This window comes from Pelodiscus sinensis, chromosome 4, assembly GCF_052426305.1.
Source record: "Pelodiscus sinensis isolate ZL-2025 chromosome 4, ASM5242630v1, whole genome shotgun sequence".
In the NCBI taxonomy this organism is placed as follows: domain Eukaryota; kingdom Metazoa; phylum Chordata; order Testudines; family Trionychidae; genus Pelodiscus; species Pelodiscus sinensis.
Genome location: NC_143055.1, coordinates 64,433,247 through 64,505,335, shown reverse-complemented (window position 1 = coordinate 64,505,335; position 72,089 = coordinate 64,433,247). Strand labels below are relative to the sequence as shown.

At 40.0% G+C, this 72,089-nt stretch overlaps 1 long non-coding RNA gene across 4 annotated transcripts; it reads right to left on the bottom strand.

Moving 5' to 3' along the window:
- Positions 1-29,104: 29,104 nt before the first annotated feature.
- LOC112546951 (uncharacterized) lies at positions 29,105-68,766 on the bottom strand. 4 transcript variants are annotated; one of them, XR_012903860.2, is made up of 7 exons: positions 68,534-68,766; positions 67,113-67,173; positions 64,970-65,142; positions 64,329-64,379; positions 40,889-40,951; positions 32,604-32,708; positions 29,105-32,148 (listed from the first exon to the last, which is right to left on the bottom strand). It is a non-coding gene; the product is annotated as an uncharacterized LOC112546951 (long non-coding RNA). The 4 variants fall into 4 exon arrangements; XR_012903862.2 differs by having other exon boundaries at positions 32,604-32,654; positions 68,534-68,765; XR_012903861.2 differs by lacking the exon at positions 64,970-65,142.
- Between the last annotated feature and the right edge of the window lie 3,323 nt (positions 68,767-72,089).

The following is a 72,089-nucleotide window of genomic DNA, read 5'->3' as shown; positions in this document are numbered from 1 at the left end:
AAGAGGAGTTCCCTTTGGAGACAAGAGCTCCCAAGAGAAAAGGAGCTAAATACTTTAGGAGATTGGAAAATAATCCAGTGCTTTTTAACTTTCGGCTGTTGGTTTGTATTAATCCCAGGATAACAATTAACTGATCATGCCATGTGATGGTTTATTACCCAATCTGTCAATGGTGTCAATCAATTTCCCGTAACTGTAGTTATGTTATAAATTATAATTGGTTTATAATTAGAAACTACCACAGGACTCTTTCTGACCTCTCTACCACCCCCTCCTATAATTTGTGTTACTGCCAATTTTGGAAGGTGGAATAGATAGGGACCAGATTTATCCTTCACAAGTACTCAGAAGCTTAAATTGTGACAGAGGCTAACTTTCTGGATTTACCTGATTTGATCTTTTTTATGAGTTAGAAGTTAAGATGTAAATATAATAAAAGATAATTAGGGGGAGTATTCTGATGTAAGATGTATATTTATATATCTTATAAATTTTAATATTGGGCTGGCTACTTTGATGTTTAAACTGTAAAAATACAAAGTTCAGCTTGTTTCCGAAAGTCACTGATGGGCTGAAGATTCATTTTGGCAGCATAAACATTGAACTCAATTAAACATAAACATGAATACTATTCCATGTGCCCAAACATGATATTTTGGATGAATATGCTTAGACTTTTTCTAAAAACTTATTTGATTATTTCCTCACATGGTGTTCAGTTACTCTTAGGGTGTGTCTAGACTGGCAAGATTTTGTGCAAAAGCAGTTGCTTTTGCACAAAAACTTGCCAACTGTCTGCACTGGCCACTTGAATTTGTGTAAAAGCACTGACTTTGTAATGTACACAATCAGTGCTTCTTGAGCAAATACTTTCACGCTCCCGCTCAGGAAATAAGCCCTCTTGCGCAAGAATACTTGTGCAGGAGGGCCAGTGTAGACAGGCACTTTAATTTTTTGCGCAAGAAAGCCTGATGGCTAAAGCACTTTTTGCGCAAAAGCATCCTTGCCAATCTAGACACTCTTTTGCGGAAATATCTTTAGCGGAAAAGTTTTTCTGCTAACGGTATTTCCACAAAATCATGCTAGTCTAGATGCAGCCTTACTGTTCAGCTATGTTTGATTTCCACCTTTCCTTCCTTTCCTTCTCTCAATAACATGTTCTCCAATTTCAAGTTCAGATTTTCATACTCTCTTGCCTTCTATTACTTCTCCCACAGCTCTGTCTACTATAGCTGGATGAGAAATTGTTTTTCTTTCCATGGAAAACTTCAATACTTCGAATTTTTTTCCAATTCCAAACTAAGGTGAAATATCAGGATGAAACCAAAAAACCCCACCATAATTTGGTTCACAATTGTTGCCTCATCTGTTTTTCTCCTTTACTGTCTTTTGGAGAGTGTTTTGTTATCCTTTTAATATGTTTATTCATCTTCAGCCTCCTCCAGTTTCTAGTCCTATTTTATTCTGCATCTGGAGTACTGTGGGGGACATCTAACCTAGAAATCCCTAAAGCTTCTTGGATTTAAATGTTGTTGTAAGCGATGGATCCACAGATTTTAACTTTGATGTGACTTCGAAATAGAGCTTGAGGGGAATTGTTTTAGAAATATGGGGAATGGCTAGGGAAGCCCAAAATAACACATTTGAGATAGATGAAATATATGGTGGCAATATTCTACTGTTAGCTATTGGGATGAAATATCCGTTATTTAAACATAAGAGAAAGAATTGGATATTGTGGGAAAGCAGCATGTCAGGATCTCCAGTGACTTCCCCTCAAAACTGAGGAAACAGAATTAATTCTTCCTTTTTCCACATATCCCTTCTTTGTGAGACCTGTCTACTTCAACATAGAATTTTAAGGTAAAGTGGAAAAAATGGAGAATTGTACATATTTCTGGAAAAATGCTTCAAACATAGAAAAACATATCTGAGAATGGATTCTCCTTATCACATATGATGTACTGGTAGGCTGCTAGCATTCAGTGCTTTCTTTCAACAAGCAAAGGAGAATTCTTTTTTAAATGTAATAAAATGGAGATTTCCCTCAGATTCTGATTAATAATGTATTTCTAATTTTATCAAATAATTAAGTCAAGAATGAATGGCTCTTTTTAAGTTAAAATCTTGAAATTTATGGAGAGTAAAGTAGATGTTAGTGCTTAAGAAATATAATTAAGAAGGCCATTTTGATTGGTCTTTGCAATCTTTTAAATCTCCAAACTCAATACCTCAGTCACTCTACCTGTAACTCCGAAAACCTTGAAAATGTTTGAGATTTTGATATGCCATATAGAAATTCTTGGTTCAAGCTCTTGTAATTCTAGAATGTTTGTTTTTATTTTTGGCTTAATGGGGAAAAAAGATAAAGCACTTCCCCTTCCCCCTAATACTCAAGTTCTGAGGAGTCTTCTGATTTGTCAAGTTCTCCCTCAACCTATTAAGTTTTCTTCTTCCTAAAATTATCAGAGAGGAATAATGGCTATAAAGGGAGGAAGAAAAAATTATTAGAGATCATTGAGAATTAAATATCAAATCAATAAATACCCTTCCACTTTGCTCTTATTTTTTTCCGCATTCAGTATTTTCACTGATGCTATTCCAGAAATGTAGTGCTGGTTGGACACTTTTGAAGTCAAAACACTTTTTAAAGATGTCTGTTTTAATGATCTTTTCATTAGGAAACTTTTTGGCCCAGGGCTCTTTCTAGAGAGTTTCTTTTGTGTGGCTGGATTTTTTTGTTTTTTGTTTTCTGTTCAAAATCTAACAGGACCACTGAGGTGGGGAGTGGCAAAGAGGGCAATTACCCTAGGGTTTGATTATTCAGAAGGGCCCCGGGCTCTAGTGGACAGAGCTCTCTAGGCCCTTCAAATTTCCACCAGAACACTGGGAAGCATGCTCCAGATCCCTGTGAGGGTTGGAGGGGGGAGTGGTGTAGTCTGGGCATAGCTGAGGGTTGACTGTCATTAGTCCTACCTCTTTTCCCTGAGGATCTACCCCTTCCAGGAACACGGAACTGCCCCGCAAATTGTCCAGGGGCCCAGCAATCCTTTTGATATCTCCTTCCCTCCTCCTTCCCCCCAGGAAACTAGTGGCTTCATGTTTAGGGTACATACTTGTGAGGTGGTAAGCCTAGATTCAAGCCCTTGCTCTGCCAAATTCAAAGTCATGGATTAAAAACTCTGCTTTGAATCAGGGAAGTGACATCTTGACTATTAAATAGTACAAAGGTTGTGGTGGTGATGACAGAGGTCTACATGAGTGTCAGGTTTCAATGGGAGCTGGGTATGATTTAATGTAGACAAGACCCAAGATGTTGGTGGGCTAGAGAAGCCACCAAAACAACTTGACAAATTTATATTGATGCCCTTAGTGATGGAATAGAAACAACATTTCTAAGGCAGAAACAAACACTTGTAGATACTCTGAGTTCCTGGGCTACTTGTGAAAGTCCCGATCGTGTTTACAGCCATAAGCACATTTTTTCCAAACTGTACCTAGCAAGATATGTGACCTTCCTGCAGTCATTCTTTCCTGCTGACATTGCCTCAGTTGTCTCTGCCTTTGTCACCTCAGATCACTGTAATATGCTTAATATTGGACAATTTAGGATCACTCTGAGGCTTAATATAGTGCAGCATTTCTGCACCTTGCTTATTGTGCATGTGCATGCTTCAGGTACACTGGATCACTGCTTCATATTCTACTCTGAAGCTTATTAAAAGCTAAGGTAAAATTCTAGGTGTTGGCTTAAACTTACAAAGTCCTAAAGGGTATGTCTACACTAGCTCATTAATTCGAGGTAGGTAGGCAAATCAGGGAACCAGAGTTGCAAATGAAGCCCAGGATTTAAATATCCTGGGCTTTATTTGCATCTTCCTGTCCAGCTGCCATTTTTAAATCCCCCTTAGTCCGAACGAACTGCCCGCGGCTACATGCGGCAGTTTAAAATTAATCCAAACTAAGTGCTTAGTTCAGATTAACTGTTGCTCCTCGTGGAACTAAGGACTTAGATGAGCTAAGGATCACTGAGGCTTTTCCATCAGTTTTTATTTATGAAAGGATACCAGCAGTACACAAGGAATTATAACTCTAAAATGGTATGTTTTATTCATGCAAAAAAGGCTCTGAAAAGAACTGAAGTAGATGACAAGAAGTAAAGGTTAGTTCTTGAAAGTGCCACAAATTTCTAAGCTTTCAGAAAAGCTCAACAGTGGCCAAAATGGAATCCATATACAATTTTTGAACTTACTTTTAGTTGAAAACTCTTTAACATTTCCACTTTTCAATCTGTGCCTTACACAGGGAAACAATAATAATATGTATATATGTATATGTATATTTATATGTAGCTATCCATTACAATCATAAACATATAATGAGGAATGGTACCCATTGAACCATTAATCCTAATTAGATACAGAAAATAAAATTTTCATCCAAAAATATATTGTTTTCCTGTCAAAAGTAGATTTTTCCCAAGTATAACCCTTTTGTTAAAATTTCTCATTGGAAAAGCATTTTTAATTAAACAGTTTTGATAATAGTGACTGAACCATTTTTTCTTAGAAAAATCAATGTTTACATAAATGTCAGTTTTCAAAGTCCTATTTCCTTTGAAAAACACCAAATATATCCATTGTTTACTTGGATACAGCCAAAAACATTGTTTGACAATCCCTAACTCTAGGGCAGGAGCCCAAACCACTGAAACCCTAATGCCAAGAGTCCTCTTCATAGGAACCCTAATTCGAATTGTAAGTGACCTAACCATAGGAACCCTAACCTTAGGTTGGAGTGTGCTACCCATAGGAACACTAATCCTAGGGCAGGAAGACTGATCTATACATACCTTAAGTTCAAGTGGCCTACCTGAAGGAACTATAACCTTAAATCAGGGACCTCTACCCACTGAACCCTACATCTAGGGTGAAGAGGCCTATTCCTAGGAACCCTGTCACTAACTCCATGTGGCCTACCCAAAGGAATGCTAATCCTAACTTCAGGGGCCAATTCAAAAGAACATTAACTCGCAGTGGGGAGCCCTACTGTAGAAATCCAATCCTAACTCCAACTGGCCTACCTACAGAAACCTTAGCCCTAATGCCAAGAAGTCTACCCATATAAACTGTAGCCCTAGGGTGGGGAACACTACAATAGGAACCCTAACTCCAAATGGCCTACCCCTAGGCAAAAAAAAAAAACCCAGCTTTTCATACAAAAATATCTTTCCTGACAAAAGTTGATTTGTTCCAAGTAGAACTCCTTTATTAATATTTCTTATTGGAAAAGCATTTTTAACAAAATTGTTTTGATTAAAAAGCCTCATCAAAGAAATGACTGGATCATTTTCTCCTAAAAATTACTTTCCAAGTAAATAGCCTTTTTATAAGTCCCTCTTCTTTGGAAGCACACCAAAATATCTATTTTTTTTTTTTTTTACTGAATACTCCCAAAAAATCATTTGACTAAGCACTTCCATTTTATCAAGACTTTCCAGCATGAAATTTATTTCTTCAACTAAAAATTGCTTTAAAATGATTTTTATTAGATGGCACCAAACCAAATGTTCAGCCAAAAATACTATTGTTTAAAGGAACTGTAGAAGCTATTTTATGTTTAGCTAGAAGCCATCTTGTATATCAGAAACCGTTTCAACTTCCTGGTATAGGACCACTCCTAAACACTCCAAACTGGCATATGTATAGAGGATAAATGGCTTGCTTGGATCAAGAAAGGCCAGGAGTGGAGCATGAATTAGGCAATTATTAATCACAGAATTGTAGAACTGGAAGGAAACTTTAGAGGTCATCAAATCCAGTCCCCCGCACTCATAACCGGACCAATCACCATCTACATCATCCCTAACAAGTGTTTTATCTAACCTGCTTTTAAAAAGATCCAATAACGGAAATTCCACAGCCTCCCTAGACAATTTATCCCAGTGCTTAACTGCCCTGAAAATTAGGAAGTTTTTCCTAATGTCCAACCTAAACCCCACTTACTTCAAGTTAAGCCAATTACTGCTTGTCCTATCTGCAGAGGTTAAAGAGATTAAATTTCCTCCCTTATCATTGTAACAACCTTGGAGGTACTTGACAGCTGTGATCATGTCCCCTCTCAGTATTCTCTTTTCCAGAATACCAACCCAATTTGTTCCATCTTCTCTTATAGGTCATGTTTTCAAGACCTTTAAGCATTTTTCTTGCTTTCCTCTGGACCTCCTCCAAAGTACTTGCAACCCCTCCCAGATTGGTATTATCTGTAAATAGGTACTCCCTCTGACCTTACCTAAATTATTGTTGAAAATATTGAACGGAACTCAACCCATAACTGCTTACTGCAGAACCCCACTCATTATGTCCTTCCAGCATGACTTTGAATCACTAGTAACTACTCTCTACGGGTAGTAATCCATTCAGTTATACACTCACCTTATAATAGCTCCATCTACAGTGCAAGACTTTATCAAACACCTAACTAAAATCTACATATCCCCTCCTCTATGGCTTCCTTCCATCTCTAAGGCTCATTACTCTTTGAAAGAAAGCTGTAAGGGTGGTTTGACACTATTTGATATTGACAAATCCATGCTGAATACTACTTATCACCTTATAATCTTGTTTGAAAATGAATTACTTAATTATTAGCATCACAACAGCAGGGTTGGACCTCCCTTTTTGAATATCTTGGTGGATGTTCCATCAGTGCCTGTGACCTTGTTGTCTTTCATCTTTTTTGTGACTGTTTGGATCTCACAGATGGAGGGTTCATGATCCATATCGACACAGACAGGTAGACTGGGTGATCATGTTGAAAATGCTGTTGTCGACAGTTGCATCATGCTTGAACAGGTGGCTGAAGTGTTTCTGCCACTGGCTATTGATACAATCTTTGGTCTTAATAAGAAATGTCCCCTCCTCTGATTTTAGGGTAGACACACCCTGTTTTGACAGTCCAGAAATTGCCCTAACAGCACCGAAGAGCTCATGATTTTTGTTGGAGTCATATAGGCCTGTATTTCATAGAATCATAGAACACTAGAACTGGAAGATATTTCGAGAGGTCACTTTATAAATGTCAGAACAAGCCAGGATCTACTACCCCATCCTTCGCCCCCAAGACCCTACAACTTCCTTGAAGCCCCACCCTCTCTAATCTCCTCCTTCCCATCACTTGCTATCCACGCTACACTGCCACTTTTTTTTTCCAATTCTTCTGTAGGAAGAGGTTTCCCCAACGTTTGGCCTGTCTATACTGAACCAAATGTCAGGAAAACCCCTTCTTTCTGAAGCCCCCTTATTCCTCATGGAACGAGAAATATAGGGGTTACCAAAAGAACATGTTTGCTCTTCCACTAAAAAAAGCAGAAGAACAAATGCATCCCTGGATGCAGAAGAGTTTTTCCAGGATCTCTGGAATCCTGGAAAGATTTCTGCAGTCTAGCCATGCCCTCACTGGTTTGAGAAACAAAAAACAGGATTATGTAGCACTTTAAAGACTAACAAGATGGTTTATTAGGTGATGCGCTTTCGTGGGCCAGACCCACTTCCTCAGACCAAATAGTGGAAGAAGATTGGCATGACCATATATACCAAAGGATACAATCAAAAAGGACACACATGAAAAGGACAAATCAAATTTCAGAACAGTAGGTGGATGAGGGGGAGAGGTAAATGTCTGAGAGCTAATGATATTAGAGGTGATAATTGGGGAAGCTATCTTTGTAATGAGTAAGATAATTAATGTCTTTGTTTAGAACTAGGCCTAAAGTGTCGAATTTAAGCATGAATGACAGTTCAGAGGATTCTCTTTCAAGTCTGGTGTTAAAAGGTCTTTCAAGCAGGATGCAGAAAATCAAGTCATTGAGACCTGGTCCAGAAAGGGCATTCTTGTGGGTGGGGGGGAAATAGGGAGGCCCTGAATCCCTCATGGTTGACTGATCGAGCCCTCACAATCAACCAGTCGATCACGATCAACAGGTTGGTGACTACAGATCTAGACCATCCCTGATAAATGTCTATCTAACCTGCTCTTAAATATCTCCAGAGATGGAGATTTCATGACCTCCCTAGGCAATTTATTCCTGTGTTTAAACACCCTGATAGGAAATTTCTCCTAATGTCAAACCTAAACCTCCCTTGCTGCAGTTTAAGTCCATTGCTTCTTGTCTTATCCTCGGAGGCCAAAGAGAACAATTTTTTCTCCCTCCTCCTTGTAACCTCTTTTAGGTACTTGAAAATCACTATATTGTCCCCTCTCAGTCTTCTCTTTTCCAAACTAAACAAGCTCAATTCTTTCAGTCTTCTTTCAAAGCTCATGTTCTGTAGACCTTTAATCATTCTTGTCATTCTTCTCTGGACCTTTTCCAATTTCTCCACATCTTTCTTGAAATGTGGTGCCCAGAACTGGTTTCAGTACTCCAACTGAGGCCTTATCAGTGAAGAGTAGAGCAGGAGAACGACTTCTCATGTCTTGCTGACAACACTCCAATTAATGCATCCCAGAATCATGTTTGCTTTTTTTGCAGTAGCATCACACTGTTGACTCATATTTAGCTTGTTGTTCACTATGACCCCTAGAATCCTTCCTAGACAGTCGTTTCCCATTCTGTTTGTGCGAAACTGATTGTTCCTTCCTAAGCGGACTACTTTGCATTTGTTCTTATTAAACTTCATCCTAGTTACCTGAGACCATTTCTCCAGTTTGTCCAGATCATTTTGAATTATGACGTTATCCTCCAGTGCAGTTGGAATCCCTCCCAGCATGGTATATCTGCAAACTTAATAAATGTAATCTGTATGCCAATTTCTAAATTGTTAATGAATACATTGAATAGAGCCAGTCCCAAAGCAGACCCCTGTGGAACCCCATTTCTTATGCCCTTCCAGCATGATTGTGAACCATTAATAACTACTCTCTGAGACTTGTTATCCAGCCAATTATGCATCCCCTTATAGTAGTCCCATCTAAGTTGTATTTGCCTAGTTTATTGGTAAGAAGATCATGTGAGACCATATCAAATGCCTTACTAAAGTCTAAGTATACCGTGTCCACCTCTTCTTCTTTATCCACAAGACTTGTTATCCTATCAGAGAGAGCTATCAGATTGGTTTGACATGATTTGTTCTTTACAAATCCATGCTGACTATTACCTATCACCTTATTTTCTTCCAGATGTTTGCAGATGAATTCCTTAATTACTTACTCCATTATCTTTCCTGGCACAAATTAAACTGACTGGTCTGTAGTTTCCTGGTTTGTTTTTATTTCCCTTTTTATAGATGGGCACTATATTTGCCCTTTTCCGGTCTTCTAGAATCTCTTCTGTCTTAAATAATTTTTCAAAGATGATAGCTAAAGGCTCAGATATCTCCTCTATCGGCTCCTTGAATATTCTAGGATGCATTTCAGCAGGCCTTGGTGACTTGCAGACATCTAACTTTTCTAAGTAATTATTAACTTGTTTTTTTAATTTTATTTTCTAAACTTACCTCCTTCCCACTAACATTCACTATGTTAGGCATTCCTTCATCATCAGACTTCTTGGTGAAGACTGAAACAAAGAAGTCATTAAGCACCTTTAATGAAACTTACTTACCAAGTTTCCTGTTGTTGTTTCTCCCTCCTCACTTAATTAGCCTCATTAACATAAGTCCTACAATTGAGAGGTATCTCTTTTGCTGTGTTATATATAAATAAAGCAACAAAAACTATATATAGATATATATCTTGCTTTCTACTATTTCTACAGCAATTCATCTGAGGAAGGGGTTTTTTGGGTTTTGCCCATAAACCAAGAATTGAAGTAATTACCTTGTCTCTTACAGATTTCTCCATATGATATTGAAATGTGGCAGATACCACAGAAATCTCTTGAATCATGTTTTAAAAACTATAAAACCATAATGGGCAGATAAGACTCTCTTCTTATCTTCTACATCCAGAACAATCTGGTAGTGTCCACTTCAAAGATCCAATACTGAGAACTACTGGCATCCCAGCATCTTGTACTTGAAGCATTTTACACAAGTAAACCACTGTATGGTTATTTAGGATGCAGAAGTTGATACACATCCATTCTTTATACAGATCACCACAGTGTGTGGAGTATGAACTGCAGGACTCTGTAGTGATGCAATTTACAATCTGTTCCTACAGATGTCATATTTTTCATCTCTTAGAGCAGTCTGCAGAAGCAAAGAGTGAGGGGGGGATTTGATAGCAGCCTTCAACTTCCTGAAGGGAGCTTCCAAAGAGGATGGAGAAAGGCTGTTCTTAGTGGTGACAGATGGCAGAACAAGGAGCAATGGTCTCAAGTTGCAGTGGGAGAGGTCCAGGTTGGATATTAGGAAAAATTATTTCACTAGGAGAGTGGTGAAGCACTGGAATGGATTACCTATGGAAGTAGTGGAGTCTCCATCCCTAGAGGTGTTTGTCTCAGCTTGACAAAGCCCTTGCTGGGTTGATTTAGTTGGGATTGGTCCAGCCTAGATCAGGGGGTTGGACTTGATGACCTCCTGAGATCTTTTCCAGCTCTATGATTCTATGATCTTTCTAGACCTCTCTCTGAAAGGTTGAGAGTCATGTAGTCTGATGTTGTGCTCTACCACTTTGCACATCCTATTCATGAAATGAGAATACCCTTGGATCTTCCACAGAGTGTCTTCCTTTGACAATGGCAAACCTCCAAAGTTAAACTTTGCAGATTCTATTGCTGGGATTTGAGTTTCACAGCTGGGTCTTAAGTTTCAGGTTCAAAGAGGTCTGCTATCCTCTGACTTTGTCTCATAACATCACAGTTTGCTTCATTAGCAATCTGTATAGTCACGTTCTCATGAGGTTCAGCAGTGGTTATGATTCCACTGTGGAACAGCACTCTTTCAGGGAGCTCTCCTTTGGTTGGCTGCTTTACCATTGTTAATGGTCCTTTCTTACCTTTTAGTCAGGTACTCATAACAAGCCCTTCTTGCTCCACCCTTGCAGCCAGTACCTCATGCCCAGTACCTCAATGTCATCATTAGTAGCTCAGTCATCCCTTTTTTTAAATATAGCTTTCTCCTTTCCTAAAAGCTGCAGCACAAAGTATATCATCAGTGTTTTCTTGTAGTGCTTCCCAGCTCATTGTCTGCAGTAATCCATGAATACCATAAAGAGACCAGAGCTGTTGCCAATCAGCACAGATACATCAGGGATTTCTTTAGGTTCAGGGCATGTTAATCAGCTTCATCTATGCGATCAATACCCTCTGGGCATTTCAGGAACCTTTCTTGGTAGGGATATTCATCTATGCTGTAGCTACACAGGCCAAAGCCTTTCCATAGCTGTATAAGCAGGTGCCTAAGCATCTGTTAATAAAAAAGATCAAAATATAAGCATTCCTTGAGATTTGCTTATGTGAACACAGTTTACTTCTGCTTTGCTTATACATATTTAACCCATGATCTTAGTTGGGGTCATCACTTAAAAGCCCTCTGAAAGTAGACACTCTTAGCACATGTGTGGGACAATTCCTTTGTGTTGATCTCATTCTGTGTTCATCACCAACCCCAGAAGAAGTGGACAGTCTGGGACTCAGCTGAAGGGCTGAGTCTTTTATTGGACTATCCAGACGTGGACATGGCAGAGCAGAGACCTAGGAGAATGTAGACGTGGCTTGGTATCTGTGAGAGGTGCCATGGGAAAGGAATGCCCATTGCTCTAAATAAATTCCGAGCTAACAGAGGTCTGAGCAAAGAAAATCAGTAGTACAGTAAAGTGATCTGCAAAGTAGTGTATTTCACTGACATTGTTCTTCCAAGCCAAGTGGTGCCATTACATGTATTTACTATATTGTCATGTTATTTATCGCAAAATTTCATTTTACCATGTCAGTAACCCTGTTATGCCATTACACTGTCAACATATTAGTGTCCTACAGAGGCATTTAAGTTATAACACTGCAGCAGAATCCACTGCTTTTTGGTGTCTGGCTATATAAACCAACCCTGCAAGCCTTTGTGACAGCATTTGTCTTTGCACCTCAAATGCAAGACTAAAGAAAAATAAAATAATAAAAAAAGACACATGGCGTCTTTTTATGTTTGCTTCTGTCAACATGTGGCATCATGTGGCTCCAATCTGAAACTTAAAAATGCTTTTGTAGTATGAAAAACAAATGGAGTAAAAGGCCTTTCTTTTGATCCTTTCATATGTTCTTGCTATCTGATTCATGTATTACCATTGTTATATTATAACAATCACAAAACTAAGATTAGGGATGGGGAAAGGAGGAGACACTGTTCCCCAGTACTCCAAATATGAGGGAATTTGAACTGAAGACATAAGATGCATCTAATAATATCTAAGGGTATGTCTACACTAGCCCCCTACTTCGATCTAGGGAGGCTAATGAGGGCAACCGAAATTGCAAATGAAGCATGGGATTTAAATATCCTGCGCTTCATTAGCATGTTTCTGTCCGGTCATCATTTTAGAAGTTGACTAGCCCGAAGTAACTACCCGTGTCTACATGCGGCAGTGAAACGGGATTCCGAATTAAAACCCTAAATCGAATTAGCTGGTAAACCACATGTCAGGAGGAATAACAGCTAATTCAATTTAAGTATTCTATAATGCTATTATACCTATTCTTAAAAGAGGGGAAAACAATACATGGTTATAATGATCAAGAACTGAATCAGAAAATGGGAGGTTCTGGATGTTTGACCACTTCAAGGCATTTATGGACTCTCATGTGATGGAAGAAAACAGACTGCTGGAATGCAGGTTCACACAACTACTTAAATATGGGGAGATTGTTATGAAATGCTTATGTGATCTCAATCCCTGACTCTAACAGTGAACTAGAGGAAAAACAAGTAAGAACAGGATATGAGAATCAACAAGACCCTGCCAATCAAGTGAAGAAATCTGTGTGAAGCTAAGCTGGAACAACCAATATGAAGATTCTGGGTAACAAAATAGATGAACAAATAATACTGATTCAGGAAGTGAAACCAAATATCGGGATAAGGGATATTTGGTGGAATGTGAACCATGCCTGCCACACTTAGTAAAGGGTAAGTGCTGTTCAGGAAAGTTAGGAATAAAAATGGTGGAGTTGCATTACACGTGAATTATGAGGTAAACTGTACATAAATAGGAAGTGGTGAAATGGATAAAATGGAACTTGTCAGGCCAAAATCTCTTTTGGGGGAGGGGGGAAAAGGCTTCCCTGGAACAATGGTGGGGGTTTACTATAGCACCCCAGGATCCAATCTTGGTATGGATAGAAATGTCTTTAATACCGTAATGGAATAAATACTAGTAGCATTTGTGTGACTAAGTGAGTCTTTAACTTCCCAGATATAGATTGGAACACAGGTGCCACTAATAATGGTAGGGGTTTAGATATTGCCGGATGTGATATTTGACACAATTCTTCATCACCAAATAGTCTCCAAACTATCAAGAGGTGATGCCAATTTATATTTACTGTTGGTAAGCAGCAAGAACCTCATAATAGAATTGGCCGTAGATGGCAACATTGGTGTGAGTGATCATAAATTAATTCAGTTTAATCTAAATGGAAGGATAAATGTTAATCTGCAACTAGGATCTTTGATCTCAAAAGGTCAAACTTAAAAAATAAATAAAAGGAATTCGTTAAGGAATTAGTCTGAAGATCTCAAGAATCTTATTATAGAGGGAGTCTGGCATTAATTCCTGCAACATGGACTTAAAGTATCTGAAGTATGCATCTTAAGTATGGGGCAAATATAATAGGGAAGGATTGCAGACAAATTTGGATGTGCAAGCATCTCAAACAAGTTAAGAGAGCCTTCCTTTCTCATCAATCTCTTCCTGTCTTTTGAAGGTCAGAAAGTATAGGGGAAAAGTGAGAACTGACAAAAAGCCAGAATTGGACCTTGCAAAGGAAAAGAAGTGGGATCATTATGAACTGACAGTTGGATGGAGATTCATCTAGGTATGGCTAATAATGCAATAAATACACTGCTTCAGTTTTTATATGAGTAAAAAAGTGCTTGGGAATGAGACTATAGAAATAAATGAACTCAGCTCAGGTAGAAACGCATTTCACATAGTTTAATTAGACAAAACAGAGGGATAGGGTGGGAATGGACAATCTCTGTTCAATAACATGAAACTCCAAGGTTTATGTAACTTTAGTTGGTCCTGCCTCTTACTGAGGACTGGATTAGATGACCTCTCAAGGTCATTCCTGTTTTCCATGGTTCTATGAAATGGTCAGTTTTTTTCTCTCTCTCACTTCACCCACTTCAGAGCCATAGCTCTCCTCTAGGAGCTGTATGATTGAAGCAATTATCTCTTTCCTTAAGACGAGTCCTTAGCTCTTCTCCTTTATTCTTAGAGGTGGGGAAGGAGCTGTTTCTTGACCTTTCAAAATTTTGAAGCACTGTTGCTGCTTAGACACCACTAGTCTTAAAGGAACTGCTACCTCCTCATAGATACTAAATTGCCAGACTTTTAGAAAGTGGCTCAAACAGGCTTTCATGCATAAAACAAAATAATCATGCAGGAAGGATAGATCAAAACATGAGGCTTGGATTCAAGATGAGCATTTATTCTCTGACTTTGCAACAGACTGCTTGGGTGACTTTGGACAAGACATTTCATCTCTGTGCCTAAGCTCTCCATTTGTGAAATGGAAATAAAATGTCTCTAGCTCAGAGAGATGGGGAAGATGAATCTGTAAATATTAAAAGATGTCCAGATACCTCAGTAATAAGTAATTTAAAAACTAGACAGCTATTCTACTAATAGTTTGTGCATTTAAAAAACTCTCCTTTTCTATAAGTTTTTCAAATGGCTTAAAAGGGTTATTTGAACAGTACAATTAGCTGGTGTCCTATTTTATATAACATAGTTATGCTGGAAGATGACAGTGGCTGTCATCACATACATCTTTGATCCAAATACTATTGTAGACCTCATTAAAGCCAGTGGTTGAGCCAAGCACACTTTTGGTGTCAGTGCAAGATGCAGTTAATTCTCCTTAAATATTAGATCAGTGTTTCTTAAATTGTGCTCCGTCACACACTAGTGTGCCATGAGGCAGTTGGAGATGTGCTATGGAGAGCAACAGAGTTCAAAATAGCTGCCCTTAAACTGGTAGGTGACCTTTTTTTGTGCTCAATAACTTTATCCCCCCCTCACTCTCCCCCCCTTTTTTTTTTGCTCAACAAAAATCCTTGGTGTTCCTCATTAAAAAAAATATTATTTGGTGTTGCTTGGTCTTAAAAAGTTTAAGAAACACTGTATTAACTGTAAACAATGGAGGGGACTGGTCAAGGCATTGTGGTACAGAGCAATTCAGAGTTAAGCAACATGTTTTGAGGGTTCTGTGTGGTGATAAATGCAAGATCTAAATGTTTGGGTTTGCAAGCTGCAAATATTAGAAGAAAAAAGTCTGGAGAAGCACTTGCGAGAGGGATCCTGAAAAGAAGCAGATAAATGAGGGGCCCAGAGCTAATGGAAGTGGCATTGTGGGATGTCTGAGCAAGGGAACTACTTGCTGTTTTGTTTCTATAGTATTAGGGAAATGGTGTTTTGTGTACAATCTAAACAATTAAGATTGCACTAGGAATATACCTGACTTTTATATAAGTTATTTCTTCTCCTAAAAGAAACAATCCTACAAGGTTTCTAATACTGGCTAGCAAGTCTGGTGAAAGGACCAACAACTTTTGTAAAAATACACGTGAATGTCTGTACTTTGGGGCTACATTTACACTGGCATGATTTTGCGCAAGAACTCTTTTGCAGAAGAGTTCTTGTGCAAAAACTCTTCCAGAAGAGAGTGTTTACACTGGCATGTGCCTTTGTGCAGAGTGTACACATGCCATGCCAGTGTAAATGCTCTCTTGTGCAAGAAAGCTCTGATGGCCATTTTAACCATAGGGCTTGCAAAAGAAATTCATGTTGCCGGTCTACACTGGCCTCTTGCTCAAGAACAGTTGCGCAAGCGGGCTTATTCCTGAATGGGAGCATCATAGTTCTTGCTCAAGAAGCACTGACTTCATATATTAGAACGTCTGCATTCTTGCGCAAGAACTCGTGGCTAGTGTAGACAGGCATCAAGTTTTGGTGCAAAAGCTGCCGCTTTGTGCAAGATCATGCCACTGTAGACACAGCCTGGATGTCCCTCATCTGGGAACATCCATGATATTGAGGAGGAAGTGGCTCTGTAAGTTGCCACTCCCCTTCCCCACAGCTGCGGGGACAGCAGTGCAACAGTATGCTTCCATTTCTGCTTTTTCCCTGATGTTCTCAGAGTGGCAGGGGGGCAGTGCCTGGGAGCGGTGAGGTATGTGGAGCAACACGTGCCCCACACTCATCCCCCTAATGCTCAGACTCCACAGTTCCCTCCCTGGTCTGGAAAATCTTTTATCCTGCATCTGTTTCCTAAGGTTGCCAGATTAAAGTGCACCACATTATTTCACTCCAAATTACTTTCATTTTAGATCACAGAAAAATAAAAATAACAAATATATAATCTCATAGAGAAGTGTGCATGTCTGTCTTTTCTTCATAGGTCATTGCAATTCTGACAGCAAGATTGCTATTGTCTTTAGAAATGTAAAGTTGCAATAAACACATGAGGTGTCACATTTTCATAGCTACTGGCAGTTATATACTTTGAGCATTTTAAAAATAGCCTTCCAGCAACAATATTCCACCAAATTGGAGGTCAGATATCCCTTGAGGGGAAAAAAGGTGAATGTTGGGAGCTATTGAGGTGTCTCTACTAAAAAAAATGTCCAGTGTGGTTGTATACTATAAAACAGCATTTTCTTCCAATCTTACAATATCAGGGTATGTCTACACTAGCTTGTAAGTTTGAGCTAGTTAGGCAAATGAGGGCAACCAGAGTTGCAAATGAAGCCCGGGATTTATATATCTTGGGCTTAATTTGCATGTTCCCAGGCGCCGCCATTTTTAAATCCCCTTTAGTCCGAACTAACTGCCTGCAGCTTCTTAGTTCGAATTAACTGTTACTCCTCGTGGATATTTAAATCCCAGGCTTCATTTGCAACATCGGTTGCCCTCATTTGCCTACCTAGCTCGAACTAACGAGCTAGTGTAGACATACCCTCACTGTGGTGAGTATGGTATAAAAGTCTGGACTGGCAAAAAAACAGAATCTGAGTCTCTCTAGGCGCTGAAAATATAAAATGCTTTCCCCCCCCTAAAGTTAAGAATATCCTAATATAGATTTCTGTCATTACCACAAGATAAGGTCAAAATCTAATCTTCTTTGCATAGATATATCGAATAACTTGGGAGCTCAGTATGAAATATGGCTCATCATGGAAGAGAAATGAAAGAATCAGGGGGCATGGCAAGTGGAATTGCAGCTGAAACAAAAACCTTTGAATGAAACATAATGATGCCAGAATTCAGATGTTTCTTCCCTTGATCTTATTATTATCATCACAAAACCAGACTAAGAGAGAGAATTTCATGAAATGGCCTCTTGGAAGCCATGGTACAGAGAACAGGCTGAAAGCTAAAGGAAATATATCAGTATTAAGATATACAGATATAAAAGTTAAACAACAAACAACTCCTTCTCACAGGAGTAAGAATGCAGGTTCTCTGCATTGTACTCAAACATAACACTTTTTGAACCTCACCACAACCAACAAATTAATTTGTCTGCTGGCATTTTAGATACTGTATCTGCTGTATGAACTACATATCTACTAAATATTTGAGAGAGGTTTTTCTGTGTTTTTGTCTGTTTGTTCCAGAACTCCTTTTAGATGGTAAGAGCCAGAACCACCAAATTTGGTATTCACCTTCCTCTTATCATAATTTAAAGCAAGGTAAGGGTTTGATTGTGCCAGGAGAAATGGGATATTCCTGGAAAGCTTCTCAGAAACCCATACAGAAAAGAATCACCAAAGAGGTGAAAGGGGCAAAGCTCACTTGCCCTGCTATGGGACAGCTCCAGCCCTGAGCCGCTACATCCCAGGTGCTCTTTAGGGATGGTGGGGGAGAGGGAGAGCTTCATACAGCGACGTTGCTGGCTGCTCCCCTTTGTCAGGGAGTGAGGGAAAAGTGCACTTTTTGCTGCATTCCTCACTTTGGCTGGGGAGTGCATGGAGTGGAGAAACCTGGACCTGCCCCAGCCAGGGGGACATGGACCTCTCCCCCACCTTTGCCCACTGGAACTGCAGTAGCTATGGAGAGACACTTCTCACATGGTCACAGCTGCTGTAGTGATGCTTTGGTAGTCCTTTCTTCCCAGGTGTGACGGGGCACCAAGACCCTGCATTACTCCCCTGGGGGAGTGCGCCCTGGCGGAAGGGCCGTGGAGCACCTGCCGGCCGTGCGCTGGCTGCTCCCAAGCCACGGCTCAGCTGAGTGGAAGCGCGGCTCAGCTGGGTAGCGCCGCGGCTCAGCTCAGTGGAAGCGTGGCTCAGCTGGGGGAACGCGGAGGCGCCACCGGAGGAGTGCTGAAGCCGGCGCTAACAGAGGGAGGAGACAATCAGCTGACCAGACGACGCGGAGGGCGGGACAGACCCTAGCATCCCGGTGCAGCGGGAACTTTAAAAGCCACCAGCCAGCAGAGGACAGGGGAAGCCGGCAGACGGAGAGGACGGACTCGCCAGGAGAGTTACGGACGCGCCCAGAGCTGCCTCCCTGCTGAGACCGGATGCTGCTGGTAGGGAGCACAGAAGGGGGAAAGGAAGTAGCCCAGGGCAGGGCGGTGATGAAGCCCGTGGGCTGACGTGTTTAGGGGTACACCCCCGTCAGCCGGACCAAGACTCAGGCAGTCTGAATCCTTAGGGCCCTGGGCTGGGGCCCGTGAGTGAGGGTGGGCCTGGACCCCTTTTTCCCCCCTTCCGCCTGGGGGAGCACACACGACAGGAATTGTCCAACAGAGACAGGCTAGGGAGCCTGACGGCGGAAGGGCCGGACGTCCCAGGATGGGTAGGACTAGGGGCGCCGGACCCACAACCCCTCTAACCCCCTTCTTAGGGATAAAAGGGGTGATAGGGTGGTTACACCAGGTCAGTCTGCATAATGAACCCCTCATCCCTAGTCCTGCCCCAGAGCAAATGATTTAAATAAAGCATGCACATTTTAATTTTCTTTTCCAAACAACAATAATATTTCAGTTATGAACCCAAGAAATGTCAGGTAACCCTTCTACTATCAAAATATTTGTGAAAATATTGATCTGGGGCAATTCCCTTTTCCTTCCTTGGTTGCTTGGGAGCAGGTAATATTTACCTTGGGAACAGGTAACCTGATGTGTCTGATGTTGTTGGTACTAAAAGAAATCCTGAGTATCCCAGTGGTGTTGTATAAGAGAGAATTCTCTATTCACACCTCTGCTGTAGTCCTTTACATGGAAAGGAATTAAAAATTGGTGGTGCCTCCACCTGGCTGGTCCCTGTATACACTTAGGCTGTGTCTACACTGGCATGAATTTCCAGAAATGCTTAAAATGGAATACTATTCCGTTTTCAGTTTTTCCGGAAAAGGAGAGTCTACATTGGCAGGCTGCTTTTCCGGAAAAGACTACTGGGCTGTCTACACTGGCCCTTTTCCGGAACAGTGTTCCGGAATAAGGACTTATGCCCGAGTGGGAGCAGAATAGTTTTTCCGGAATAGCGGCTGATTTTGTACAGTAGAGCATCGTTGCTTTTCCGGAAATTCAAGGGCCAGTGTAGACAGCTCGCAGCTTATTCCGGAAAAGCGGCTGATTTTCCGGAATAAGTGGCCCAGTGTAGACACAGCCTAAATTAGTGATGTGTTCTGGAATCCTACAGGAATAAACCCATTCTAATAATACTACTAATAATTTTTGGCATGAATCTAACACAAAAATACCAATTATAAATCATATACATTTCCAACCTTTTTAACCACGGGTATGTCTAGACTACATGGCTCTGTCAACGGAGCCATGTAAACTCGTTTACCCGGCATAGACAAAGAAGTGGGGATTTAAATAATCCTTGCATCATTAAAATAAACATGGCCGCCACGCTGCACTGACAATCAGCTGATCCAGCACCGTGCGGCAGTCTAGACGTGGATCTGTGGGCTGGGGAAGCCTTTGCTGACCGATTCTGTAAACCTCATCAACAGAGCCATGTAGTCTAGACATATCCCACAAGATCACTTTTTCAATTCAAGTGCAATGTAAGATCTGCCTCAAACCCAAATACCCTCATTCCCCACTTCCTTCACCCCTTCTCTGAGGCCCTGCCCTTGCTCTATCCATTCTCCAAAGCCTCACCCTGCTCGCTCCATCCCCCTTCCACCTCAAACCTCATTCACTTTCACCAGATTGGGGTAGAGGGTTGGGGTACAGTCTCTGGTCTTGTGCCAAGCATTTTGTAGTGTGGGAGGGGCTCCAGGCTTAGCCCAGGGTGGGGAACTGGGGTCCAGGAGGGGTTTGTAGCCAGACATGAACCCCCCGTAACATCCATTTTTGCTTGCCTGGAGCATACAGGGCACACAGAGCAGAAAAAGCCTTGGAGCAGGAGGCTCAGGATATGGGAGGCTGTGTGACCCTGAATGGCTGTAAACAGATATACGCCAATTGCTAACCAAGAGGCTGCTGAGGAGTGCCCTTGACTAAAACCCATATTGATACGAACACACAGCCGTCCGCGGGGGGACAAAATCTCTCATCCAGTAAAAAAATGTCTAGTACTCACAATTTAGTTCTCTCTTGAAAGTGTAAATTAAGTTGAAACTTGCTTGTAAGAACTGGTGTCACAAAGACAAACCAGTACAATTTGGCATCTTAGATAAGAGAGGATATGGGCCCCTATGGGTATAAAGATGGGTCCAGCAGCACATTTACTCTGAGGCTGTGTATAGACTACATGCCTCTGTCGTCAGAGGCATGTAGATTAGACACATAGGCAAAGGTAAATGAAGCCGCGATTTAAATGATCGCGGCTTCATTTACATTTACATGGCTGCCGCGCTGAGCCGACAAACAGCTGATCAGCTGTTTGTCCGCTCAGCGCGCTAGTCTGGACGCTCCCCTGCCGACATCAAAGCCCTTTGTCGGCAGCCCCGTTATTCCTCTTGGGATGAGGTTTACCAGGGCTGCCGACAAAGGGCTTTGATGTCGGCAGGGGAGCGTCCAGACTAGCACGCTGAGTGGACAAACAGCTGATCAGCTGTTTGTCGGCTCAGTGCGGCAGCCATGTAAATGTAAATGAAGCCGCGATCATTTAAATCGTGGTTTCATTTACCTTTGCCAAAACAACAAATCTATATGGCTCCGTCGACAGAGCCATGTAGTTTAGACGTACCCTGGGTGTCAATCTACCATCTATCTGCTGGTCGGGTTAGGTGTTTGACCTCCCGAGGTTCCAAGGGGATGCCCACCTCATATTCGTCTTTCCTAGGAATTGAGGGACTGGCCCTGGCTTGACCTGCTGGAGTCGAGAGGCACAGAAGGGGGTAAAAATTGTACCTGGATGTGGTCCTTTGTCTTAAGTGTACACATAGACTTAGAGCTCTTTAAAGATTAAGCTGTCACTTGGTACCATTCTTTCTATTTTCTATCTTTATTTTCTTTGTAACCATTTTTAAGATCTATATTTGCTAGCAGTTAAGAAATAGAGCAATAGCCATTGTAACCATATGATTTATAAGCTTCTTTAATAAACCTGTAACTGTTTAAGCTTTAACCTGACTCCTTCAGTTGCTGTAACAGAACCAAGCAAAATTTAAAAGAACTTCAGCCGGTCATAAGGGACAGGTATAGGAAGAGCTTGGGCGTTTTGAATCGTGTCACTCCCAGGTGACAGATCCGTTGGTGCTTCTCTCAGTCTTCCCTAGACTGCTCGCTGTGAAGGGATCCTGTATCCTAGCAGCTGAAATCTGAGATGTAATAAGCTCTTCCTATAAACTCTGGGGCATCTGTCAGCCTGTTGGCTGCCCTCCACGATGAGACCCCGGTCCTAGTGGTAAAGGCACGGATGTTAAACCTTTTCTCGGACACACACACACACACACACACACACACACACACACACACACACACACACACACACTCTGCCCTGACTTTCGGCTGACAGGGTTTCAGGGTGCAAGTTCTGGGAAGGAGTTTGGGTGCAGGGGGACTAATGTCAGGGGCAGGAGGTTGGGTGTAGGACAGGGTTCAGGGTGGGAGTGGTCAAAAATCAAAACCAACCCACTCTGTGAGCAAAAAAAGTAATAACAACAATTGTGTTGGGAGATGAGAGTGAAGGACAGTGTGTAACAGTTTGTAAGTAACAGAGACACACACAGTGTGTGATCGTGACAGAGATTTGCATTGCCAGGCTCCCTCCACCCCTTCTATCTGTGGAGATGGGATACAGGAGTAGGGGGAGGAGAGACACACTGACATCAGCGCCTTCCCTCTTCTCCCTTCCCCACTCTGCACAGCAAGCAGGAGGCTCCCAGGGAGACAGCTCCAAGGCAGAGGGTGGTAGCAACATGACAGTGGGTGAAGGGGCAACTGAAGTGTCAGCACTTAATAGCTTCCCAGCCAAGCCAGTCAGGATCCCCTGTCAGAGGCTCCAAGATCTACCGGTAGATTCCAATCGACTGATTGGTAACCACTGATCTAATGTATTTAAATTAGACTTAACACACATTTACTTAACAACTTAAAGAAACCACCTTTAAAAGACTAAGATTAAACATTACTCTGAATTTAAATTCACAGTGTGCAGTTGAACAAAATCAGTTTAAAGTAATAAACAAAACTTATCTAACTGGCATTTACACTGCCACTATTTACTTCACCCCTAGAATCATAGAATCATAGAATAATAGGACTGGAAGGGACCTCGAGAGGTCATCGAGTCCAGCCCCCTGCCCTCAAGGCAGGACCAAGCTCCGTCTACACCATCCCCGACAGATGACCTGTTCTTAAATATCTCCAGAGAGGGAGATTCCACCACCTCCCTTGGCAATTTATTCCAATATTTGACCATCCTGACAGTTAGGAATTTTTTCCTAATGTACAATCTAAACCTCCCCTGCTGCACTTTAAGCCCATTATTCCTTGTCCTGTCCTCAGTAACCAAGAGGAACAAATTTTCTCCTTCCTCCTTGTGACACCCTTTTAGATATTTGAAAACCGCTATCATGTCCCCCCTTAATCTTCTTTTTTCCAAACTAAACACGCCCAGTTCATGCAGCCTGGCTTCATAGGTCATGTTCTCTAAACCTTTAATCATTCTTGTCGCTCTTCTCTGTACCCTTTCCAATTTCTCCACATCTTTCTTGAAATGTGGCACCCAGAACTGGACACAGTACTCCAGCTGAGGCCTAACTAGTGCAGAGTAGAGAGGCAGAATGACTTCACGAGTTTTGCTTACAACATACCTGTTGATATAATCTAGAATCATATTTGCTTTTTTTGCAACAGCATCACACTGTTGACTCATATTCAACTTGTAGTCCACTATGACCCCTAGATCCCTTTCCGCCATGCTCCTTCCTAGACAGTCGCTTCCCATCTTGTATGTATGGAACTGATTGTTCCTTCCTAAGTGGAGCACTTTGCATTTCTCTTTATTAAACCTCATCCTGTTTACCTCTGACCATTTCTCTAACTTGCTAAGGTCATTTTGAATTATGTCCCTATCCTCCAAAGAAGTTGCAACCCCACCCAGTTTGGTATCATCTGCAAACTTAATAAGCGTACTCTCTATCCCAATATCTACATCATTGATGAAGATATTGAACAGTACGGGTCCCAAAACAGACCCTTGAGGAACTCCACTTGTTATCCCTTTCCAGCAGGATTTAGAACCGTTAACAACAACTCTCTGACTACGGTTATCCAGCCAATTATGCACCCGCCTTATCGTGGCCCTATCTAAGTTATATTTGCCTAGTTTATCAATAAGAATATCATGCGAGACCGTATCTAATGCCTTACTAAAGTCTAGGTATATGACATCCACCGCTTCTCCCTTATCCACAAGGCTCGTTATCCTATCAAAGAAAGCTAACAGATTAGTTTGGTATGACTTGTTCTTCACAAACCCATGCTGGCTATTCCCTATCACTTTATTACCTTCCAAGTGTTTGCATATGATTTCCTTAATTACCTGCTCCATTATCTTCCCTGGGACAGACGTTAAACTGACCCATCTGTAGTTTCCTGGGTTGTTCTTATTCCCCTTTTTATAGATGGGCACAATATTTGCCCTTTTCCAGTCTTCTGGAATCTCCCCTGTCGGCCATGATTTTTCAAAAATCATAGCTAAAGGCTATGTGTGTACTTTTCTCTGGATTACAGTGTTAAGGGCACTTGTTTGGATAGGCATGCTTGAAGATGTGCAGCTGGAGACAACACCTGGCAGGTTCTTTGTATCAGTCCAACCAAGTCAACACGCTGCACAACCCCTCTTTAGACGAGATTTGGCCCCAACAATTGCCAGCAGCTCTGGGTCTTGGTTCACTGGGAAGATCTCTCGGCCTCTCTTCAGACTCAAACTCCATCTCTCTCCTGTGCCCCTTCCCTTGCAAGCACTTTCCCAAACAACACTCCCCGTTACTCTCAGTTCCTTCTCTGCAGACCAGTGAGCTCAAGGCACAGCAATAGCCTTCAGGGAAGACCACAAACAGTCTCTCAAGCCCCCTTCTTGATTAAAGCCCCAGCAGGTTCTAGCTTCCCAACTGCAGCTCCTGGTATGGACAGAGTTCCACACCAGCAATCTGATTCCTCTCTCCAAAATGGAACCCACCACCCACTCTCCCTCCACTGCCTGCAAGAGAGCAGTTTCCATCCTTTTTTCCAAGGTGTCTTGGGAGTCCTAGTTTCTAAGGCTAGACTGCAGCACACAGGATCTTCCCAATAAAGGTCCAAGGCTCCTAAAGTAAAGATGTCCATACTAGGATTTTTTGTCCCCATGCTTTCTGAAATTGTCATTTAGTGAACCATTTAAAGCCAAACACTGAACTGAATTATAAGAAGCTAAAAATAACCATAGACTACTTCTCATCTTCAGTATACTCATGCTTAGCAGTATAAATTGTAAGATAGGAAATTGGGAAAGAAGTAAAAAATGTGTCTAGGTTTCAAGATTTGATATATTTCAACTCCATCTCTTTTCCCTTTCTCCCTTGATTATTTACTAAAAATCTTTTGCATTTTCTCTTATTTTTTCTTGTGGTATTTTCTGTGCCTGACCCAAATTCTTCCAGAAGTGTGAAAAATAAGGGTGCTGCAGCACTCTCAAATTTTGGGCATCCTGACCCTTAATCCCTGCTGCCCATGGGCCTGGGTGCCTAGGCCCATGATACCTGGCTGTCTGGCCTGCATGTGGGGTTTCTGCTGCCAGCCCCGGGTGTAGGGCCAGTGAGTGGCATGGACAGAGGTGAGGAGAGGGGACAGCTCAGCATCCTTGCTTCAAAACTATTCCAGAGCCACTGAATTCTTTTCGTATGTCTTACATCAGTCTGTGTCTCCAGTGGATTCAGAGTTCTCATGATTAACCAGGTTCAGCAGAGAGCAAAATAACGGTATGGACTGTACAAAACTTCATATTGTGATAGCTGTTAGAGATCCTAATCAGGAATCAAGGCCCCATTGGGCTAGATGTTGTGTACACACACCTATACACTGAAATGACAGTGACCTTTCATAATCCATATAGCACTGAGCTGAAGCGAATTAAGTTAGCAAAAGAGGGAATACTTTGGCCCATAGCATCAAAGCAAGAAGAAGCAACTTTTCCCATCATGTTCTTTGTCCAATATTTCATGTTTACTTTCATCAGTGTCAGAATATCACCTGTGGGTACACTTCAGCAATGTGCTCCCAGAGTTATTTATGTACTACATTTATGTTTGCCATGTCTTTTATTTAAGGATGCTTCTAAAAACATTTTTTATAAACTTGGCATAGGCCATTATTCATCTTTGTTATATGGACAGTTTACTAGTTCCTTGGCAGCCAATACATGATTTATTTGAAGTAGGTTCTGAATGCCTGCAGCACCTGTTCCTCAAAATTGTCTGAAGTGGGAGTGATTTCCTGTTTGAGAGCCGTGTATATTGTTTTGATTATATTTTTTGTAAATATTTAGTTACTTAATATGGTGAGCATAGGTCCGTAGTGGAACCACAGATGGGGAGGGGCTGTGCTACCAACCAAATGAGAAACATAAATCAGTGTTATTGAATACAAAATTCTGGGATCTGATTTAAAATGTGCTTAAGGCTCTTTCTTTTCAAGCTGTATATTTGGAGATTGAATGGCTTTTCTGTTTTGTTTTATTTTTCACTCCCTATCTTTATATGTGCACCTGTCAATTTGTGGTATATTTTTATTCCTTTGTTGTTCAGTTCCATGGAGGATGAATTATGTACTGATGGATATTGTCATCAGTTTGATAACATTTATCAGTATACTATATGCTGTACGTCTGACATTTCTTTTGCTGTTGTACTTTTTGCAGTAAGTATTTATACTTAAAGCTCAGAGAAGCTTTATGTATCTTATGTATCAAGGAAGTTAGAGGTGGAAAAACTGTTAGGTAATCTAGTTGGTTCCAAAGGCATATTCAAATATTCAGTATGTATGTTTATCCTCTAGTACTTTGCCTGAATATTGTAAATGATACACCTAATAGGAGTTCTACAATCCCCTTTGGAGATTGTCAATCAGATCTAATGTCCAAAGATTTCCCTTGGTGTTCAATATGAATTTAACTTTAGTCATTCTTGCCCCAGAGGTTTTAGCAATATACAATCTATGGCTCGAGGAGGGGAATCCAGACAGGGCTAAGTTGTCAAAGGTTGTGGCTATAGCTGGGGACAGATACAGTCTCAGGCCGGGCCCAGCAGCAGAATCAATACATACGGGGGCAGTGCCTAGGGTTGATGATCTGGTCCCCAGGCACAGAGCCAGCAGGGATGGCAGGTGCAAAACCTGGTGCTACTGCAGCTCCTCCCTCATCTCCCCCCCCCCCAACCATCCTTACTTCCTGAACATGCTTGAATTCTGACCTCCTGGAGAGAAGTCTTCATATGGATATGCCATAGCTTGTTGAATGGAGTCGGGTGTTGAGGTCTGTGCTTAGCTGTATATAAATTGTTTCCCTACTGAGATGCCTTTAAAATTCTGTAGTAAAGTATTCCAAGAGTATGAAACATGCTTGAATGCACATAGAAGTAGAATACAGTAAATGCTTCATCTAGTATTTGCTCATTTTTGTCAAACATGATATTTTCTAGGTAAAGGTTTCTTAGAATTTATGTGGATAATGTGGAGAAGGAGCACGGATTATATATGAGGTGCAGAAAGGATAAAAATCTTCTGAATGCCTGCTTCAAACACTCCATTTCCCAAAGGAATTTATAGATTTTTTGCAGTAAATATGCCTAGGATGCATCCCAATTCCAATGAGTTCAGGGCATTACAGAGTTTTCTCAAGTTAGATTATTCTTCTTTTTTTCTTTCTTTTCCTTTTACACACATTTCCTCTCAATAAGAAATAAAACAGTTTGTAAAGGAGGAAACAAAATAAGATGTGTGGCCTTCCATACCTGTGTATATTGTTGTTATGTGTGCTAATCTTGTTGATGAGTCATCTGTGGGTTATTTTATACTCCAGCAATATTATTAAAATGTTCACACAGTCCCTTTGTGACATGAACACAGAATACTTGTTGGAATGACTTTCTCTATGGCTGTGTCTACATTGGTACCCCTTTCCAGAAAAGGGATGCTAATGAGACCAGTCGCAATTGCAAATTCTGCGGGGATTTAAATATCCCCCGTGGCATTTGCATTTACATAGCTGCCACTTTTTTCCGGCTCGAGGTTTTGCCGGAGAAAAGCGCCAGTCTAGACACAATTTTCCAAAAAATAAGCCCTTTTCTGGAAGATCCCTTATTCCTACTTGAAAGGGCTTATTTTCCAGAAAATCGCGTCTAGACTGGCGCTTTTCTCCGGCAAAACCCCGAGCCGGAAAAAAGTGGCAGCCATGTAAATGCAAATGCCGTGGGGGATATTTAAATCCCCCGTGGAATTTGCAATTGCGACTGGTCTCATTAGCATCCCTTTTCTGGAAAGGGGTACCAATATAGACACAGCCTATATGTATATTTTATAGTAACTGTTAAGACTTAGCATTTTGTAACATATAGCGGGAACTGGAACAGTCACTATTTTCCCCTGTACTGTAGTTAGAATAGGAGATTTCTATGGTGATTGTGCGTAATGGTTGGCAAATGTTGACCAACACAATATCCTCTGTTACATGCATTAATGACTAGATTCTACCACTTCACGATATACTGAGTAGTATCTTACTCTACAACTAGTCTCATTGTGCCTTCTTGTGGAGTTTAGGCTAGATTGACATAAGGATTTAGAAATCTGAATTAAACATTTTATTCTCAAAACCTATGCTCAACTTCTGGTTAAGCATGGTGGCACTAGATAGTCCCTGGGCATGTGCAATCTCCTTAGATAAAGTTCTGTAGGTGCCTAAAAATTTGCTGCTGGTTATCTACACGGACATCTCAGTCCAGGCACCTGGATACTTAGTTCATGACCATCTCAAACAGTCTGTCTGTTTGAATAAGAACTCCTCCAAAATGTTAAGAGTTAGGATCACCACTGTGAATGCTATATGGCTTTTTCTTATTACTTAAAGCAATGTAAACATTTGACTGTACCAGGAAAATGGGATGTACCTGCAATGAGATTGCTTCTCATAAACCCAAACAGAAAATAAGACAATCATCAGATCAAATACAGTCTTCAAAACTGACATAACTGAGCGAATGTTGAAAGTGTCTGAACCCAAATAAGCCAGAAAAATAGGATGAACCTGGAATAGGCTTGCTTCTCAATAATCCTTATAGACAAAATATAAAACAGAGAAATTTGGAGTAGTGCTCTCTTTTGGTATAGCCACATCAATGATTAAGGTTTGAAAACTAGAAGAACATGTTATTGGAAAATAGTGAATAAGAGTTTTTATAGGGATGAATAAACAAAATACACATGAAGAAATTTCCATTTAAAAATTTACTAAAAACATGAAATAGAAAAATTATAGCAATTCCTTTTAAAGAAATCCAAAATATAAATTAACTTCATAAAAATAACTGTATTTTTGAAAAATGCAATTATTTCAATAAAGCATGTATATTTTTCTTTTATTTAAAAAAATTGAGTTAAGGACCTGAGCAAATCTGCTAGTCTCTTGTATTCATATTGTGCTAGATTCTGTATTTCTTAGTTACACTTCATCACATTAAAAAAAATAAATCCGATATTTTACTGTGAACATGAGAGACTGAGTCCCCCCCGCAAAAAACAGGGTTACTAGGGTTGCCAACTGTCCAGGTTTTCCCCAGATTTTCCCTGTTTTGAGACAACTATCCTCAGAAGTCTGTAAAGGCATGTCTTATTTTGAAATAATAACTCTCTAATAGGGAACGTCTACACTTGCTCCCTAGTTTGAACTAGGGATGCAACTGTAGGAGACCGAAATTGCTAATGAAGCGGGGATTTAAATATCCCACGCTTTATTAGCATGATTTCATCGGTGCGTTACTCCACTCAACAGCTCTTTTGAAAGTGAAAGTGTGCACCGGGATGCATTAGTTCGAACCAAACCCGTTGGTTCAAACTAACATCAATTCTCAAAATGACTGTTTTGAAATAATGTGTTCACACATTACAGAGAAATCTTGAAATTAGTCCGAGGCAGGCTCCCTTAATGTGGACATGCTACCTTGACTTAGATCCCCAGGAAGCACTGGGGAGTAATTACTTTGAATGACTCTGGGGAGTAGTTATTTCAAAATAGCAGCAGTGTAATATCAACACTGCATCTAACTTGAAACAACTATTTCAAAATAAGTCTTATTCCTCGTTGAATGCAAGCGTTATTTCAGCCCCTTATTTTGAAATAAAGGCTTGGTAGTGTTGATGCTCTTCCTGTTATTTCAAAATAAGGGCAGTTATTTTGAAATAACTCTAGTGTAGATCTGGACTAATGGTGCTCAGGTCACATTGGCAGCTCTCCTCTATTTATGGGTTCTATATCATCCCTGAGGTGCTGGTGTTTTTTACAACAGAAGTGGCAATCCTAGAGCCACCGATTTCTAGAGATAAATTAAGAATAGTTTTATTTCATTTAGAAGTTTCACAAAATTCAACTCTGAATAGGGGGTGCAGAATTACCTTAATAGGACTTCGTTCAGCCTAGCTTCCAGTAATTAATTATGCACCCTGAAAAGCTACCAAAGTCTGCCTGGGATCATTTACTCTCTAGCTCCCCTTCGTCAGTCATAACAATGCCCATGTGCACTTTTTGCACAAGAAACTCATATAATCCTGTTGGAAATGCGGCCTTAGGAATATAAAAAAGAATAACAGCTTTATTCTGCTAATTGGGGATGCAAAGAGCATTTACCATTTTAGAATTAATTTGTCTAAGTTTCATTTTTGTCACACTTCAGCAAACACTTGTGAATTTTTTACAGGGTATGTGGATGTGTTACAGTGAATGTAAATATGGACTGTCATTAGTCAGATGTTCTTTTGGGTGGAAAATAAAGATGATTGAAATGAAACTTAAAAGCTGATATCAATATTTTTTATTCTCATCCTTCTACCTATTAATACATTTATCAAAAGGACAACATCAAGATGAAAATGATACACAAACATATTTCTCTGTGTTATTTATGACACCTTGGGTATTAATATTAAATAAAAGTTGATATCTAATTTACGTTTCACCTATTAAGGTTTTTGATAGTGGTTTTTTTGGACAGTCAGCTACATTTTTTAAAGTATTTAGTATTAGAGGTGCAGAAAGATGCCTAAGAAATTTGCAAAAGTGCCAAACTCCTATGAATTGAAATCAGTGGGAATTAGGTGTGAAGGCATCTCTCTACATCTTTAGGCATTACATTTAAAATTATGGCCAAATACTCAATGGAAATAATCCTGTGGATTTCAATGAGAGTTGGGAAAGTGTTCAACTTAGCTTTTATTTATTGTCAGTTTCATTTTCTACTTCTCATTCACTGACTCAGTTCTTCTGTAAATGTGTTCCTACATTATAGGAAAATGTGAAAACGAAACTTCTCCTTTCCCTTAACACACACACTTTGTTTTCACAATCTTCCGCTAATCATGAAACCAGTTCTATCCATGTTACAGTTGTTAAAACAATTATTGGGTGTAGGGACTATCTTTTTTATGACTGAGACTACAATGAACTGAAATAGCATAAAATAATGTTTGTCAGAAAAGAGAAAATATTTTCACAAATATTTTAAGAGATTATTGTATGAATGTCTTATTAGTGTAGCCAATTATCAGTGCTAAAAGAGTCTCTATTCCATCTTCAAAATTAATTTACTTTCTACCTTTTGAAAAATCAATAGTGCAAGGTCACACTAGAAGTTTGGTATATCATAATAATGTAACAGTTATCCTATAACTGAAAGTGGCAGAATAAACAGAAGGGGTGACATAAGATCATTCAAGTCTCAAAACAGAACCCTTAGGGAAAAAAAGGAAAGCATTTATTACATTCCCCCAGAAAAAAATAAAAGGTTCGATGAGCTTAATGTTACCTTTCCTCTTCATACCAGTCTCATTTATACATAATATTTTTCTGAAGGTGCTATGTCCTCGAGTCATGAGACTACATAACTTTCAGATGATTGCATTACATTATAAAAAATGTTATAATGGGTGGAAAACATGAACCCTAAAGGCTTGAAAATTCAGAAGACAAAAAAACTCCAACATTTCTTGAAAAACATATTTAAAACAATTCTTATGGTTTCTGAGTCATCATTTTGACATGCTCAGTATTGGATGAGAAAGCAAAGGCTCTGCCAAGTACACACCTACTACTCAGGATTGAATTAGTTCACAAATGCAAAGGGTGTTCTTTCAACCTGAGCAATCTCTATTCACAGAGCGTTCCTCTCCACTTCAGTACTGACTCCTGCTGCTCTTGATAGAGAAATCACCCAGATCTCTCCCAGGTGTGGGTGATTCTGTAATCAGGGTTGGCTAATCCCAGCTCATAAAGGGTGAGCCTCCTTGTTATAAACCTGCATGTGCAAAGCATCACATAAACCCCTGAAAAGCTGTGAGAGACAAGAAAATATCAAGTGAGAGATAACTCTGGTATATTTCAGCAATGTGTTCTGAAATTCAACTTCCATTACACCCCGAAGAGCTTTCAGATGAGAGAACCAGATTTTACCAAACACAAATGCTTCCTAATCATTAATATTGAGACGGTATATGCCTCTTTTAGGGTTCTATCTGCACACATTGTTTTTTAGTCTCAGACTTGCATTGCTCTTTCTTATTCTTAAATCACAAAGTATATACATTCCCAACATTCATTCAGACATGTTAGATATCTCAGTGAAGATGAGATTTATAATTCTCTATAATGAATTACCCAGGGTGGCTGGGGTGGAATGTGAAGCTGTGAGGGCATAGGTCATATTTTGGAAGAAAATCTTTTGTGCCTGAACTCCTTTGAGAAACACTCATGAAACTTAATAATAAAGGTAAAGTTTATTCCTCTCACCCTTGGCCACGGGGCAGTTTTCTTTTCCTTCTCCTTCCTTTGCCTCCTCCTCTGCCAATGCAAATTGGGAATTGTAGTTTTTGAAGTCAAAGTTACAGGAACAACCTAACAACAAACTTATAAATATAAATTGAGACATTTCTCTGTGCTGATCTTAATACTACATCTGGCTAGGTGAAACTAAAAACCATAATATAGAAAAAATAAAATCTCTCTTTTTTTTCCTCAGTAAAAACAACAGACTTAAATACACTATGAATTAATTTAAACAAAATTAGGTCAAAATTGCAGTTGACTCAATGGGGGTGCCTAAATCAGAAGGCACAAAAAATAACCTTCCTTCCTTTTTCCCCAGGCCTTTGGACAAGTGCAGAATTTATTTTCTTTCCTAAGTATAATGGCTACTCTGGAGCAATACTCTTGAAGGCTCTAGCTTCTCAAAAATCAGTCAGGGAGGGGAAAGGAAAGAGTTGGCCCCTTGCACCAGAAGATGTAGTTGCACCAGTTGTAAAGGGGAGATCACACCATACAGAGTTCCTGAGGCATCTCTGTTCTTAAAATTCTGTCTCTATCATTTTAGTAAAGTACCTGCTTACCATGATATCCAAGTGCTGCACAAAATTAAGATTCACAGCAGCCTAAAGCAAGATGGTATTTTTTTCAGTCTCAGGGCTAAGGAATGCGAAATTTGGTGTGTATGAATTTTGTGAGTATTAATTTTAGGGCAAGGCTTGAATGTGAGGTGCCAAAAGGAGCGAGAGACAGACAAACAAAAAGCTAAGAGTTAACTCTGAGCTGGTAAACAAACCTGGTTTATAAAGCATCTATTAATTGGCTGAGCCTCAGTCAGGGGAAGGGGCTACCAAGACTTTATAAGTTGTGAGTCAGCGACCAGGGAGATTGGGAACAGGAGCAGCTAACAGGGAGTTTGGAGAGGGAAGTTAGAGGGGGAGGTTAGAGGGTACTAGTGACCTCTGACCTTCTTTAAACATAACTTTTATAATGATCTATATTCCAGACATTTAATAAGAAGCCCAGTTTATACTTAAACTTATTCGTAAGAAAAATGGAGTCAGAAGCCCAGCAGCAGAGTGGGGGCTATCCTGTTTATTGCGTCGAGTGTAACATGTACGATTATCTGCTCTGTGGGTGGGTGGCATATGTGTGCACCCGTTGCAAGGAGCACCTGACCCTCAGAGATCGAGTTCAGGCTTTGGAGGCCCAGGTGGCTGAACTGGAGGAGCTAGGGGAGGTAGAGAGCTATGTTGATGAGAATTTCCGGGATACTGTAGTACTGTCCCACCTCCAGTCTGAGAGCCCCAGTGCTCTTAAAGAGGATGAAAGTCTCAAGGGAACAGAGCACTCAATGGAAACAGAGGGAAACAATCCAGTTGTTGTGACCCTCGTTCCAGAGGATGTGGCGGTTTCCTCTTCCACTGAGGATACCACTGAGGGGGAGGGAATGCCAGTTGTTAGGAAGAGGCAGGTGTTAGTAGTGGGTGATTCGACTGTTAGAAACATAGATAGTTGGGTTTGTGATGACCAGGAGAACCGTATGGTCACTTGCCAGCCTGGTGCGAAGGTTCCGGATCTCTCAAGGCATCTAGATAGGCTTATGTATAGTGCTGGGGAAGAGCTGGTGGTTGTGGTACATGTAGGTACCAATGACATAGGGAAGGGTAGGAGAGATGTCCTGGAGGCCAAATTTAGATTGCTAGGAAAGAGACTGAAATCCAGGACCTCTATGGTGGTATTCCTGGAAATGATTCCAGTTCCACGCTCAGGACCAGGTAGGTAGACAGAGCTTTAGAGTCTCAATGCGTGGATGAAACAATAGTGTAGGGAAGAGGGGTTTGGATTTATTAAGAACTGGGGACACTTTTGGAAGAGGGAGAGCCTATACAGGAAGGATGGGCTCTACCTAAACCAGAGTGGAACCAGACTGCTGGCACTAAACATTAAAAAGGCAGTAGAGCAGTTTTTGAACGAAGAGATGGGGGAAAGCCGATTGGTGCGGAGATGCACATAAATTGGATGGAGACTTCTCTTAGAGGAGAATCCATTGATAGAGATTCTCTAAGCTGTAGTCAGAAAGAAAGGAGGGGAGAGGACAAACCATGGGCCAGAGCAGACAAACAACCGCATATAAAGGAATCCAACGAATCAGGGAAGGGCAGACAAATAAGCAGTGGCAAACTTTTAAAGTGCTTCTACACAAATGCTAGGAGTCTGACTAATAAGATGGGTGAACTAGAGTACCTCATATTAGAGGAGGAGATTGACATAATAGGCATCACTGAAACCTGGTGGAATGAAGAAAATCTGTGGGACACAATCATATTGGGATATAAAATATATTGGAAGGATAGAGCAGGCCAGGTGGGTGGCAGAGTGGCACTGTATGTAAAAGATAATGTAGAATCAAATGAAATAAAAATATTAAATGAATCAACATGTTCAATAGAATCACTATGGATAGTAATTCCATGCTTCAATAATAAGAAATTAACAGTAGGGATATATTATCGACCACCTGACTAGGACAGTGATACTGACATTGAAATGCTGAGGGAGATTAGAGAGGCTACCAAAATAAAGAACTCTATAATAATGGGGGATTTTAATTATCCCCATATTGACTGGATACATGTCACCTCAGGAAGAGAAGCAGAGAGAAAATTTCTCAATGGCTTAAATGAATGCTTCTTAGAGCAGCTGGTATAGGAACCCACAAGGGGAAAGGCAATTCTCGATTTAGTCCTGAGTGGAGCTCAGGATCAGGTCCAGGAGATAACCGTTACAGGACCGCTTGGGAATAGTGACCATAATATAATAACATTTAACATTCCTGTGGTGGGAAGAACACCTCAGCAGTCCAGCACCCTGGCATTTAATTTCAGAAAGGGGAATTACACAAAAATGAAGAGATTAGTTAAACAGAAATTAAAAGGCACAGTGACTAGAGCCAAATCCCTGAAAGCTACATGGAAAAAGACACCATAATAGAGGCCCAACTTAAATGTATACTCCAAATTAAAAAACATAGCAAGAGACCTAAAAAAGTCACTGTGGCTTAACCACTATGTAAAAGAAGCAGTGAGGAACAAAAAGGCATCTTTTAAGAAGTGGTAGTCCAATCCTAGTGAGATAAATAGAGAGGAACATAAACACTGTCAAATCAAGTGTAGAAATGTAATAAGAAAAGCAAAAAAAAATTTTTGAGGAACTAGCCAAAAACTCAAAAAGAAATAACAAAATGGTTTTAAAGTACTTTAGAAGCAGGAAGCCTGCTAAAAAACCTGTGGGTCCCCTAGATGAATGAGATATAAAAGGAGCAATCAAGGACGATAAAGCCATCACGGAGAAACTAAATGATTTCTTTGCTTCAGTCTTCACGGCTGAGGACGTTAGGGAGATTCCCAAATCTGCACCGTCCTTTGTGGGTGATGAATCTGAGGAACTGTCCCGGATTGAAGTGTCATTAGAGGAGGTTTTGGAACAAATAGAAAAACTTAATGTTAACAAATCTCCAGGACCGGATGGCATTCATCCAAGGGTTCTAAAAGAACTCAAATGGGAAATTGCTGAACTATTATCTGTGGTTTGTAACCTACCCTTTAAATCGGCTTCCGTACCTAATGACTGGAAGGTAGCCAACGTGACAACAATATTTAAAAAGGGCAATCCTGGCAATTACAGATGGGTCATTCTAACTTCAGTACCGGGCAAATTAGTCAAAACAAGAGTAAAGAATAAAATTGAGAGGCATGTAGAAGAACATAATTTGTTGGACAAAAGTCAACATGGTTTCTGTAAAGGGAAATCATGTAATACTAATCTATAAGGCTGTGTCTAGACTGGCCAGTTTTTCCAGTTAATCAGCTGCTTTTCTGGAAAAACTTGCCAGCTGTCTACACTGGCCACTTGAATTTCTGCAAAAGCACTGACTTCCTACTGTACAAAATCAGTACTTTTTGTGGAAATACTATGCTGCTCCTGTTCGGGCAAAAGTCCCCTTTGCGCAAAACTTTTGCGCAAAAGGGCCAGTGTAGACAGCTGAGATTTGTTTTTCGCAAAAAAGCCCCGATCGCCATTTTCGCGATCGGGGCTTTTTTGTGCAAAAGCGCGTCTAGATTGGCCATGGATGCTTTTCCGCAAAAAGTGCTTTTGCGGGAATGCATTCATGTGAATCTAGATGCTCTTGTCCGAAAACTTTTCCGTTAAAAGCATTTCCAGAAAATCATGCCAGTCTAGATGTCGCTTTAGAGTTCTTTGAAGGGATTAACAAACATGCAGACAAGAGGGATACAGTATATTTAGATTTTCAGAAAGCTTTTGACAAGGTCCCTCACCAGAGGCTCTTGTGTAAATTACATGGCCATGGGAGAAGAGGGAAGGTCCTTTCATGGATTGAGAACTGATTAAAAGACAGGAAACAAAGGGTAGGAATAAATGGTAAATTTTCAGAATGGAGAGGGGTAACTAGTGATGTCCCCCAAGGGTCAGACCTGGGACCAATCCTGTTCAACTTATTCATAAATGATCTGGAGAAAGGGGTAAGCAGTGAGGTGGTAAAGTTTGCGGATGAGACCAAACTATTTAGGATAGTCAAGACCGAAGCAGACTGTGAGGGACTCCAAAAAGATCTCACCAAACTGAGTGATTGGGCAACAAAATGGCAAATGAAATTTAATGTGGATAAGTGTAAAGTAATGCACATCAGAGAAAAATAACCCCAACTATACGTACAGTATGATGGGTGCTAATTTGGCTATGACAAATCAGGAAAAAGATCTTGGAGTTATCATAGATAGTTCTCTGAAAACTTCCACACAGTGTGCAGCAGCAGTCAAAAAGGCAAATAGGATGCTAGGAATTATTAAGAAAGGGATAGAAAATAAGACACAGAATATCTTACTGTCCCTGTATAAAACTATGGTACGCCTACATCTTGAATACTGTGTATGGACGTGGTCTCCTTACCTCAAAAAAGATATTTTGGCCTTGGAAAGGGTTCAGAAAAGGGCAACTAAAATGATTAGGGGTTTGGAACGGGTCCCATATGAAGATAGGTTAAAACGAGTGGGACTTTTCAGTTTAGAAAAGAGGAGACTGAGGGGGGATATGATAGAGGTATATAAAATCATGAGTGGTGTGGAGAGGGTGAATAAGGAGAAGTTATTTATTAGTTCCCATAATAGAAGAACAAGAGGACACCAAATGAAGTTAATGGGTAACAGGTTTAAAACTAACAAAAGAAAGTTCTTCTTCACACAACTGGTAGTTAACCTGTGGAACTCCTTGCCAGAGGAGGCTGTGAAGGCTAAAACTATAACAGAGTTTAAAGAGAAGCTAGATAATTTCATGGAGATTGGGTCCATAAAACGCTATTAGCCAGGGGATAGAAATGGTGTCCCTGGCCTCTTTTGTCAGAGGCTGGAGAAGGATGGCAGGAGACAAATCGCTTGATCATTGTCTTTGGTCCACCCTCTCTGGGGCACATGGTGCTGGTCACTGTCGGCAGACAGGCTACTGGGCTAGATGGACCTTTGGTCTGACCCAGCATGGCCATTCTTATGTTCTTATGAGATTTAAATTCTAAAGTGATGACAAAATATAGGGCACAGAGAACATTCGTTGACATTTACAAAGGTGCTATATCAACCCTATATAAAGCAAATTTTTGGCTTTGTTTTTCTGAATCCACAGTTTTTGGGAAGGCTCTATTTATCCAAACTGAAGAGTTTGTAAAAACTTAAAGAACAACAAATAGGGTGTGTCTACACTGCACTGTTATTTCGAGATAATTAGTGCTATTTCAAAATAAAAATGCGAGCATCTACACAGCCATTCCATTATTTCAAAATAATTTTGAAATAATAGATGACTTATTCCAAAATCTGTAGATTTCATTTTATGTGGAATGATGCCTATTCCAAAATAGCTATTTCGAAATAAGGTGTGTGTAGACGCTCCACTGCTGCTATTTTGAAATAGCCACTCACTAGGGCCATTCTAAGCTATTCCTTCCAAGTGACTCCTGGAGCTCTAAAGTGAGACAGCATGTCTACATTAGGAAAGCCTGCCTCAGACTAATTTTGAGGCTTCTCTGCAATGTAGATGTGCTATTTCAAAATAAGCTATTTTTGAATAACTATTCCGGAACAGCTTATTTTGAAATAAATGTGCAGTGTAGACATACTTATAGTCTTGCAGCATATTAGACACTAACAAAACATTAGATGATAAGATGAGTTTTTGTGGGCAAAACTCACTTCTTCTACCTGTTACTTGAACATTTATTTTGGTGTGGGAAGATGTGACAGCCTGTCACTGGTCGGGGGGCGGGGCGGCCGGAGCCCCGATCCCCAGGAGGCTGACGCCGGGGAACCGGCTCTCCGGCGTTCCCCCAGCGCGGGCAGGAGGCGGCGGCGGGCGGGGGCACTTCCCCCGCGCCTGCGCCGGTTGCGCCGTTTTAGCTCCTTCCCCGCGTCCCCGGACGGCGGGGGCGGGGGGGAGCGGATCAGCTGGGCGGCGGGGTGCTGCGCGGCAGCGTGCCCGGAAGGGGCGGGGCCCCAGGGAGCGGCTACCGCGGCAGGCCGGCTCAAAAGGGCCGGCCGCCGGCGGAGAGGGAGGCAGGCTCCTGGCAGGAGCACCGGAGCCGAACCAGAGGCAGGACGGAGCCCGGGCGGCATACCCCGCGGCTGCCGGCCCGGCACTGGTCCCGAGGTCTTCGGGACAGCCACTGCCCCTGGCAGTCCCTCAGCCCCACGGCAGACGGGGGGCGCACCCGACCGCGTCGCACACAGCGGGAGCGGGACGGCCGGAGGCGGAATGGCACCCCAGAGCGCTCCCCAGAGCCTGCATCCGGAGGCGAGCCACCGCAGGACCCCGAACCAGGGTAGGTGCGAAGGCGGCGGGCACGATTGGTGGGCACCGCCCGGAGGGAGGAAGGAGTCCGGGGCGGGGCGCTTTTGGCGACCTTGGGTGGACGAGTTGAGGAGGGATTAACCCCCCTCGTCCACCGCGTCGGGGCGCTAGCGAGCCCCGTCACTTAGGGCCCCGGACTGGGACCCGGAGAGAGGGTGGGGCCGGGTCCCCCTCCCTCCACGAAGGAAACATCCCCCTACCCTCGACCTTAGTGAAAGAACGCCATCAGGCGGAACTTCAACGAGTGGAAACTCTAAACCTGGGGCCTGCTGCCCCGTCCCGCAGAGGCGGATAACTATTACCGGGTTCGCTGATCCCCCCTTCCTACCGGGAGGAGGTGGTCGCACCCATTGTCGGGGGTTCCCCCATCGGGGCCCCTGGGACTGAACAAGCCCTAGGAGGGGGCATGAGGGTTCGCTCATCCCCCCTCTCGGACCAAGAGGGGGTGATCGCACCCTGAAACCCCCCACAGAAGATTACATGAATTTCATGGGACAGATTTTCAAAGTTTTAGCATTATACTGAATGCACATACAAAAATCCCATTGAGATGTAGCAAGATTTGTGCACTTTTCTTTTCCTCTATCATTATTTGAAAAACTAGCCACTATTTTTTTAAAAAAGTGTTATATTAATGAAAGAAAATTAATATATAATCCGAATATGTGAACCTGAATTCAGACTTCCAAGCACTACAAAATAGACTGCAGAAATATGTACTATTTCTTAATTGCATACTGGGCTTTCTTTCTGATTCTAACTTTTATTGCCTCAATTGAACTGTGTAGCATGATTGCACTCACAATAATGATACAAAGGCATGTCAGTCAGAACAAGGATCATAGTTTTTCTTTCCTACCTAAATCACTGTGAGCTTATCCCACATGTGATCTGACTGGCTCAATTGGATAAAGAAGAAATAAAAACTGAAAAGGAGAAAAAACAAGCTTCTTCCAGAGTCTCATGTGGCTCCTGACACCAAACTTTATCTAAAACAGTGGTGAGGAACCAGATGTAGCCCCCAGTTTGCCTGAATATAGCCCCTGAGGCTCGGGCTCCCCCCCCCCACTAAAGGCCACATTAGTGAGGCTTTGGTTGCTTCTCACTTGTGTACAGCTCCCAACTGATTTTTCTGAGGTTCAGTAGCCCACTACCCAAAAAAAATTCCCCACTTTTGATCTAAAATAACTCATGTTGCATATGGATCAATTTTGGCAGCACAAAAGTATAGTTGTAAAAAACTGGCCAACAAGTGTGTTATTTTGTATTTGCTAACTATTCAAGACCCACCAGGATTCTGATGAGTCCAACATAATTGTTCTAGACACAGAAAGAGGGTATTAATTGTTTCTTACCTGCTTAGTGTTCAAGCCACTTCCAACCAATTTCTTGACAACTTTGAGCATCTGTCAGATACTCTGTAAGATTACACAACCAAAACTGAATAGTAAATTGTTTTAGTTCAAATATATAGTTATAATTTCACAGAGTTTCTATATTTTAACATTGCTACAAATTCTTGCATTCTTGTGATCTTATAAAAATAAGGTCCCAAATTTATAGAATGGAAGAGATGAAAGAAAACCCTCAGTGTTGCTTAGAAGCATCAAGTTCAACACCGAGAGCCCAATTCTTCAGTAAATTTATTGCAACTACATTGGTCATTGTTGGATCAAGGCTCAAATTCGACATAAGTAAATAACTGTGTTAAAATTCCATGTATTTCCAGAAGATCTGAGTGAATTTGGACAATTTGTTTCCAGTGAGTAATTGCCTAGGGTGAATTACTGAAATCATAATTCCAACAGTGCTATAGTGAATGATATATAGTATGAAAACAGCATGTATGCCTTGCAATCGTATTTGTTATATTTCCCCATTCACAAAAATTAGAACTTGTCTCTGTCTGAATGACTTCTTCCAGATGATGAAGATGATAATGAAGAAAACAGCTTACCCATGAGAGAGATCACAGTGAATCACCCTTTAAATTTCTACATTTGAATTGAAACCCTCAAAGGAAACTACCTGATGACTCTCCCTGCAACAAACTATTTACTAGTACCTTCTATTTGCAATTAAATATGGAATACATGGAAAGCAGCGTGACAGAATATAACTTCAAGGTCGCAGATAGATTTGTGTATTTCATATTAATATTGATATCTCTCCCTCTCAATAAACAATTTACTTGTTAGTGCGAATAGGACTGAATCTTTTGTTTAAAAGTTTTGATAAATATACTTTCAAGATGTGTGCCTTCCTGGTGAGGAATGCATGGCATTGTTAATCAGAGTGGCTGTGTCTAGACTGGCCAGTTTTTCCAGAAAATCAGCCGCTTTTCCAGAAAAACTTGCCAGCTGTCTACATTGGCCACTTGAATTTCTGCAAAAGCACTGACTTCCCACTGTAAGAAATCAGTGCTTCTTGCGGAAATACTATTCTGCTCCCGTTCAGACAAAAGTCCCTTTTGCGCAAAGCTTTTGTGCAAAAGGGCCAGTGTAGACAGCTCAGATTTGTTTTCCGCAAAAAAGCCCCTATCACGAAAATGGCGATTGGGGCTTTTTTGCAAAAAAGAGCATCTAGATTGGCACGGACGCTTTTCCGCAAAAAGTGCTTTTGCAGAAAAGCGTCCATACCAATCTAGATGCTCTGTTCCAAAAATGCTTTTAGTGGAAAACTTTTCTGTTAAAAGCATTTCTGGAAAATCATGCCAATCTAGATGCAGCCAGTATGTAGTATAAACAAAACATGTGATGGAATTAATATCTGGCATGATATAACAATATATGATGGAATATCAGATAACTGGAGGAACAAGCCATTACTTGATGATACATGAATAGTGACAGAAATCAGTGTAGGAATGCACCCTTTACCTTATGGAAGCTTTGTCAACATTTTGGGAATATCAAAGTTGCCTTTTCACTTTCTCTGTTGCAGTAAATGTAAATTGTGTTTAATGGATGGAAGTGAATTTGTTAGAAGATAGTCTGCAACTGTTTTAATGATTACAGTTGCTAAATACCTAGCATATAACAGGGTCCACTTTAGTTTCACACGTGTAATTTTGAGAAGCAGTATTTTGGCAACGTTGGCTGCAGACTGACAGCAGCAGCAACAATAGTAGAGATAATATCAGCAATCACATACCTCTCTGATAGAGCTTTGATAATTTTCAGGGACTGTGGAACAAAGAACACAATAAGGACTGGCCAACTTTACCTCAGAAAATATTACTTCTTGTTGTGTGACATACATACAGGATATGTGAAAACACTTCAAGTATTTTATGAAGTGCTTTCAATCCAAAAGCATTCTTAAGAACTTAGGTGCTTAAAAAAATTCAAGTTAAATACAAAGTGTTACTGTTAAAATGAAATATTCCTTTTGAAGTAGGAGGAGGCTGCCACTTTGGTGGAGAAAGAAGCTTGTACAAGTCAGGCAGGTATTTCAAGATGGCTGACATACAACTGTTTGCTTTCTTGCTAACTAAGACTTCTAAGCTTAGGATGGTGTTTGGATAGTTGTTTCTTATTCTAACTCTTGGTCATGGCCAATTCTTTTGAAGAGAGTAGCATTAAAGCCAATGTAATTTGTGGCAGAGCCAGGAATGGATGCTAACTCTATCTGCCTCCAGTTCTCAGACTGTCACTTGATTATCAACTAGTTATTTTAGTACACATAGTTTATATTATTTTGGTTTTCTTCTACTTATTTGTGCCATCACTATTAGACCAAAATCATAAAGTTTTCTCAAAGAAAGTGGAAGGAATCCAGAAAAATCTAGCCAATAACAAACATCATACAGTATAAATATAGAATTGGAGGAAGTTGGTGTTCCTGAGATGTCTTGCAGTATCTTGTCATGTTAGCAGTTTACAAGAGTCAGACAAGGTTCCCGCTGTTGGTGATATTCCTTTGAAAACTGTGCTGGCTACATTCCAAGCTCTGGAGCTGAAGACTTACTCCTTCACACCTTGTCTATTAAACTGTGTCTACTTTACAGAGGTTAGTAATTCTCCTTGAAAGTTGAACACAAAAGTGTTTTCTCTCAGGCTGAGTAAAGAAAATCCTTTGCCTAATGCGACAGCCTGATAAGATTTAGTTCACAGAATCTGAGCTGTGACTATTGTATACCACCTCATCTGCATTATACCCCAGGAAGGATGTAACCTCTATCCATCCAGCAGTATTAGGGTGTCAATTAAGATGATGCAGTTTGGGTGTAAATCATGAGTGAATATGCTAAGGGTACATACACCAAGGCTAGCCAACATAATATCCTCCAGACAAACATATTTAGTGTATTGCCACAGTTGAAAATTGAGAAATCAACAACAGAAGGTAAAGATTTTAGGGTACATGTACACTGCATGGCTATTTCAGGATATTGGAGGTATCCTGAAATAGCTACCCCATGTCTACACAAGCTGCCTGTTATTTCAAAATATTTTGAAATCCAAAAATATTTTTGAAATAACGGACGTGCTATTTTATCATCCCAGTAAACCTCATTGCATGAGGGATAAGGGATTGCTTGAAATAGCATATTATTTCAAAATTTGGTGCTGTGTAGATGCGTCAAATTTCAAAATAAGCTATTTTGAAATAGATTTGAAATAAGGTATGCAATTTTCATAGCACAAATTGAGTATCTTATTTTGAGTTTAGGGTACTGTGTAGATGCACCCTCAGAAACAAAATGAGTAATCTTGTGGCTTTACGCGTTTCCTGTATTTCCTGTAGTGACTAGTGAAAATTAGGGAAAACTGGGTTTAGATCAGACATCCCGGTATGGTTCAGGTATACTCATTCCACTTTTAAATGGAAAAATTTGACTTTGTAAATAAACATATTCAAAACCTGAAAAAAATTAGGAATAATTTTAACTATATGCTGCCATAAAGCATTATGAGAGTCATAATTTGGGTGCTTCAGGATCCCATTCTCTCTATAGGGTTGGTTTTTCAGCTGGCTGCATCTCCCATGATACAGACACAAGAAGACTGGTATACTGTAGAAGATATGGACAGCCCAGGAGCAATGGCCAGGGTTAAACCACCATGGTCTGAACATAATAGTACACAGGAAAACATCCCATTTGTATTATCTACTAATTACTAATCCATTTTCAGCCTAACTTCCCTTTTAAATAGAAGACCAGTCCATTTAAATAGTTATGGATTTTCTACACTAAATTTTCTAAAAATTTGCAGAATGCATTAGTAGTAGTGGTAAATATTTATAACACCCAAATGCCTCTAGCTCCATTTTGTTGAGAAAGATAAGAGAGAAAATCAGTGACACAAAGAGCTTATGACAAATAGATGAAACATACATGGTAAGAAAACCATATGCAGGAAATGAGAAAGGTATAGAATTGGTCCAGCTTTGTGCACTACATATGTAGTCAGATAGCATCTCAACTGTGTCCTCTTTAACTGGGATTAGAAATTCGGAGGTGGGGAAAAAGCAAATCGGACCATGTTAGTTGTCTGGTCATGATCGGCACACTAGTTGTTGACATAGTAGAAAATATGTGCATTATGAGGGGATTTGAAGAAAGATAAGAAAGTCATTGGTCAGCATATCAAAGAAAAATAAGTTCTATTTCTATATTTTAAAAATATTCTAAAATCCTATAGGAAGGATAACATTCACTGTTAAAATTTATAGAATGATTTTAAAACAAAGCTAGCTAGATTATTTTCTGTTAAATTCTATAGAACTTTTTCTATGTATGACAGCAATACCTACAATTGCTGCTGAGTTTTTAAACATAGTATCAGAATTACCAAAAATTATTAATCTAACTAATAATAAACCATGGAGAGGAAGAAGTTCACTGACATGTACATGAATGTGTACTAAGAAATTTGGGAAAATATATAATTAGATTCATTAAGACCCATCTTTAACAGTATTGTTTAGAAACTGGTACAGATCTAAAGCTAGACAAAAAAAGAGGGGAAAAAGAATCTTTTCTGGAAGGAAGCTGGCTAAAAACACAAAAGAGCTTCACATTGAATAGAAGTCAGATATTTAACTAAAACTTATTAACATCCACCAAAGGTTAAAAAAAAATCAAAAGACAGATGCAAATATTTCCTTTTAATCATTGGATATTCAGACAAGCCTTGTCATGGCCTACACTTAGAAATATATTTCTAGTTCTATATACTTTCTTCCTGAAAACTCTATCTATTCATGCTTTTTTAAAACAAAAGAAAACAAAACATACAACTTTTAGAAGTCCTATCCTTCCTTGGGCTCATGTGAACAATATTGCCTCAACTCGGATTTTCAAATAGCCACAATTATGCTAGCCAAGTCTTAATGGTTCGGTATAGCTAGGAAATAATTCCCATTTTCAGTCTTTCTGGGGTGCAGAAAAAAAAAGAAGTTACAACCACCATTGTAGGTAAAAGAAGACAATAATGAAAGCAAACCAATTTAAAATAATGTTCAATCCTTGCAGGAGCTCTTTTACAGATCAGGGATACTAAATTTTCCTTCTAACTTTAGTTTGGTGCACCAAACCACTCCTTATTGGAAAAAATGGAATTACACAGGTTTTTTTTTAAAGATTTGGAGGTATGTTAGGGAAGATAATTGCCATAATTTAGGAAGAAAAGAATAGCTATGTCCCTTCTGCAGCCCACCTATATTTACTCACTGAGATACACATGTAAAGGAAATTGCTAAAATAGAAAAAGAGCTAGACAGAGATGGCAAACCATCCCCAGATTTCTAAGGGGGCTTAGACTCCCACTCTAAGGAATTCTTAACCAAGAAACAGGGTTGCTAATGGGAATCCTTGTTTTGTGTCGAGGATTCCTTCCTGAAACAGATTTGAAGAGAACTAAGACTAAAATAAACAAACTTTCTTCTCTCCTCTATCCCAAACTCTAAGTAGACAGGTATTCCCATAATAAATAGGACAAGGAAACAAGACAGCTTCAGATTGTACTCAAACCTTCAAAACAAAACAAAACAGACATTTTATTCTACCTTTATAAAGCGATGTTATAGTTGATGCATTAATTACAAAGAGTATTGGGGGCTTTTGAGAAAGATGAATAACTATATTTACATAAGAATGGCCTTACTGGGTCAGACCAAAGGTCTATCTAGCCCAGTATCCTGTCTGCCAACAGTGGACAATACCAGATGCCCCAGAGGGAGGGATCACAACAGGTAATCTTTATGTGATCCCTCCCCTGCCACCCACCTCCAGAGAAACAGAGGCTAGGGACACTATTCCTACCACCCTGGCTGATAGCCATTGATGCACCTAACCTCCATGAATCTATCTAGCCCTATTTTGAACCTTGTTAAAGTTCTAACCTTCACCACATCCTCTGGCAAGGAATTCCACAAGTTAACTGTGCACTGAGTGAAGAAAATTTCCTTGTTTGTTTTAAACCTGCTGCCTATTAATTATATTTGGTGCCCCTAGTTCTTTTATTGTGTGAATAAGTAAATAACTTTTCCTTATTCACTTTTTCCATACCAGTCATGATTGTATAGTATAGTCCCCCCCTTATTCTCCTCTTTTCTAAGATGAAAAGTCCAAGTCTTTTTAGTCTCTCATCATATGGGACCCGTTCCAAACCCCTCATCATTTTTGTTGCCCTTTACTGAACCTTTTCCAATGCCAGTCTTTTTTGAGATGAGGCGATCACATTTGTATACAGTATACAAGATGTGGGTATACCATGGTTTTCCATACAGGAACTAAGATATTCTCTGTCTTATTCTCTATCCCTTCTTTAATGATTCCAAACATTCTATTTGCTTTTTTGACTGCCGCTTCACACTGAGTGGATGCTTTCAGAGAACTAGCAATAATGACTCCAAAGCCTTTCTCCTGAGTAGTTGTAGCCAAATTAGTCCGCATCATATTATATATATAGTTGGGATTATTTTTTCCAGTGTGCACTACTTTATATTTATCACCATTAAATTTCATTTGCCATTTTGCTACTCAATCACTTAGTTTAGTAAGACTTTTTTGAAGCTCTTCACAGTCTGCTTTGGTCGTAACTATCTTGAGCAGTTTGGTACCATCTGCAAATGTTGCCACCTTACTTTTTACCTCTTCCTCAGGATCATTTATAAATAAGTTGAATAGGATGGGTCCCATCACAGACCCTGGGGACCCCACTAGTTACCTCTCTCCACTTTGAAAACTTACCATTTATCCCTACCCTTTGATTCCTGTCTTTTAACCAGTTATCAATCTACAAAAGGACTTTCTCTCTTATCCCATGACAACTTACTTTACTTAAGATCCTTTGGTGAAAGACCTTGTCAAAGGCTTTCTGGAAATCTAAGTATACTATATCCACTGCGTTCCCCCTTGTCCACATGTTTGTTGACCCCCTTAAAAAACTCTAGCAGATTAGTAAGGTATGATTTCCCTTTACAGAAACCATGCTGACTTTCCCCAACAAATTATATTCATCCATGTGTCTGACAATTTTATTCTTTACCATAGTTTCAACTAATTTGCCCGGTACTGATGTTAGACTTACTGGTCTGTAATTTCCAGGATCACCTCTAGAGCCCTTTTTAAATGTTGGTGTCATGTTAATTATCTTTCAATCATTAGATACAGAAGCCGATTTAAAGGATAGGCTACAAACCACAGTTAATAGTTCTGCAGTTTCCCATTTGAGTTCTTTCAGAACTCTTGGGTGAATGTCACCTGGTCCCAGTGACTTGTTACAGTTAAGTTTATCAATTTGTTCCAAAACCTTTTCTAATGACACCTCAATCTGGGACAGTTCCTCAGATTTGTCACCTAAAAAGAATGGCTCGGGTTTAGGAATGTCACCAATATCCTCAGCCATGAAGACTTGAAGCAAAGAATTAATTTAGCTTCTCCACTATGACTTTATCATAGCGCTCCTTTAGCATCTCGACCGTCCAACCATCTCGACCACTTGTTGTTTAGCTGGCTTCCTGCTTCTGATGTCCTTAAAAACATACTTTTTGAGTTTTTGGCTCAAACTCCTCTTGTCTTTTCTTCAAACTCCTTTTTGTCTTTTCTTCTTATATTGAGAAATACTTAATTTCACAAAGTTTATGGTCCTTTCTATTTTCCTCACTAGGATTTGACTTCCACTTTAAAAATATATATCTTCTTATCTGTCACTGATTCTTTTATCTGGTTGTTAATCCATGGTGGCACTTTTTTGGTTCCCTTACTGTGTTTTTTAATCTGGGACATACATTTAAGTTGGGCCTCTATCATGGTGTCTTTAAAAAGTTTCCATGCAGCATGCAGAGATTTTACTTTTGTCACTATATCTTTTAACTTCTGTTTAACTAACCTCCTCATTTTTGTGTAGTTCCCCTTTCTGAAATTAAATGCCATAGTGTTGGGCTGCTGAGGTATTTCTCCCACGACAGGGATGTTAAATTTTATTGTATTATGGTCACTATTTCCAAGCAATCCAGTTATACTTACCTCTTTAACCAAATCCTGCACTCCACTTAGGACTAAATGAAGAATAGCCTCTCCCCTTGTGGGTTCCAGAACTAGCTGCTCCAAGAAGCAGTCATTTAAGGTATCAAGAAATTTTATCTCTGCATCCCATCTTGATGTGCCAGTCAATATGGGGATAGTTTAAATCCCCCACTATTATCGCATTTTTTAATTTGATAGCCTCTCTAATCAACCTTAGCATTTCATAGCACTATCACTGTCCTGATCAGGTGGGTCAATAATATATCCCTATTGCTATATTCTTATTATTGGAGCATGGAACATTTTGGCTCATTTAAGATTTTTACTTCATTTGATTCTACATTTTCTTTCAGGTATAGTGCCTCTCCCCCACCAGCACAACCTGTTCTGTCCTTCTGCAATATTTGGTACCATGGTATTACTGTGTCCCATTGATTGTCCTCATTCCACCAAGTTTCTGTGATGCCTATTATATCAATATCCTCCTTTAAAATTAGGCACTCTAGTTCACTCATTTTAGACTTCTAGCTTTTGTGTATAAGCACTCTAATAAATTGATCACAATTTATCTGTCTGCCATTTCTTGATGTTAGACTTTTTCATTTGATTGTCTCATCTGATCCATGTGCTCTCTGCACCTGTTGGCTTTCCCCAGCCCTTAATTTAAAAACTGTTCTACGACCTTTTTAATGTTAACCAGCAGTCTGGTTCCATTTTGGTTCAAGTGGAGCCCATCCTTTCTGTATAGGCTCCCCCTATCCCAAAAGTTTCCTCAGTTCCTAATAAATCTAAACACCTCCTCTCTACACCATTGTCTCATCCATGCATTGAGACTCTGAAGCTCTGCCTGCCTACCTGGTGCTGCACGCGGAACTGGAAGCATTTCAAAGAATGCTACCATAGAGTGCCTGGATTTCAATCTCTTTCCTTGCATCCTAAATTTGGCCTCTAGAACTTCTCTCCTACCATTCCATATGTCATTGGTACCTAGATGTACCACAACCACTGGCTCCACCCTAGCACTACTATCTAGATGTCTCAAGAGATCTGCAATCTTCGTACCAGGCAGGCAAATCACCATAAAGTTCTCCCAGTCATCATAAACCCAGCTATCTATGTTTCTAATGATTGAATCCCCCATTACTAACACCTGCCTTTTCCTAACAACTGGAGTTCCCTCTCCTGGAGCTGTATCTTCAGTGTGAGAGGATGATATAACATCCTGTGGAAGGAGGGTCCCAACTATGGGATTATTTCCCTCTGCTTCAGTTGAATGGTCTCCTTCCCTGAGCCTTTCATCCTCCTTAACAGCATAGGGGCTTTCCGATTGGAGGTGGAACAGTTCTACAGTGTCCCGGATAGCTTCATCTATGTACCTCTTGGCGTCCCTTAGGGTATGTCTACACTACAACGTTAATTCAAACTAACTTAGTTCGAAATAGTTAATTCGAACTAAGCTAATTCGAACTAACGGATCCAGACTAAAAAACTAGTTCGAATTAGCGTTTTGCTAATTCAAACTAGCATGTCCACATTAAGTGGACCCTGAACCAGGTTTAAGGAAGGCCGGAAGCAGTGCCGGCAGGGCATCAGATGAGGACTTAGAGCATGGAGATGCTTTCTCAGGCTAGCCGAGGGCTGTACTTAAAGGGACCTGACCCCCATCCCGGACAGACAGTTCTTAGGGGTGCCCCGCTTACAAAGCAGTCCTGACTTGGAGTGCCCTGAGTGCCAACACTGGGCACATCATAGCACTCGGCCATCAGACCGGCTGCACTTGCCGCAGACTGCCATCTGGGGAGAGAGGGCAATTGGGGGGCTTCAGGAGAGCTTCCATCCCCAGAAGCCCGCAGAGCCAGCCCAGTCCTCCCCATCTGGGGCTCGTGCCCCATTCCTCCCTCACCTCCTTCCACTTACCCTTCCCTAGCCCCTTTTCTTGATGTACGAAATAAAGGACAATTGTGTTCCAAAATGGAATCTGTCTTTATTGAACAAAACTGGGGGAGACTGGGAAAAGGAGGTGGGAGAGGGGAAAAGAGAGGCTGGGAGAGGGGAGAGCAACTAAAATGATCAGGGGTTGGGAACAGGTCCCATATGAAGAGAGGCTAAAGAGACTGGGACTTCTCAGCTTAGAAAAGAGGAGACGGAGGGGGGACAAGATAGAGGTCTCTAAAAGCAGGAGTTGGGTGGAGAGGGTGCATACAGAAAAGTTCTTCATTAGTTCCCATAAAGAAGGACTAGAGGACACCAAAGGAAAGGAATGGGTAGCAGGCTTCAAACTAGTAAGAGAAAGTTGTTCTTCACAAAGCAAAGAGTCAACCTGTGGAACTCCATGCTGCAGGAGGAAGTGAAGACTAGAACTAGAACAGAGTTTAAAGGGAAGTGAGATAAAGTCATGGAGGTTGGGTCCATGGAGTGGTATTAGCCAAGGGGTAGGAGTGGTGTCCCTGCCCAAGGTTTGTGGAAGGCTGGAGAGGGATGGCACGAGATAAATGGCTTGGTCACTGTCTTCGGTCCATCCCCTCCAGGGTCCCTAGGGTTGGCCACTGTCGGCAGACAGGCTACTGGGCTAGATGGACCTTTGGTTTGACCCAGGACGGCCATTGTAAGCTCAGGGCTCAGGGTCGGGGGTCTCAGTGGACTCCCTTGATTCTCTTGCACACCTGCTTCTGGGTGGCCATGCTGGCAGCTCTCCTGCCCTAGCCGGCCACTTTCCTGTGCCTAGTGCGGAGGTCATGGACGAGGTCCACGATGTCTGCACTAGCCCAGGTGGGTGCCCGCCTCTTGCGGTCCCGGGCAAGCTCCCAGGAGCCACCAGCCTGGTCCCGGGAAGAGGGGGAGGGCTGGGGGGCATCGGGTGGGTGGCTCGATCCGTGCTAGGTGCAGGGTCTGCTGACTGGGTGCTAGCAGGCTTGCACCTGGCACGGGCACCGTAGCCAGCCCGTGCCCCTTTAAGGGGTCCGGGGCCAGGAGGGGGGCAGATGAGTTTCCCTGGTGTTGGCCAGATTGGCCACCAGTGAACCCTGGGGAGGGCTAGCCTCCCACTAGTTCAAATTAAGGGGCTACACACCCCTTAATTCGAACTAGCTAGTTCGAACTAGGCTTAATCCTCGTAAAATGAGGTTTTGCTAGTTCGAACGAAGCGCTCCGCTAGTTCGATTTAAATTCGAAGTAGCGGAGCGCTAGTGTAGCGCCTATTAAAGTTAATTCGAACTAACGTCTGTTAGTTCGAATTAACTTTGTAGTGTAGACATACCCCCAGCTCCTCCAATTCAGTCACCTTAGCCTCCAAAGCCTGTACTCAGTCTCTAAGGACCAGGAGCTCCTTGCACTGAATGCACACATATGCCACCCCCCCACAGGGCAGGTAATCATACATGCTACATTGAGTGCAGAAAGCAGGATAGCCCCCACTCTGCTTTTGGGCTTCTGCCTGCATTCTTCCCTATACCTACTTAGGTTATTAATAGAGTTTTTATTTAAATTAGGAAGTTATCTTTTTAGTTTAGTTTAAAAGTTTTTAAAAAATGGCATGTGTACCTCACCTCCTTCAAATTCCCCTTCAGAACTCCCTCCTGAAACTCCCTGTTAGCTGCCCCTGTCCACAAAGCTCCCTGGCCTTCCTGATAGTCCCACACTCTGGCTAAGGCTCAACCAGTGAATAGAGGGTTATAGATTTTAAATACTCATTTAAGATTCCAAATGCCAGCCACAGGGAACTGTTTCATATCATTGGGCTTTATGAATCATAGTCAAGAACTCGACAAACCTTTTATAATGAAAAGAAACTTTGTTCTCTTATGTGTAATTTTCAGGCATGTTGCACAACACTTTATAAAGCTAGCATTAACTTACAAAGCATTATGCAATATGCCTGAAAATATGTTGCTTATCCTTCTTTATGCTATCTTTTGGTTTCTGTTGTGTGCTAATAAAATCTGCGTTTGTTTACAAAAGCTAGAACTGAGTTCACTCTGCTGAGTTGAATAGATTTACATTTGTGCAACTGAGTTCTGAAGCTGACCCAATGTTTTTTCCTTGTATTTTGTTCTGTAACACTGAAAATAAAGATTATAAAACAGCAGATAAAGTAGTATTGTCCCTTGTGTGGATAAGAAAGGATTTGGCTTGATTAATATTAAGTGATACACATTTCTGGACCCAACCAAACCTTATGGTCTCTCTGGCTCTTAGACTGACTTTAAACAAAGTGTATGCTGCTTACTGTCATCCAAGAAATCTGTACATGTCCTGGCTTGAACTAAGCAATCATGGGAGAAACTTTTGACTACCTTAGAATAGCTACATATGCTCTTCCAGATCTTTTTTGTTCTGTCTTTGTAAGTACCTGATCACTTGCTAGGGTTCATAGGCTCTACAACAATACAGATACAAATAATAAGAAAAAAATCAATTAAGTAGCTAGAACTTGTAGAAATAGCAGGCCTGATTGACAGATCTTTGCAAAATGAATTCCTGTGAATATTATACATCCCAGCATCCAGATCTGAGAAGATACTAGAAAAGATACAGTATGCAACAAAAAGGAGTAAAGTGAGGGTATGTCTACACTACCCCGCTAGTTCGAACTTATGCAAATGAAGCCCGGGAAATTCAAATCCCAGGCTTCATTTGCAAGTGCGGCATGCCTACATTACCCTCCTACTTCGAACTAGGAGGGTAGTGTAGACATACCCTAACTCAATATTAAGGGGGCAGAATGGGGAGAATAAAGGTGAAGTCCTATTTTAAAATAATCTGGGATATAAAACAGTACTTGTATTTAGGCATGGAAAACACCACCAGAAGTATTTTTGTCCATCTTTTTCATACAGTACCACAAATGAAACTCTTTGGTCAAGAATCTACTTGTTGCCAAGCACTTCTGAAAATCTGACCAGTGCGTAATTGGGAACAGAATTATTTTGGTTATCAGTGGCAATAATTTATAAACATGCATCCTGGGTACATAATTTATTATCACTTTCTCCAGAGAAATCATCCTCTTTTACAGAAAAAGTATTAATGCTAGACTTTAACAACAGGAGAAATTAAAAGTGCAAAAAGAATGGAAACTATAGTCTGAGAAGGTTGGACTCCATTCAGCAGAGAACATTAAAACACAGCAGATCTGGAATTGGTGCACACGTATATCAGTAGATCTGGCAGGAAATGTTCTTATGGCATGGTTTCCATTGGAAAATTCTAGTCTGCTGAAAGCAAAATATTTTGCAGAAGCATGTCACTATCAAAATGAATGAAAAATTGAAAAGACATTTCCATAAGAAATGAATATTTCAAGGTTCCATTCTAAAGGAATTTTTAACTGTTATTGTCAAAACAAAATGTTTCAATCAACCAGCATTGATTTATTTTATTCTAGTTTGTGGGAAATTTTAAAATCTTATGATTTCATTTGGCTCCAGAACTGAACAATCTCTGAAATTCCCACTGGAATAAAATATCAGCTCTACATATCAGCCAGTCAATACATGGTCCTTTGGATGCTCTAGCAACTGAAAGGTAAACTGTGGCAAGCCCAGAATCACAAATCTTCATTCAAGAATATCTACAAGCAGCACATCTATTGAGTGGTTTGACTGTAATTGTCAGGTAGACCACAGCACTACAGCTCCCACATGTTTCCTCCTCATTCCAGTTCTCATTTTCTGCCTTCCAGCCTCATCCTCCCACTTCTCCTGCCTTGAACAGGGAGTTAAAAGACTGTGACCAATAGTTGTTGTTGTATAGCTAGCCTAACAGAACTAATCTGCACTGTAACTGAACAAAAAAAAAAAGAAGAAGAGAGAAATGGAATTTAACAGGGACTCACGGTAATAATAATTAATCAAGGGGAAAGTGAGGATTATTTACTTAGTGGAGAAAGTTATAGAGGATTGTTGTCATTTGTGCCAATGGACATTGTCAGCTCTCTATCTCACTGGCTATTGCAATATGATTATCAAATAGAAAGTGAAATATCCATATGAATGAGCTGCACTTACGATTTTTTCTGCAGTATGTCTCAGGTTCTTTATTTAAATTCCAATGTAAGTTGGGAATGGAGATCCACCAGGGAGAGGAAGTTTGCATACATATAAATAAACATATTTATCAATCAGTGTGAACACTCCAAGCTTACCATAACACTTAAGTTGGCTTTGGTCTGAAGAACTATGGCTAGATATTCTCCACCAGCCTACAACACTCAGAAAATCAAAGAGGGAAAATAGAGTATAAAGGATTATTCACAGAAGAGAGGGAGCTATGCTGTGAACAGAGAGCAGATGACTATGGTATGAGGAAAGAGATTGAGGACAGCCATTGTGTTTGATTTGTCCCTCTGTAGATCTCACAAAATTTTAAGAGGAAAAACCTGGAAGAAGGAAGGGAGTTGATGGCAGCACAGTTTACTCAGAAACAAAGCTGGAGAGACAATTTAGGGAGTCTACTTAAGGGCCTAAGTAGCCTCTCAAATCCTTCAAGACCCATAAGGAACACCATGTTGTTTCTAGGTTGTAATCATCCTATATGAATGCTGGCCCTTGACTGGAAGAGACTATGGTAGACTCACCACAATATAATACTTGTAGCAATGTTCTGTGTGCTTTCCTTTTTCTGTGATTTGTCCTTTATGAGCAGAGATTTGGTGCCAGGGAACGTCTACCAAGACATAAAATACTTTTAGATGCATATGTACTATGACGTCTATATACACTTTAAGGCTACGTCTAGACTGGCCCCTTCTTCAGAAGAGGCATGCTAATTTCGAACTTTGGAATAGGGACATCCGTGGGGGATTTAAATATCCAGTGTGGGATTTAAATAAACATGGCCGCCGCTTTTTTTCCGGCTTGGGGAAAAGCCGGAAAAGAACGTTCAGACTGGCACGATCCTCCGGAATAAAGCCCTTTTCCGGAGGATCTCTTATTCCTACTTCAAAGTCCTTCAAAGATTTCCCTATTCCAAAGTTAGAAATTAGCATGCCTATTCCGAAGAAGGGGCCAGTCTAGACGTAGCCTAAGTGTTTCTGAAGCAAACTTTCATCGGTAATAACACTTGACTTTGGAAGAATATATCTTAAAGAAAATGCTGAAGTGCTGAAAATGCTGAAATGAAAAAAATTCTGCATCTTTGTTCTCGTCAATTTGTTGTATCTTCCGTCTCTCTCTGGTTTTGTGCTTCTCAAAGCTACATAAAAAATTCTGAACATCATATACTGTTTCAGGAAATGATTTGGAAAACATCTGTGTAATTTAAAGGAGATGGAGTTTCAATGTGATCAACACAAGGGCTACATCTACACTGGCCCCTTTTTCGGAAGGGGCATGCTAATTTTGAAAGTGGGAATAGGGAAATCCGCAGGGGATTTAAATATCCCCCGCGGATTTAAATAAACATGTCCGCCGCTTTTTTTCCGGCTTGGGGAAAAGCCGGAAAAAAAGTGTCTAGACTGGCCCGATCCTCCGGAATAAAGCCCTATTCCGGAGGATCTCTTATTCCTACTTCAAAGAGATCCTCCAGAATAGGGCTTTATTCCGGAGGATTGGGCCAGTCTAGACACTTTTTTTCCGGCTTTTCCCCAAGCCGAAAAAAAAGCGGCGGACATGTTTATTTAAATCCGCGGGGGATATTTAAATCCCCCGCGGATTTCCCTGTTCCCACTTTCAAAATTAGCATGCCCCTTCCGAAAAAGGGGCCAGTGTAGACGTAGCCAAGGTGTACAAACACTATATAAAATCCATATGCATTTTATGGTATTTGGATATATAGCTAGGGTAAGTAATAATGTCAACATCTACCAAAGTTTATTAGTTCTTCCTAATTTCTTCAGTATTTTCCTGTGACCCAGATCTAAGTCCTCTTTGCTCCTGAAACAAGTTCCAGTCCCTTTTTAAATTCACATTGGAGTTTATTGAATCCCCTAACTAGTGTGACCTAGCAGCAATCACGCCATTTTTTTATGCTGGTGTATTGGTCTGAAAACTTGCCCATCCCAAGAACCTAAGAATAGCCATACTGAGTCAGACCAAAGGTTTATCTAGCCCAGGATCCTGTCTTCCAACAGTGAACAATTCCAAGTGCCCAGAGGGAATTAACAGAAAAGGTTATCATCAGGTGATCCATCACTTATAACCCATTCCCAACTTCTGAAAAAACAGAGGTTAGGGATACTATTCCTACCCATCCTGGCTAATAGCTACTGATGGACCTATCCACCATGAATTCATCTAGCTCTTTTTTGAACCCTGTTATAATCTTGGACTTCACAACATCCTCTGACAAGGAGTTCCACAGATTGACTATGGATTGTATGAACAAATACTTCTTATTGTTTATTATAAACCTGCTACCTATTAATTTCATTAGTAATCCCTAGTTTCTGTGTTATGGGAAGTAATAAATAACTTTTGTTTATTTCCTTTTCCACAGAAGTCATGAATCTATAGGCCTCTATTGTATCTCACCTTAGTAGTCTCTTTTCCAAGCTGTAAAGTCCCAGCATTATTAATCTCTCCTCATATGGCAGCCATTTAAATCTCCTAATCATTTTTGTTGCCTTATTCTGAACTTTTTCCATTTCCAAGATATCTTTTTGAAATGAAGTGACCACACCTGCATGCAGTATTCAAAATCTGAGAATACCATCATAAAGAGGTAGTAAGATATTCTCTGTCTTATCCTCTATCTCTTTCTTATTAATTCATAACATTCTATTTGCCTTTTTTTTTTTTAACTAAGTAGCTTTGTATCCCTATGCAAGACTACATGGTCTTCCACCCTGTTAAAGTTTCAGATATTGAACCTAGACTACTAGGGCAGAGCAAGAATTAACCAGACACCTTGGAATATCTTGATGATATATGTAGACCTCCAGATGAATCCAGAGGTGAAATCCCTATCCATCCTTATCTTGAATAGCCTTTCATTTGTTTCCCACTCCCCGCCTCTCCATTTAGAACCACAAATACCAAAGGTACCGTGCTTAGAAGAGTTCTTCTTTCTATGCATGAGGAAAAGATCTGAACTTAAACTTCCCCTAACAAAACATTTTATTTAATACATTGTCCCTAAGGAAAAAGTAAGAATAAGCATGGAGGTGAGGCATATATTTTTCAATGAATTCATCTAAATTGCAGCAGTTAGTTTAACTGTGTCACTCTACAAATTTCCCATAAAACATTTATTATTCTCTTATATTTACATTGCATGGCTAATTGGAGATATTTATGCATTCCTTACTTGCACTGCTTAAAACATTGGCACAGAAATTACATTAGATCTATCTTATGGCAAAATGTCATAACATGATCCAATTTCTGAGGAACCATATGGCAATGGTACAGCCATCTGTTTATCTTGATAGTCCTTTCTTGGCAAACCTTGCACCCATATGGGTTATTGGTGCCCTCATCTGTGTATATCATGAAGAGAATTAAAATCAAAATCTATAATTTGCCATGATATTACTTATAACAATTACAATGAACATAAAGATCACCCTGTCCTCCTGCTTATCTTCATCCATTTCTGTTTTATGAATACCTGCCTTCTTCTGTTAGATGCAGGAACAATATGATTGCCAGAATTTGTGAAAGCTGTCACCACAAGCTGTCAGGTTCGAGGCATCATAATCATCTCAAAGGACTGATAGCTTCTGCTTTGTGGATTTGAAACTTCATCACTAAAGAGATGAAATGATCTGTCCTTTTACATGCTGACAGGGTAGCAATTTTGTGTCAATGTGGAGAGTCTCACATTCAGGCAGTAAGGCCACACAGAATGTATTCAGAGTTCCTTTAGATTGTCTGTGACAACTATTTCCAATAATGTCTAAAATATTTGACATGCCCTGTTTAGAATAATTTTCAGGAAGGGAGATTGTTGACTTTCAGCCTGATATGTTATCAAACCTGAGCGAAATCATTTTATATACCATTTAGCAATCTTCCCCTTTTATTTTTTTTACATGAAAGACTTGTTTAAAATTGATATAATCAGAATAAAAGCAGAACATTTTAGATAATTATAAATGTGCAAACATAAATGTTTCAGTTAATGTCAGAGTAGATGAGCATGGATTTTTCTTTGTTTATTTTTGAGGGAAATATTTTTCTTATTGAAAATTAATTGATATCTTTGTGGATATCAAAATTCAAGGATGTATTGGATAGGAAGTATTGTTTTATTAAGTATTTTGAATTAGGTGCATATTTAATTGCTGTCTACTTCTTATCTTTGCATTAACTAATGAAATGAAATGAATTGTTGCATTCCACATATTCACAATGTAGTTTCCTTAGGAAATCCAATGGTTTTATGTCACAAATGTATAGCTTGAGGTCCAAAAATATTGCATTCTATACCATATACTTAGAACAATGCATTTTTATGAAATTTTATTGGATTCTCATTTTACTATCATTTTATATCAGCCTTGTTTGTGTGCATTTTACTAGTTCTGGGCCTGTTGCTGATGCCATTAAAATCAATAGCAAAATTCTCACTGATTTTAAAATATCTTTATCAAGCCCATTGTCTTGTTAAACAGTTATGGTTTAATAACAAAGGATTGGTAAAGCACACATTTTATCCAATATACCTCTTAGCAGAATTTGATTACGAGACACATCATTAATTCTAGACTCAACACTTTTTCATAATCTGAGATTCTGTTCACTCCCATCTAAGTAAGTGGCAAGCCTTCCATTGTTTTTGATAGAAGCAGAATTAAGCCCTATTAAGAAAGCACCTGTTGAGTGAGACATGCATGTAGTTTAGTACCATGTAAAATATGATATATAGTGGATGCAATTTAAAAGTTGTTCCATTTCCATGATAGTTACTATCTCAATATTACCTGTGACACCATATACATTGCTGTAATAAACAGAAGTGGTAAAAACACTCCTTCCTTATTCTTTCCTCTGCCACTCCACTTTTTGTGCACCGCTTGGAATAACTTTTACTGATTTGTACATTTGTATACTCCTCCTTTCAATTACACCATGAATGTGTATGCCACTGTGTCAGTGGGGATTGCCCTCCCTCAATCTTGTTGCCTAAATCAAATTTGGCCATAGACTAGATATGTGTGTATCACTTTGGAAGAGAATAGAACAGAATATCTACATGCTTGTTGGACCACAGCTGAATCAGAAAAGGAATTGAGTTTCTTTAAATGACTGAGTCTTTAATTCCCTGGAGACAGCATCCTGAATTTAATGTCACTGGAGTGTTCTGCTCTCCATAGCAGGCACTCAAATAGTCTCCTCCTTTTCCTGAGCCATGTGGTTTTTGTTTAATTTTTAATGGGATTTGCCATTTAGGATATGTCATTACTGAGGAGGGATGGTATCTGTACACTTAGGGTATGTCTATACTGCAATTAGACGCCTGTGGCTAGCTCCATGCCAACTGACTCAGGCTAAGGGGCCTGGGCTACAGGGCTGTTTAACTACAGTGAAGACATTTGGGCTTGGGCTGCAGTCCAGGCCCTGGGACCCTGAAAGATGGGAAGCCCCAAAACTCAAGCTGCAGCCCCATCCTGAATATCTAACTTCAGTTAAACAGCTCCTTAGCCCAAGTCTCTTGGCTCGACTTAGCGGGCATAGGCTACCTGCAAGGTGTCTAATAGTGGTGTTGACATACCCTAAATGTACAGACACAAATGCTATTCCTTCTGAGTGTTGAGAATTGGAAGTTATTAAAATTATAAGTTATTACTCCAAACGTTTGTGGGTTTTCCTGGTCCTGCTTGCAAACTAGTTGGCTCTGTAGGCAAGTTTGTCATTTGCGTCTAGCAGAGGTCAGTCTTTAGAAAGTCAGCCTACTGTAAAGTATGTGAGTTGTGCCTCTCTACTTTAGGGAACAGCCTGTTTTGTGTATCTATTTTTGGATTTTGTGTGTTATAATTCAGAATTTTAAAATTAAAAAGTAGCATTATATTGCAAACCTACCAACAACTCTACTTTTATGGTTTTTATCTAACTTCTCTGTGCTTATGCTGTGAACATAACTTTGTATTGTGTTCAGCTTTCTCTGTCTTATATGACTCCCTTTAGAGCTGCCTATTCTCTGAAGAAATTTACACTTGAAGAGTTGGGTGTTTCTTCAAAGGGTCAAATATTATATTTCAGTATAATTTCGAACATATCCTCTTTGTCCCCATTTAAAAAATGTCTCTTTCCCCAGTCACTTAGATTCAGATGCTGGTCCTAAATAGGCATCTTTAAATTTAGCCTCTCCACTAACTCATCTTACAGTAATACCTAAAGGTGGGACAAGATCAATAAACAGAGCATGGAAACAGAAAATGAGGAAGAATGCCTTTGAGTGGTAGGACTCTGTGTTTAGGGGTTCAGCATCAACTTGGAAGTTTTTCTGAACACTCTCTTATCATGTTTAATGTATTTTGCTTGCTTGTTATAAACACCAACCTCTGAGGAGAAGATCTTGCTTTCTCCAAACAAGTGACAATTTTTCCTGCTCAGTCATTCCATTGCTTGCAAATGTGGCACTATTGAAATCTAATTACATTTGTGCAAATCTGGCCAATTTTTGTTAACATAAGTTTTAACTAACTTATTGTTGATTACAGCGTGCATGAGTTTATCCTTATGTTCTAGATTTGTTTTATTCCTAAATGTAAATTATATCAAACAGTATTGGTTCTGTACATTTGTGAAAGCAGCCACCATTAGCATATGATTCAGAGGACCATCCACGTGACAAACTGTCAATAGTTTTAAAGAAAGAAAACATTAGACCTTGAGGCACTTGTTCAAATTCTGAGAATGCAGAATGTTACACTCAGTTGATTCTGTTTCTGTGAATTTGCCAGTGTTATTCAGGGTTTTCTACCAAAGACATGCCTGTACGTACAAGACAATATGGGCCAAATCCTGCCAAATATTTGCACAGGATAAAAGTCACCCACATTAAAACCAAATTCTGATCTCTTGCTTCAAACAAGAAGTCCCCAAAACATCACAGAGACTAACAGTGTGAGCATAATGACTAATATTAGCCCCTTATTTTGTTCAATGTTTTTCACACATATTATATCCAAGTCATCTTACACAGTTAAATAATGTGCTTACTGAGCTAAACACAGATAACAGCAGAAAGACAGAGACATTAAGAGACACAAACAAGAGAATTTTGTCACCTTAATTATTTAAGATAAAATAATCGGTCTTAAATGTGTTTTAATAATGGGTAATTTGCATCTTGGATAATACTTACTATTGAGCAGCAGATAAGGAAAGAAAATTGAGACTGATTTTAAGTGAAACTAACTTGGTATTTAAATTCTGAGAAATTCTGAACTCTGGCTTGAATTAAATCACATATTGGTGACTAGAAATCTTTGTGGTATTCAGCAAAGCTAAATGAAGGGTAAATTCCCACTAAATAACATGTTGGCATCTTTCTGACAGCCCACAGAAGTCCTCTGCACACAGCGCCATTCAAAACAAGTTCAAAAAAGAGAGAGAAGAGATAGGAATATAGTTTTGTATAGAAACTGCTTAAAGTAATGCCACTAAATCAATGTTATGCTCTCTCATGGACTACCATGTTAAATTCTGATCACTGGTCACTACTTGAAAAAGATATAGCAGAAATAGATGTGGATACTAAGATTGGCAATGAAAATAATCAGAGTCTCAGAAAGAATTGCTTGGGAAGATTGGGGCTGTTAAGTGTGAAGAGAAGACATGTTCAAGTACACTGTGTGGTCATAAAAAGGTAGATGAGGATTTCTATTTATTTTTCTTCATAGCACAAGAACAGGGAACGTACAAATTGCCATACAGCATCAGACTGTGAGGTAGCTAGTACAATATTCTTTCTCTGATGCTGGCTAGTGTCAAATATTGTACAGCAGTGGTTCCTAATTTTTCCTCCAGACAACTAAACCCAGAGCCATCCATTGGGTGATGGCAAATCAGGGTGACTGTTCTGGGAAACCGATTTGGACAGTCCCATGAGGCAGTGTGTTTGGCATGTATGGTTGGTCCCAGAAGACATAGGCATGGGAATGAGGGTACAAGGGGAGCTCAAGGCTGCACCCCACATGACAGGCTCCGTGCTGCTACCCCGGCTGCTACCCAGCCTGGTATATAAGGAGATGTTCAGCAGAGAATGACCAGTTGTTTCCTGATCAGGGAGGGTGCAGGATAAGTTCCCTGAGAAGCACTATAGATCAGTGCTGGGCAAGCAAAGGTGAGGTAGAGACAAAGGCTCTAGCCCAAGACCTGCCAGGCTACAGGCCTTGTGACAAGCGCCAGGTAGGTGCAGAGATCACAGGGGAAGAGGCCTAGGGAGCAAGAGGCAGTGAAGGAGAGTAGAGGAGGGCAAGACAAGGCTGTCACCAGAGGTCTCAGGGTTGGAACCTAGAGTAGTAAGCAGGCCTGGGTCCCACCATTCACCTTATACCTCACATTACCACTAAGGCATGGCTCATACACACTGTGTCCTGCTCCTGCTTGGAGACCACAGCTGGCCACAGAGGTAGTAGAAATCAAGGACTGCCGATACAACCCCCAGAAAGTAGCAAGAGATCACCGTAGTGTGCAATGCTGGAGGACAGTGTCCTGAAAAGGATGCCACACTCTGGGAACTTTGTGGGTCCAGAACACAAGAAAGGAGCATGGAAGGGGGAGACAGCAGCCAGGAGGAGGTGCTCTACTAACAGTCAAACTAATTCCTGGAGCTACCAGCATGAGGTGCCTCAACAACAAGTACTATCCCATGAAAATGGTTTTGTCAAAATTTCCACAGGTACAGCCACTTGCAACTCCTGTTGGCTACAGACTGCCATTGCCAGCCAATCGGAGCCACAGGAAGTGGTATTCTTATCTGTGCCACTTTCAGCAACTCACTTTAGCCAAGAATGCCATTCCTTGACCAATGGAAGCTTCAAGGGGCCGTGTATGTGGACGTGCAGGTAAATAAAATGCTGGCAGCCACCCAGGGGCTAACCCCAGAAAACTGCATCCAGTTATTATAGGCCACTTATGGGCCACTTATTGCCTTCCCCTGAACTGGGTACCATGATTTCTTTGTGTTCAAAGCATGTATTTCTTCTTTAATTTCCTGTAAACATAGTTGGCAGACATTTTGTTCTTAATTAGTGCAGCCTTTTAGGTTGGAGCTTTAAGAAGGCTTTGTTTCTTTTGGTTGATTTCCCTATTATAAAATAAGCCCATTTTATAATAAAACATGATTGTTTTTTGTTTGTGAGGAGAAAACAAAAAATAAATTTTAGTATTCTCAGATTAAAACAAAATAACCCTAAAACAACCACTTACTTTCTAGTGATGCAGTCAATAGCTATGGGATCCATCAGGATGACAGGTGCTCTAGAAATATAAGAGTTTATGAAATAGAAAAGTGCTAGTACTATCAGCTGAGAGAATACATGCAGACCTTTTTATGCAGTATGTGGAAATGTGCGGTATGCCTAGTAACAGTAGCTTTGTCTAGCAGAAAAACTCTATCATCTCTAGGATTAAAAATGAGAGAAGATTAAGTTAGTAGCATTTATAATGAAGCATGAAAATAAAACAATTCGCTTCCCAGGTTTTTGTTTAATTGAAAGTTAAAAATTGAAATTGAGTCAGGCAAACACCTAATTCCTCCAAGCCAGAATTGAGATGCATTTGGGAGGGAGAGATATGGATCAGCTTGTGGCAATGTTGATTGACTTCATTCTCTAGGACTGGTTATGAAACAACAACAATCACACTTTATAGCTTTTCTTTAAAATTGAACATAATAGGGGAAAAGGCAAAAATTTCACTTGCAACTGCAAAGTATGAGTAGGTGAATTTAGAAGAAAGAACAAAGAAACATTCAGATTAGCATGTAAAAAGGCCTAGTATATATCATGGCAACACAGACACAAACATGGTCTAGCTATTTCACATAATTTTAGTTGACTATTTCTTACCCCCTTTCCTCAACTTCCAATCCAAGCGCACTGAAATCTCTTTTGAGTTATTCTCCTGAATTCTGTCCACTTTTTCTGGCAGTAAGACAGTTTCTCGTCATTAATTACAGCACTTCCCCAGCTATAATAAAATGCTTTCCTGGTGAGTGGTGTCCAATTCTTGACTTGTTCATCTGTTAGGAGACAGTGCCATCATTACAGCACCTTGTTTAGGATGCTGTAGTTAAGGTTCTGTCAATACTTTCATTAAGTCATCATTTCAGGGCTTTCAAAGTTATGGAAAGTGTTCTGTGTGCAACCAAACAGGACATGACAGATCCTGGGGCCAAAGTCTATACAGCACATTAAGAATTCTGGGTGAGAGAGAGAATGAATAAATTAAAAATTCCTAACAAGTGATATGGAGGTGGAGGATAACAGGCATGTCCTGCATAGCCTTTGAACACACAAGGATATTAATGTATCACCTTAAAGGTCTTTGATTTGTAAAACATCTAATAAAGAAAAGCTGTGACTGTTGTGAGATAACATAAATAAGTAATTGTTTGCAGGTTCTCTGTGATAATGCAGCATATAATATGCTACAGAGAACTGAGAAAATCACATTCATAACCATTTTATAATTGATGTCTGTTTTGACTATGCTAACATAGCTCTTGTATAACAAAGATGACTCATCCTTATCCTTACAGCCACAACAATTTGTTACTCTGGAATGCAATAATTATTATGGTATTGTGTCAGAGGTGCTGTATAGCCAATGCTTCTCTCCCCCTGGCAACTAAACATCAGGAAAATAAATAAATAAAGCAAATCCAGCAGCCTTATCACTACAAAGTCTTGCTGAATATTAATAGGTAGAATGAAGAAGTTCAGAAATTTTCCATCAGCCTAAAACTCCCAGTCTTCATACCATACATCCTTCCAGCATAAGAAAATGATGTTGCCCCTTGAATGTCAATGGATTTGAGGTATTTCTGACCCAAGATTGAGTTTGCATGCCAAAGGCATAGGTTCCCCACTAAAAATGCCTTATTGTAGCTCCCAGTCTGTTCCATATGGTAGGTTCCAGTTTAATGACCTCTACAGATCTAACAAGCTCCCTTCACTCGACAAGACATGAACCGGCCATCTACATCAGAAATGCACTGTTGATCAGAGAGCCATATATAATTCCTGCCACATTATGTGGTTGTTTTCCCCAGCCTACCAATGTCACTTCTGCCATTCTTAATTGAACCCTGTTTACCTACCTCTTATCCACACTCCAATAAAGCACACAGCAGCACCCTATTGACTATGGACTTGTCTACACTACACCGGGGATCAATGATGCAGCAATCAGTCCACCAGTCATCAGTTTATCACATCAAAGCCAGTACTCCATGAGGACAAGAAGAGTAGCTGGCAGTGATGGGAGAGTAGCCCCCACCGACCTCGTGGCATGAAACTGCCAGAGTAAGTACATCAACTTCAGCAATATTATTTGTGTAGCTGAAGACATGTAGATTAGAACAATAGTAGGGGTTAATGTTCATCTCCCTTAGCATTCTGAGTAGCTCTAAATTGTTTTCTAGAAGCAAACCTAAAATGTCTCTTTTCTGCAACAGAAATTCTGGAAATATCATTATATTGTGAATCTCACATTGATGAATGATTTCCACACAGATTAATTTCTTCTTGGCATTTTGCAAATAAAATGCCCACGAGATAATGTAAACTTATTTGTTTCTTCAGATGTGAGCAGATACATCTCTAACTATTTACAGGGCATTATATAGCTAAAACTAGCTAGTAAAATGTGTGGCTGAATGTTGTGTGAAATTTGCTATTTTGCTTTCATCAAAATGGCACATTTTTCAGTGAGGTGAAATATAGCATCATTATGGTAGTCAGTGAAGCTAACCACTCAATTTTATAACTATTGCTTAACTTTTAGACAAGTAGGAGTGAATCTTAGATTTTTAATAGTGTTAGTAGACATTGAGTTGCTTTGAAGAGATGGCTGTTAATGGTTGTACTATATCTGATTATGCATCTCTACAAAAGGCGATGAAAAAATCTCCCAGAGGTAGATCCAGGAGGAGGCTGGTATTCCTCCAGCGTAGAGATTTGGTGATTAAGAACATTAGTTGATACTCACAAGTGTATCAGCATTCTTGAAGGAGCTTGACATTTGGTAATTTTTACTACAGCATCTCACCCTGTAAGTAGAAAGTGACTGAGAAACAGATGTTCTTATTTAGAAAGGATGTTACAGAAAGAGCAAAGCACTAAATATCTCTTGCCTGTAAACTTCTCATTTAATCATAGAAAAGACTAAGACTGAAGAATCCCTAATAATAAAAATAATGTGTAATTAAATATTTTATGGTGTGATTTGATGCAATAGTTTAATCTGAAGTTCTACAATCTATTCTGAACTATTATGAAAATAAAATGCTAGTGTGTTGCATCATAATAAATGGTTTAATGGACCTGTCTCATTTAATAATATAATGTGAAAGCTTTAAATAGCAAACACTGGGTACCTCTGAACCATGAATAGATAATTTTCATGTCTCTCGAGCCATTTTTCGCAAATGAAAAAGGAATATTTTAAAAACTTCCATAATCCATGTACAATAACACCAATTTTAGAAGTCAGTTTGCTATAATGCAAGACTATGTATTTGTTTCTCCTTCCATTCAAGTAAATATTTTAAACTCCCATTAAGTTAAATGAAAGTTGAATTGTGACCATTATGAAACAGTGTATAAGATCTTTAAGGACCATTATATGGTGAAACCCCATCACTGCCCCTTAGTATAAATTCATGTTCCTATCAAGGATCCTCTACTTAATCACAGCTCAAGTTATGCAAAACATAGTAGGTTGATTAAGAGAGGTTTATGTGAAAATCTCCTTTGATTTAAATTTATATGGCTTCACACTCCCTGTCAAGGCTGTTCCCCACTCTTGCATTTTGAATGAAGAAGGTAGGGGCCTGAAAGAGACTTTAAAAATGCCTTGCCTCTATAGGCTTCTGCTAAAAAACTCCCCAAAGTCACAGCTTCTCTGACTATGGGTGGTATGCTGCCACCACCCAAATGAAACAAACAAACAAAAACATGTTTTTTCAACCCAGGAAGATTCACGTGAGATCTTCTTCCAAAGGGAACCTCCCAAGCTCTTCTACCATAAGAGAGTTTGAAAAAAAAAGAGAAACAAACTGTAATCTCTGATAGCTGACCTCTCCGACAAAGGCATGCTTATACAGACCTCCTATTACTTTCCAGGACTCAAGAATCAGATCATAGTCTTAAAAAAAAAAAAGATGATTTTATAACAAAACAGAAAGATATGTTTGGTGAAGCATACTTGGTTGCTAAGTGTTATAGAGCAATTGAGAAAAATAAACAGATTAAATGAAGTACAGAGATTTGCTTCCCTAGTATTCAGCTTTAGTTACAGTAAAGGGGGGAGAGGCCGCACATAGACTCAGCAGAGAGGAATTTAAATAAACTACAAAACAAAGAAAATAAACTGATTGCACCTAACTAAATATTTTTCCTATCACTTACACGTCCATAGCTTCAAGGTCCAGTCCATTTCTAGGCATGAATATTCCTGTCTGTTTCAATTCATCCCCCACGCCAGTTCCTGGTTTAAACTCACACAAAAGAGAAAGAAGCAGGCAACCTGTTTTTCAAATTACATCTTAACACTTTCTTCCCATTGGCTGTCCTGGCTCTCTGCCAATATTTCCTGGATTTTTTTCAGTGATTCTCAGAATTTAACCTATTATACACCATACCCATTCTATCCATCATACGCCCAAATATGTCCACGTAGCAAAACAGTCAAAATCACTGAGCTTTACCTTGTTTCTCAGAGAAAAATGAATATGTCCATGTATTTATTCTTTTAATCAATGAATGAATTAATTGATCACAAAAGCCAACAGCTAGTCAATGATTCAGTGAGAAGTGACCCATACCAGTGGAGCACGTGTATTTGTTATCAATTTGATAGCTTTGTTGGGGACATGACTAGAAGTTTACCAAATCAATTGTTTCAGAGTCAACCGAAGAAAATCAATGACTGATTGAAATAATCCCAAATTGCAAGCACAATAACTTTGACCCATATTCAGTAAACGGGTTCCACTGTGTGTGCATGTGTTTCCCTCTCCTTGCTGAACAAACTAATTGCAACATTCCTTCCTGATCAAACAGAAGAATCAGCAGTCTTACTTCTGCAATGCTAGCTTGACAGTGCTTACCTAGTTACATATCACATACATGTCTGTGCACCTCAATCTTGGTTCTTATTTCCACTGCCGCCTTATGTGGAAGGCAGAGTTTATGTACAGAGCCCTGCAAACCTTTATATATATGCTTTATATCTGTGGGTTTCTGCATCCGCATATGTAGATGTGGATATCATTTTTGGAGATACGGACATATCTAGAACCTTGCAAATTTGTGGATATCCACTTTATATCCATGGGTATGTGCATCTGTAGATGTAGATGTGGATATCTGCAGCTCATTTTTGAACATATGGATGCAGTTTCTGAAATACATTTTGTATTGTTGCAGAGCTCTTCACATGTATACAAAGGTTCAGATCATGCCAAAATCTGCTCTAAAAATTAGAGTTCACTAGCCAAAGTATTACAAGGCAAATCCTTAGTTTTATATTATGAGTTGCATATTTTCAAGGTGAGTTTCACTCTGACCTCTATTTCTAGATATGCAATCCATTCAACTATAATTATAATTAATTTAGGACCCATACTATGGCATTTAGACTAGAATTTAAGTACCTGATGTTTTGGTGCTTTGGGGTAGATGTTTAAATGGTATACGTCTGTGCCAGCTACTGATCACAGTCACACATCCATGAGCTGAACATTGAAGCTTATTTGCATTCCTTTTACACGAGAGAACATAAAGGTTTCAGTGAAAGAAAAATAAAATAAGGTAATTTTAATTGCTGTTGGCTGAAATTTGTGGTCAGAGACTTGTAAGGAAGATTCCAGAAATACAACCACCTTGCTTTTTGGAGTGTTCATTAGAAAATAATAAGTTGTAATAGTTAGAGAAAACTATTTTTTATGAAATATAATCTCTGTACCAGTTGTATTATCAAAGCACTTTCCATCTCATTCCACAATCCCCCTTCTCCATCTCTGACACACACAAGTGCATATTCTGTGCAGTGGTAATGCTTCTAAAAGCTCATAGGTTGTCCATAATAAGGAAATTCTTTCCATTATATCCAAAGAAAAATAGGTTCAATGTAAAGTGTTTTGCTAAATCTGTTTTTGTCTGCTCTGATTGTCTGTGATAACAGCATACTGTGAATGGAGTGCACATAATGGACTTTAGGAAGGATAGCAAGCTGCTTTGTACCTATAATTTAGCTCATTAAAAATGTATGGTTCATATATTGCTTCTATCTAAAAGCATTTGAGACCTTTGATGTTTCTAAATTGGAAGGAGCATAAATATTATTAAAATTAGCCAGGGATACTTGCAATTGTCAACTGATAGATGTTTTGTTTGTAGGAATATTGTTCCCTTTCATTTGAATGGCTTTCTGTATTTCAGGGTACGTCGGTTATTATTTCTAGGAGAAAGTAAATGCATTCTGTTAAGGAGGAGAAACCGTTCCAAAAAGTAGAAGTTCTCAAAATTAATTGGTTAATAACTTGTGGAACATCTCTCCTCTGTTTCCCTTACTCTAATTCAGTCCATTCTATCGATATAATTACATCTATTATATCTATAAACCTTTTTTTTAAAAGGACAGCATTAAGGAGACCAGGAAATACATTTCAAATGAATATACTTTAGACATAAATTAATTCAGTCTAGAAATTAGAAGGAGGCCTCTAAACATTAGAGACTCACAATAGGAGTAGTAGGGACAAACAAACTAATTAGTTTTAAAGTGGAACTTGATCCATTTATGGATGGGAACTTGATCTATATGTCAGGGTTGCCTGTGGCAGCAGGGTACTCAACTTAATGGCCTAGTACTGTGATGATACAGTACTGATACAGCGGTGCTATTTGGTGGTGTTTCCTCTCCATCCCCAATTTTGTGATATTTGTGTCCATTTCTGGGCTATTGAATTTTAGGTCTATTAGTATTGAATCTCCTCATGTTGTCTACCATCCCAATAGTTCTGATCTCCCATATTCACTCTGGAATGTGGTTTGGCCTTCTCATTGTGTTCTGAAATATACCCCTCCATGCATACCCTCCTGCATTATTAATAGAAATAGTCATATAGACCAGATTTTCAGAAGTACTCAGAAACCATAAGTGGGACCACATTTTCAAAATAGCTCCCTTTGACAACATTCTGTGCACAGAATGAGGCTAAAAGTAAAATAATGTGTAATCATGTTATTCAGACTTCTGTAGTGCATACGCATGGGGCGGGATAGGGTTAAGGTTGTGCAGAAAACGTTAGCTATGACATTTACTGACTTTGGAGTCTCTGACATTGCAAACTTAATATATTTCATGTAGTTTTTTGTGTGTAATAGATAGCTAGAGTGGGATGCCAACATAACTTTGAGAATTCTGTAGCTTATGTCTCCTTATTAAACTTTCTAACAGACTCTCAGATTATGTATTTGTGGTACCAGCGTACCACAGACCCACATCAGGACCCCATCCTGCTTGGCACTCTACAAAACCAAAACCAAACAAAATGACAGTTGGTCTGATGAGCTAACTTTAAGACAAGACAAACTAGGAGGATGCAACAAACAGCAGAAGCACAAGGAAACTATGAGTCAATACTGGTCACTGTGAAAAGCAGTGATTTCAGTATGTCAGCTGCCTAAGCACTGTTAAGGTTAAATAAGAGCACAGGTAGGAAGGGAATTTGAAAGATCCTTTGGAATGAAAAACAATTGCCCAAGCTGGCAATCTCCCCAAAAGATAAGAATTAAGCCACTCTAGTAGAGCTGTAGCCGTGCCCTCCCTACCTATCCATATAATTGGCTAAGGAGCCAGGGGAACCATTATAACAAAGCCCAGGATGAAATGGTTTACTTGGATTTGGTTCTGCTTTGAGAAGGAGATTGGATTAGATGACCTCTTTAGGCCTCTTCC